Consider the following 72,089-nt stretch of genomic DNA (forward strand, 5'->3'; position numbering starts at 1 on the left):
GGATCAGTATTTAAAGCTGGCTTCACTTCCTGGTGGTTTTCAGTCCATTACATCAGATAGCTATGTCTTTCATGCTACATTTTGCCATGAAGCATTCTTAACATGAAGAATTGTTTACAGGTGAGCCACATTAGCCCATCAACTGAGTCTGTTTCAACAGGTGCCCCAAGTGTATAGCTGCTTCACCTTTTTTACTTCAGACCCATAGCAGCCTAGCACCCACAAGCATTGTGTAAGTCCATGAAACAATGTGATGCAAACTTCCATAGTATATGTGTGAGTGTTGTCATGAGTGCAGGTAAGACTGGTCTTTTGTTAATAGTAACGTGGTAAAACATATCAGTGAGCAGCAATACTTGCACATCACCTGTAAAGTGAAAATATAAAAGATTAGTAAAATAATAATACTGTTGCACTTAGATCCATCCACATTTCATTGTTTAATCCAGTGTTGGACAGTTAGACCATGTAGCCGATTTGTCAAAACTTTTAAAATAAATGAGGTAGAGGAGATTTTTCCTTTCAGTGTGCTGTGGTGTCTGGTTCCCAGCAAATGGTATCCAATAGAGGTGAGCACTGTGAGCATGGTTGTTTTTTCTCATCTAGCTTTCCATTCTTAAATGTGGTGTGGTGTTGATTATCTATATTGACCAGTTCCCTGTTATTCTTCCACAAGTGTTAGGGAAGATGACCAACAAGAGATTTTGAGAGTGTATTAATTAGGTAGTTGCAGAAATGATCTTACCACACGTTTGCATCTGGTTTTAACCAGCAAGTCACTTTATTCCAGACATTAAAGATTTGTGGCAGTACTGGCCTTTCACAGTCAAACTGCCCGTGTTTACACTTTCTTGCCCTGAGGTCTGATGTAACTCTGTATGGCCTGGTATTTCCATTTTGCGACTGTGTATTCAGTTGAAGGTGCTCATTAGTGTCATAATATGCCTTCATGCTTCATGTGTCAGGGAGGGGGACAAAATATGCACCCATTCCTTCTGGAGCGTGGTGCACTCAGAAATTGAGAGACCTGCATGTCTATCATTTTGTTTGTGAAGTTGGACAAGTACCAAGGACTGTGTTTTCATTTGCTATGTAGTGCCACTTCTGCCATGTTTTTTGTCTCTGCGAAGTAACAGTAATAGTAATAACAATTACTATTATTATTATTAGTAGTAGTAGTAGTAGTACTGCTTTATTTCCTATAAGTACTGCCCTTTTCCCAAAGTCATTGCCTTCTGGGGCTGTCACATTGTGCCCGCAGTTCCTCATTTCGTTTGGTGACATCCTGCATGTGCTGAAGGGTAAATGTAATCGGCCAAGTTCAGGGTGACAGAGATTTAGTGATTAATGCAGCAGTACTGGGTGAAAGGCAGGAAGCAAAAGCATCTTTGGGGTCTCAGGTCGGGGATATAAAAAGGGGATGGATGTTATTTTCTTCATAACACATGAAGAACTAAACATATTTTATTAATAGAGAAAATATGGGTTTTATATCTCTTACTATAGGAAAAAGTGCAAAGGAAAAGCACAGTTTGTAATGCATTGCTTTTTTTAATTTTAAAGTAAAAATGTAAAAAAAAAAAATTATAAGTAACTATATAACATATCTGGTTACTTTTTTTGTAAGTAATGAGGAATGTCACTAAGTTAATTTTAAAAGTAACACAGTCACCTACAGAAGCTAGAGAAGGGCAAGTCTACATCATAACTGTACATACATCTTAAAGAAATTGCTCAATTATAATTTGTTCTGTGTACTAGAGATCTAATAATGTACACGTTAATGAAACAGTATCTCAGGCGTGTGAAGATTAACTTGTGCGGTCCGTGAATTTTAAATTTTACTGGAAAAGCTTCCACATCTGCCCTAAATTGTTGTGAATAAAGTGTGAAATGAAATCAAGTGGAATAAAAGTAATGCAAAGTATAAAACATTTATTACACTATTATTTAAGTGTGGAAAATAAAGTACCCTTGATTTGGCTTTATTCCTAGGAAATCTCTCTTTCAGATCTCAGGATCTGATGAAACTGTCCAAATGTAACATAATACAAAGAAGAATATATTAAAACATCTTCATTTGTAGTTTAAATAAACAGTAATCAAACGTGTTTTTTTTCAAAATCTCAAATATTCAAATGCAGCACAGTTATATTACAAAATGAAATTATAAAAGTGCATAAGTATGTCCACCAATGCAGATGAACATATGTTCTCTAGCTGCAGTGATTTAAGACACACATCTGTCCACATCTAGTGGACCCAATCACTCCTGATTTAAAAACAGCCAAATCCTGGCAAATTCTGAATTCCAAAATCCATATGTGATTTGAACACATTGTATGAATCCAGCAGTGGTAATTTCAATGTGTTTGAACATGTGTTTATCATTGGGAATGGTGATTCATCCAGGAACTCAATCCACGGCAGCAGTTCCAATCCAAACAGGGAAAATGAAGTTAGCCCAGTTGCAAACATGAAAACATCTTCCACGGAAACAAAAGCCTGGCCTTCTGCAAGGAAACAGAATTGTTCATGCACATCTTGGCATATTGTTAAGTATGATTTTTAACTACAATGATACCTCCTCGATCGTGGGGGTTGCGTTCCAGAACCCCCCACGAAAGGTGAAAATCCGCAAAGTAAAAACCATATGTTTATTTTTATATATTTTAAGCCCTTATAAACTCTCCCACACTCTTATGAACATTTCCCGCACAGTTATACAGCATAAACCCTTTATATTCTTTTAGATATTAAGTAAGAAACATACGTACATGTACTAAGTATGTACAAAATTAGTTATGGATGCTCACCAACAATGACACAACGACTTGTCCGATAAAGATGAGATACTGTAAATGTTACTGCACAACAAACGAGAGCATTACAGCTCTTCTAAAGGAGCCTCTTCAGGCGACTGTGTAGCATCACTGTCGTCGTCGTCTGGAGTTTCTTCTTCCACTGAAGGGGGTTTTGCGAGTAAGGAACATCGTGATGGGCAGTTGCTGGCGTTGCTTTTTCATTTGTGTAAGGAGGTTTTTATACACTTCCGTAGCGTTGTCAAGAGCATTTCTAAATTGCAAAGAACGAATCATTTGCGGGTCCCATTCTTCAACCGATGTCTGGAGATCTTTTGCTATTCATAGAATGGTCGCGAGACGCTCAAGAGTTAGGCCGGTGTCTCCTTCCTTTGCTGGGTCCTCTTGTTCCTTATCTTCCTCGCTCCCTGACTTGGTCATCTCGGTCAAATCTTCATCGCTCAACGGCTCGGAGTGGGCATCAAGCAGCTCACTGACGTCATCAAAAGTCATGTTGTCAAATCCTTCTCCTCCTAGCAGTTTTGCCTGCCTGACTGCCTTGTCAATTGCTGAGTGATGAATTTCTTATGCAGAATAGCCCTTATAGTCGTGCACAACTTCTGACCACAATTTCTTCCAGCAGGCATTAACCGTCTCTTTCTTCATATCGTTAAGGGCCTTCTGCACGTTCACCAGACACGATGTGATCATGTACGTACGCCAGTACTTCTTCAGGGAAAATTTGTCATCCGTGTCCATTGCCTCGACCATGTGTTGCAGGGCATTCCTGGTGTACAACGCCTTGAAAGCCCGGATAACTCCTTGATCCATTGGCTGAATCAATGATGTCGTATTCTGCGGCAAGAACTCTATTTTTATGCCTTGGTAGGATAGATCCAAGGGATGACCTCCAGCATTGTCCAGAAGTAAAAGGACTTTGAACTCTAGCCCTTTCTCTGCCAAATAGTTCTTTACCTCCAGGATGAAACATTGGTGAAACCAATCTGACGTCAGGAGTTTCATAATCCAGGCCTTTGGTTTGTGCATTCAGTACACAGGCAGCAGGTTTTTAATCTTGTTTTTCAGGGCCCGGGGATTTTTGGACTTATAAATGAGCCCAGGTTTTATCATAAAGCCCGCAGCATTGCCGCACATGACCAGCGTGCTGTGATCTTTGTGAGCCTTAAACCCTGGGGCTTTTGCCTCTTCCTTCATAATAAAAGTACGAGACGGCATCCGCTTCCAAAATAGGGCTGTCTCATCCATATTAAACACTTGTTCAGGCCGATATCCGCCTTCCTCAATGATCGCCTTGAACGTGTCAGCGACATATTTATTGGCTGCGGCTTTGTCTGCAAAGGCAGCCTCTCCATGCAGGTTCATACTGGCCAAGTTGAACATTTTCTTGAATTTTTCAAACCAGCCCTTGCTGGCAGTAAATTCACTTTTCTTGCTGGGGGATTTAACAGAAGTTCCAGGTTGAGGGACATCGTCTAGAGCATCCCCGGCATCTGAAAAACTATCATGAAGTTGCTTGGCCTTCTCTCGGATGATATTGGTTTCCACGGGGATGTTCTTCTTCCGGCAGTCTTCAATCCAAATCCCTAAAGCAGATTCCATTCGGACTACTGCTTTATTACGTCCACTTACAACTCGTTTCGCGCCCTGGTTAAAGGACACTGCGGCTGTAGATCGTATATTCTTTTCATCCTTAATATAACGAACCGTGGACTCATTGATGCCATAATGGCGTCCTACAGCGGCATAGCTGTTCCCTTCTTTTAACATATCAAAAACTTTTACCTTTTCGGCAATCGTTAGCATCTTCTGTTGGCACTTGTGCACGGCCCCGGAAGCAGTAGCAGGAGCAGATCGTTTTGAAGACATAACGAAGGGCTTGACTACGCACAAAAATAAACACAAAAGACCACAAAAGTTAACTCTTTACACAGCAAAACATGTTGATGCTGAATGAGCGAGATGAGATGCTGGCTAACGCAAAGCGGAATTGAATGCTGCTGAGCCAATCAGCACCCAGGAACTTAACCACAGGTTCTGATTTTGGTAGCTTCTCAGCCATCCACCAATAGCGTCCTTTGTATGAAATCAACTGGGCAAACCAACTGAGGAAGCATGTACCAGAAATAAAAAGACCCATTGTCCGCAGAAATCCGCGAACCAGTGAAAAATCCACAATATATATTTAGATATGCTTACATATAAAATCTGCAATAGAGTGAAGAGGAAGTTAAAGCACAATATAGCGAGAGATTACTGTACTTATAAAATAAACAAATAATTATCTAATCTATTTTGCAAACCTCCACAATCAAGGAGATACTCATACTAAAGGACAGTTCCAGTAATTTTCAGCATCTAAGGTTTTTAAAGATTTTTCTGCTGCTGACAGAGTCAAAAATGTGTTTTAGTGTTACTTTTGCATTTTCCTGTGTCCTTTAATCATAAGTCAATGGGGTATGCTCTTAAAGCCTTTCATTTTCTGGTTTTAGATCACTTATTTTAGATAGCTTGAAGGCTTGAACAGTATGCCCCATGTACTACTGTTAAAATGAGATGGGAAACTACAAAAGGAGCAGGACCTTTCTCTAAAATGACTATCAATTAAAACATTTTTGACCCTGACTCATCGCTAGAAACCCTTTTTTGAAATAATGTATGTTGAAAAATATTGGAACTGTCCTTCACTAATAATGCAGTAGATGTAAGTTGCTGGTTAACAACTGAATTGCAGACTGGCATTATGTTTGCATTGAATATGGCAAGGTAACTTACAAAAAATTGTAAGACTAGGATATGATGGTACCTGTCAATTATATGTGAGTTACAGTCGATCATATACCATCGGAGGTAGCCTGACACAATTGTTCTCTTTTCTTCATTAGTAGCCACATATCTCAGACAACCAGCTGTCTGTAACATTGCTCTGTGTCTTAGAATACAATCTCACAGAGCTTTGACAGAAGCAGTGCTGTCAAACTAAAACACAAAAAAAGAAAAGGGGCATATACAGTTTACATGGTAATCTCATAAAAAAAAAATAAAAAAAGTACACATACATACATATACATACATACATGTGAGCATATAATTGTAATTAAAACATAAACAAAAACCGGCCGAGAAGAAAATAGGATGTATAATTATGGTACCAGTATCATTACAGGTGGATCAAACAGCCAGTAAGATCTATTTTGGCATGCCAGGACAGAATGTGAACCATGATTGTGTTTAAAAAAGTGTCGGTATCAGTTTTTTTTAGCTCTTTTTCTGCTTCCTCTGTAGAAGTAAAAATGTAGAGCTTTCCTTGAATGTACACTTTCAGTTTAGCAGGAAACAAGAGGCTGTATCTGATCTCGGCTTTTCGTAAGCACTGCTTAAATTTGTAAAATGCTGCACATTTAGCAGCTGTTGAGGGTGAGAAATCCTGGAAAATACGAATGTGATTATTTTCAAATATAATCTTTCTGAGAAGTAACATTATATATGGTTTAATTGTAATTTTTCAAAACACACGATGAAAGTACTAGGTTTAGAGGTATTTGAACCCCGTGATCCCCGTATGCAGTAAGCTGCTGCTATCTTGTTGTCTGGTTTGAAGTCCTCTCTAGTTATTTTAGAGATTAGTTCAGCTACGAATTTCACTGAGTTTGGACATTCACAATTCTCAGAGAGACCTTCGATTCTAATATTATTCCTTCTGCATCCATCTTCCAGTGCAGCAAGTCTGTCTCTGAATACTTTGCATTCGGAATTTGCAGCCTCAAAGTGATTATTTAAAAGTTTTTCTGGTCTTTAACATCCTGAAACAGCTTCTCATTTGTCTTGTGTATGACCTTTATTTATTTCCTTATATCATTTATTTCTTTCTTTATATTTTTCTTTAAATCATTCTTGAGTTCCTTCATGTCTTGAGTGGTGGTGGTGGCCATTGTGCTGATCATTACCTTCAAATCAGACAGCTCATTTTGGTCTTCCCCGTGCTCTGCAGATGAAGTGGCAAGCCCAGTTGAAGTAAAAGTTTCCGGCTTGTGAGGAGTGGTTGACAACGTGAAAGGTAAGGCCATTTTCAGTTTCAATGAATCTTCTGAAATCAATGAGCTATCCTGGCCTGATTTGCTTGTACAATCACTCCCACTTTCGCTCTCAACTGGAGACAATACAGTACACCAAAAAATAACACATTTAAAAGTAAATCCTACTGTTTGTCCAAGTACAATGCAGGAAATTATTTTCAAACCTAACTACAGACCTTACTAAGTAGCTAGACTCTGTTGAACCAAAATATTGGCAAGCATTATGCACAGAACAGCCCTGGTTAAGATAATTAACACAGCCATTCAGTATATTGCTTTCCTAAATTATTTGTTTTATGTTAACTCACCACAGTGTCAGCCTGATACAACAGCTGCACCAAGGCTGCTAAAGAAGCCCTGCAGTGGGTCGTAAAAACAGCAGAGGCCATTATAAGGACTGAACTGCCATCACTCGAACGCTTGTATAAGACTCGCTGTGTGAGAAGGGCCAAAAACATTCTCAAGGACAAAACTCACCCTGGAAATTCTTTGTTTAAGCTCCTCCCGTCAGACAGACGCTTTAGGTCAATCCGTCTATGCACAAACAGACTAAAATATAGCTTTTTCCCATCTGCCATAAACTTTCTCAACTCTGAATCTCCTCAGTCGGAGAACCATTTTTAAATTGAACATGTGCAATAAGCTATAATGGTAATGTGCAATATACCAATGTATTACAATATACTGTAGAATATGTAATGTACTATTCATTAACAGGTGCAATAACAATTTATGCTGCTGTACTTTCAGCAATATGACATATTTGGAATTATTTAACTTTTCTTTAAATGCACCTCGGGGCTGTCACAAAAAGTAATTTCATTGTGTTACACAATGACAATAAAGTCATTGAACTTGAACTGATTGAATTCAATTGTGGTCCTACTTGTAATAACAATATCAGAATCAGGAGTCTGATTCTAAGCTAACATCCACTGCAGTTAAATTAAACAAAATCAACACATTATTATGCATTATTATGTACAATATTTCACAGCACTTTGAAATATGTAGAAGTGTTAAATCATCAGATCCACTAACCTCTTCTAAAGTCTTTTTCTAGTCATATAAAAAAACAGATCCTGCAATATGCCTTACCTATTTTCTTTTTATATGCAGCCAGTACAAATGGCCTTTCTGTCCCAGGCACATTGACCACTTCTGAGCAATCTGGATACAAAAGGATATATGGTCCTTCATCTATGTCCTTGTTAAATGTTCTCATGTTCTGGACAGCTAGTTTCAGCAGATCAGGTGCTGCTACCAGAGCGTCTGTAAATAATGGGAGTGTTTTCCCTCTTACAGGTTTTAAATCTTCTCCATTTGAGTGGAGGAAGATGCACACGGGTAGATTACATCCTATGAAGAAGAGTCAATCTGAAGGAGATTGAAGACTGCACAGTGGTGGCAGGGGAAAGTGTAGTTAAGCAGCATAGGATGGTGGTCTGTAGGATGACGTTGCAGATCAAGAAGACGAAGAGAGTGAGGGCAGAGCCAAGGTTCAAATGGTGGAAGTTGAAAAAGGAAGACTGCAAGGTTGAGTTTAGGGAGAAGGTGAGACACGTACTGGGTGGTAGTGAAGAATTCTTATTTGCAATTGTGATGGACAGGTTGACAGACAAGATTAGACAGGAGTCCCCGTGGACTATGATGTTTGCTGATGACATTGTGATCTGTAGCGATAGTAGGGAGCAGGTTGAGGAGACGCTGGAGAGGTGGAGATATGCTCTAGAGAGGAGAGGAATGAAGGTCCTTTATATATACTGTATATTGTAAAAGAAAGACAAACACGTCATAAAGGTTTGGGGTTTTCCGGCCCCGTATACTGTAAAAAATCAGTTGGACGAGTCAGTGCAAAAATTGAATATACAACAGACAGTCAAAATGGCGTAATGGGGGAACATTTATGGAGAGAGGGATGCTGGGATGCTGATGTCATCAAGAGTCGACAGAGGGAAGGCGGAAGACGCAGTGCGTGGTTAGGTAGTCATGACGGATTCATGGCGGCGGTGCTTCTTTCTTTCTGCAGGAACAAACAGAGAGAGGTTAGTACCCCGCCATTCCCTTCTGGTATGCGATTTCACGCTACAGTTTGGGTCCTTACGTGGCTCCCTAAGCGCATGTGCGTGACACGATCCCCCCCCCCCTCAGTCCAGACCCATCGGGTCGGGTGCACCGGACCGGACCGAGAGGTTGTGAACCCGGGAGAGGGCATCGGCATTGGCTTGAAGGTTGCCCCGACGATAAGTAACGGTAAACTTGTATGGCTGCAGGGCCAAACACCACCTGGTGACCTGGGAGTTCAACTCCTTATGAAGGGCCATCTACTGAAGAGCGGCATGGTCCGTCACCAGCGTGAACTTGCGACCCAACAGATAGTACTGCAGATGAGTCACCGCCCACTTGATAGCCAAGGCTTCCCTCTCCACTGCCGCATACCTGGTCTCCCGGTCCAACAGTTTCCGGCTCAGGTAGATCACGGGGTGTTCGACACCATCGACGCTTTGGCTCAACATGGCACCCAAGCCTGTGTCCAAAGCATCGGTCTGGAGAATAAAGGGTAGAGAGAAGTTAGGGGTTTTCAATATTGGTGCCGTTGTCAGAGCCTTCTTTAGGTCACTGAATGCCTGTTCCGTTTGGTTGTCCCATACCACATACAGAGGAGCCTGTTTCTTTGTTCAGGTTAGTCAAGGGTGCCGCTCTCTCAGAGAAACTAGGTACGAACCGGCGGTAATACCCCGCTAATGCCAAGAAGGCTTGCACCTGTCTCTTGGTACTCGGACGGGGCCATTCATGGATGTCTTTCACTTTGGAACATTGTGGCTTCACCTGTCCCTGCCCCACTAGGTATCCTAAATATTTGGCCTCCTTCAAGCCAAAGAAACATTTGCGGGGATTGATGCGGAGACTGTCCTTCGCTAGCGTTGCGAGGATGGCGTATACCTGCAATATATGCTCCTCCCAGGTGCTGGAATAGATGACCACGTCATCTAGGTAGGTGGCACAATAGGACTGGTGGGGCCTTAGCACTCTGTCTACCAGACGTTGGAAGGTTGCCGGTGCCCCATGCAGCCCAAATGGAAGGACCTTATACTGCCAATGTCCATTAGGGGTACTAAAGGCAGTTTTCTCTTTTGCGGATGCCGTTAGGGGAATTTGCCAGTACACCTTTGGTCATTTCAAGAGTAGTCAGATACTGAGCCATACCGAAACGTTCAATGAGGTCATCTACTCTAGGCATAGGGTAGGCATCAAACTTGGAGACCTGGTTAAGACATCTAAAGTCGTTGCAGAATCTCCAGGAGCCATCTGGCTTGGAAACGAGGACGATAGGACTGGACCAAGGACTATGACTCTCCTCAATAATGTCCATGTCCAACATCCGCTGGATTTCCAGCTCCACCTCTGCACGTTTTGCTTCTGGGAGGCAATAGGGCCGTTCCCGGACTACCACCCCCGGTTTGGTGATGATATCATGCTCAATCAGTGAGTTACGGCCAGGTGACTCGCTAACCACTTCGGGGATGGCCAGGATCGCTCGTTCCAGCTCCTGCCGTTGATATGGGGTCAAATCCAGACCGAGGTTAAGGGTTGACTTGTCTGAGAAAAGGGAGAGGGCTGTACCGGAGGTCGGGTGGTCTTCCTGGTCTCTCCATGGCTTCAACAAGTTCACATGATACACCCTCTCACTCGGTCGATGATTCGGTTGTTTCACCAAATAGTCGACAAGCCCTTTTCTCTCCTTCACCTCATAAGGGCCCTGCCAATGGGCTAGTAGTTTGGAATGTGAGGAGGGCACGAGCACCATCACTCGATCCCCAGGGTGGAATTCCCTGAGAACCAAGTTCCGATTGTAACACTGCGCTTGCACTGTTTGAGCTCGAGTCAAGTGTTCTTTTAAAATAGGTTGAATTTTATTCAATCTATCGCGCAGTTGCATGATATATTCTAATACATTAGAGGAAGGAGGAGGCCTTCTTTTATCATGTACAAAAGTCCCCGGGATTGTCGTCCATACAGTAGTTCAAAAGGGGAAAAACCCGTGGAGGCTTGGGGCACCTCCCGGTAAGCAAAAAGTACAAGGGACAACAGCTGATCCCAGTTTCTACCATCTGCTCTGACTACTTTGCACAGCATCTGTTTAAGTGTCTGATTGAAACGTCTGTTTGCGGGTGGTAGACAGACGTTTTAAGATGCTTAATGTGGAGTAACTTGGCCACCTCCCTGAACGTATCCGAGGTAAAGGGAGTACCTTGGTCCGAGAGGACTTCTTTAGGTATTCCCATTCTGGAAAAGAGGTTGACCTATTCCCGTGCGATATTTTTTGTATTGGCGGACCACAACGGAACCGCCTCTGGGTACCGGGTCGCATAATCGACCATGACTAATATATATTTATGGCCACGGCTCGAAGGCTCTAGGGGTCCAACAAGATCCACTCCGATCCTTTCAAAAGGAACATCAATTAGGGGAATAGGAACAAGAGGAGCACGGTCCCTCCTGGGTATCTGACGTATCTGGCATTCCGGACAGGACTGACAGAAATGTCTGACCTCCTCGTTTATTCCAGGCCAATAGAAACAGAGTTTTATTCTCTCTAGAGTTTTTGCGGCCCCGAGATGGGTGCCTAGGAGGTGGGCATGAGCTAGTTCGCAAACTTCCCACCACAAGGTTCACGGCACTAGTAACAATTTCCGCACCTCGCCTTCGTGATTCGTGACTCGATACAACAGATCGTTTTCCAGTACAAAGTACGGCTCCGGTGGCAGGGGACTGTCTGACAACTGGCCATCAACGGAAACAATCACATTCAGGGCAGACTTCAGGGAATCGTCGTTCCACTGTTCCCTTTTAAATGAGGCTGGTGTGGACCTAAATTGGTGGTCCATGTTGTCTAAAGGATCAGCTTGCTCAGGGCTTGTTGTTTACTTGGCTCGGGTCCTCGCCTGTAGTTTCCGGGTCAGGGTCCGTCACTTGAGAATCTTCCCCCTGACAGCTTATGTCATCATGGTTTGCGAGGAGCACGGCGTGAGAGCCGCGGGGAGGGCGCCCCGCCCACCCATAATAAGACCCAGCTTGGCTATAGGAGTGGCTTTTATTTTACCACTTTTACTTTCTGACCAGTCGTGTCCCAAAATTACCGGAAAGGGAGGCTCAGGTAGCACAGCCACCGACACTTGACTTAAGTTCCCTTTCCAGGAAATATAACATTTCGCGGACCTATAAGATCTGGTCTCCCCATGCACACACGTAACCTTCACATGTTGCTGCAACCACTGTCGCGGTAGAATATAACGGTGAGCAACAATGGTTATGTTGCTCCCGGTATCAAATAAGGCAAGCACAGAATGTCCATTTACTAAAACCACTCCCGTATTCGTAACTACCAAGGGATTAGGCAAGGCACAGTACCTCTCACCGGCGGCCCAACTGCAGTCCATCGGTTCCAGATTTAAAGGACATGCTGGCAAGAGGTGGCCGACCTCACCACACTTGAAACAGCGCGGTGGGGCCAGCTTTTCCCTGACCTTCATCGGAGCTTCCGCAGCATGGCGGGTGGGCTCGGGGTTGATGGTCCGTCCCTGTTGAGTTCCACGAGCCGGCTTTTCCGGTCCCCCAGTTCAGTGTACCGCAAGCTGACGCTCCAGGACCTCTGGGAGGCCCTTCATATCTTTATAAGGGTGTCGTCTGACCTGCTGGGCAAGATAACCTGGCATGGCATTCACTAAGCCCTCACACTCAAGTTTAGCTCTATATAAATCTTGCTGGGCTGTTTCAGTGTTCCCCTTTTTTAGCAACACATTTGCACATATCCTTATGATATTATAATTTCTCTTTCTACCATTACATTGATATTCATATTTCTAACTAGATGCTTATTTCTGTCCTAAATAAAAATGCTAAAATAAAAAGGAAAATTGTGAAAATGTAAGTGATAGTGACAATGAAACCAATCATCATTAATTGAAAGTGCCCACATTATTATTACCACATTTTTTAGCAAAAACCTTTATTCATACTGAGATTTAAAAGCAAACTTTTATACATACAAAACTGAAAACTGGACATAACAATTGCAATGTACTGTGATTTGTCCATGGCCAAACTGAATATCTGAAACAAAACAGAAGTTGCTTAACTTTTGATTGGACTACTCGAGCAGTACAGGTGCATTCTAGATCCATCCTAACAAGAACTAGCAGCAAACTGGAAAGATTAAATATGGTCGTGTAATCTGACAGCTGCTTAAATGTATTAATACCTTAAAGTGCACAAGTGAGCAAAGTAAACAAACAATGAAGTCAAGCAAAAGAGTGTTAGAACTTAATTATACTGGGACACGACAATAAAATTTATAGCCTACTGCCCACTGCAGCACTCTTGGTTATGTTGTGCGTCCATTTTTTAGACTATAAAATGTTTTATTGATAAATACCTTGTTCTTATTTATAATAATATTTTTTCAATACTCCATTAAAATTATGTTTTAAATAGAATTGAGTGAAAAATGCCTGTAAATTAATTTTACACAAAAGATGTACCTTGAAACATACTGTATGTTCATATGATACCTTAAACATTCACATAAATATGTGCACCTGTTTTAAATTTAATAATGTCATTTCTCACATAAAAAACAACTAAATTGGTTACTGTAGGGAACACAGCATTTCAAAAAGTCCATGTATATGAAGAATATCTCAGAAGCTGTACAGTGCTCTTTGGGGCAGCATTGCTTTTAAACATTCCAAACAAAAGGCATTTACCTTTAAAATCATATTAAAAATTCAAGATTAATGAAAAATATCTGTAAATAAATGTAGCACAGAGCATTTATTTTAAAATATGTATGCTTATTACAAATAAAATAAAAAAAAACAAAAGGTATAGAAAAAGTATAAAATTTACTTTCCCAATCTACTGAAAATTCAAAACATACTGTTTGTAGCTAAAAGTTAAAAATTGTGTTTCTGGTCGCAAAACTAATTTTCAGTTTTATCACATTTGCTTTCATGTTACACAGAATTTTTCAAACCTTATTACAGCTTGACATTTCAATTTGTCTCCATTAAAAACTCACTGAAGCCACAATCTTTAATTAAACTAAAGTTGTTATTTGCAGGTTAAATTTATAGAGCAATAATTTTTGAAATTATGAGTATTTACATGCCACTTTGGAAACGTATTATGTCAGAACACTGCTTTAATGGCAAGGTCACTCGATGGACTGACACCCTCTGCAGGTTCAATATCAGAACTACCCTAGCGCTGCCAGGACTCTCCCATAAATTAAAAATAAAATGTCCAGCCTCACATAATGGATAAAAGGATGGTTGGATAGTGTAAAAATATCTTCCATTATTACAGAGCAACCTGAACTGCAAAGTACTGCAAAATAGAAAGTTGTAAAATGTGCAGATTTTTAGGAAAGGTAACAGTAATTCCATTTATAAGTTTACCACATACAGAGAAATGTATGGCTAGAATACTGTTTGGAAGGCTACTGTCTTAATGCTAATCTTCCAACTATAATAGGAAGAGGATATAAGACATATCCATTTTACCAACAAGTAACACATAGCCAGTAGGCAGAAGTCTTACATAAACCTTTCTGTGTTTCGAAAGCAATGCTTCTATATTATATAGCTTTGAAATTAAATCTAATTGAATTACCTTATGTTTATGTCCTTTTTCTGATTTTAAGAATATAAAATATGACATATAATTAAATTGGCTAACCCAGGAAAGGTGGCTATTTGATGTGATATATGATGTGTAGATTGTTTGGTCACATAACACAGAAACTCAGAAACAACATAGAAACGTAAAAACCTGTTAATATAACTTGTGACTGTCTCGGGCTGTTGATCAGAGTGTTATGTAAATGGAATTTGGTATTTAGCATTAGTTGTATCATACTTGATAAATCAGAATCTTTTTGAATAAATAATTTTTTAGGTTTTGCACTAAGCACAATATGCACCCGATAAACACCAAGTATCTAAAACATCTTGTCCTTTATTTTATTTTATTTTTTTAATTTTATTTTTACCTCTTTATTTCCTCAGCTGTAACATTCCCTTTATTAAGTAATTTATAAAAGTCCATTTTTCCTCACATCAGAGTTGTTAAAGATGAATCTGCGGTAAAGACTCTAAAAGACAAAATTAATTTAAATGCTTTTCGAAACCATGGATAAAATAAACCATAAATAACGGGATTAAATCCATAATTTAAAAATGCAGTCACTTTAACTATGTCAGCTATAACCACTGGATAACTTTTAAAAAGTCCCATAATAAGTACAGTATATACAGGTAACAAACAAAATATAAATGTGAAAATTATAATACCAATGGTTTTAGTAGCTTTATGTTGTTTGTTTTGATATCCATTCACATTCTTTTTTTCAGTTGGTTTTCTTTCTTTTACATTCTCAATTTCCTTTACGTGTTGTTTCACAATAATAAAGATTTTGCCATACAGCACTATCATAACTAAGCTTGGTATGAGAAAAGAACAAAGGAAATCTGCGAGCATGAATACTATATCAATCACAAAACTACATAATTGATAGCAGTCATTTTTCAAACTATCCATTATATTAATGATTAAAATGTAATGCAGAGTAAACTCAAGAATGGGACAAATCCAGCTTATTAAAACAAAAACACATGCTATATTAATTGTCATTTTTGTACAGTAAAGCAGAGGATAGTTCACAGCATAATAGCGGTCAACAGCAAGAAATAAAAGATGAATAGTAGAAATGCTTGTTAATGCTGTATACATAAACCTTTGAGCCATACAGACAACGGTTCCAAAGTACCAGCAAGTTTCCAATCTCCTGACCATTTCAATTGGCATAACAAATAATCCGATCAGGAAGTCAGTGCCTGCCATTGAGAGCACAAGGACATTTGTTGGTGTCTGCAGTTGCTTGAAGTGAAAAATTGCAATGATCACTAGAAAGTTTCCAAGAGTACTTAAAAAAATTGCAATCATGTAAGTGAAATAAAGTATTATATTAGTAGAAACTGACATGTATCTTTTGGAACAGGTAATATTTTCTGGCTGACTACAGAGCTCTTGTTGAAATTTTTCAAACCCCATATCACTGAGAAACAGACTTTACTTAGTGATATCAGAGAATATCTTTCTGTGGTATCTTGATGAAAGAAGCGCCATATTAATAGCAAACCCACAGCAAATAGGAAGTGATATTTGTACTTGTTTCCTAATTACCTTTCACACCTTTAATATAAACCCTGAGGTATGAACATAAAATAATGACTAAACATAGTGCAATTCAACTGAGAAAATACTTCAACTTGTTAACAAGCAATTGTAGTAAAAATCAAAATGAAGTGTCAGAACTTCTTTAAATTTTAAACATGAATATAAATAAATTAAATGTAGACGTACTATCTTTTGGACACAAATAGAGAATTCTGCATAACATATTAACTTTTAAGTAAAAAACTATGCATGTTCAATAAAAAATATCTCTTTAACAATATATATAATTTGTAATCTATATCAAATAAAACAGTGCATAACAATGTATTCTGATGGACCTTACCAGTGGATTTTTTTCAGTGGGCCTACATCTCCCATGGGCCGTTGCATGTATGGATGTGCCATCCTGGAGGAGCTGGACTACTAGTGCAGCCTGAATCAGCTCCAGGTACTGCCTCCTTCTACAAGTAGTGACAGGGGGCCTCATGTATAAACGGTACGTCCATACAAAAATGTTGCATATGCCCGTTTTCATGCACACATCCAGGTGAATAAAACTGCAAACTGGAGGCACCCAGCATCAAAGAAGTGCTATTGTCTCTGTGTGGTTTCCCTTTCTTTTTCAGATTTACATTCATGACACCGGCTTCATCAAATACACCAGAATTAATTGCATATCTTTTATAAATTGAAGACACTTGATTGTAATCAATCTGTAACAATATAATGGTGCACAGAGAGGCCAAACTATTCCAATTACCATGGCTGCTTTAGAGTTGTTAGAAGACATTACAAATGGAAGAATCAGAAAAGAGCACGTATTTAGAGATCATGCTGATTTCTTGGCACAGGATGATGACTGGCTCCAAAGTCGATTTAGATTTCCAAGAGCTTTACAAAGGCAGACTTTGAGAAATTGTGCAAGTTCTGTCGTCCCTCGGGTTTTTAGCTACAGGCGTTTTCCAACATGAACTGCTTAACCGATCAGATATTTCTCAGTCATCACTGAGTCCAATACCAGCTGTGTGGGATGGTATTATCCACTTGTCATCTAGATATATAAGATTTCCTTACATTGTGGTTGAACAGGCAGACATCAAAGCACATTTCGCAACAATGTCCGGTTTTCCAAATGTAATCAGAGCAGTTGACTGCACATACATTGCTATAAACGTGCCGTCTCAGAATTAATCTCCAGCAGACTGTCAAAGTAGGATTATAATGTCATTACCACAGGACCAGCTACTTTATGGACAACACTTCCAGAATTCCTATTTAATATGAAAACATTGATAGAAGAGAAAAAGTTAAGGATTAACAAATGAACATGTAACCACAATGAGAAAAGAGAGCTGCCATCTTCAACAACTAAGGTATTAAAAGCAGCTGATGAAAAGGCAAATTTGGATTATGGAATTAGGCATTATGGAATTAAACCTAAGATCTACATCATTTTGTCTTGCTACCCTCAATTGAGAATAACATAAGAAGTTCATCCATCCATCCATTTTCCAACCCGCCGAATCCAAACACAGGGTCATGGGGGTCTGCTGGAGCCAATCCCAGCCAACACAGGAACCAATCCCGGGCAGGGTGCCAACCGTCCGCAGGACACACACAAACACACCCACACACCAAGCACACACTAGGGCCAATTTAGAAACGCCAATCCACCTAACCTGCTTGTCTTTGGACTGTGGAAGGAAATCAGAGTGCCCGGCGGAAACCCATGCAGACACGGGGAGAACATGCAAACTCCATGCAGGGAGGACCCGGGAAGCAAACCCAGGTCCCCAGATCTCCCAACTGTGAGGCAGCAGCGCTACCCACTGTGCCACCGTGCCGCCCACATAAGAAGTCAATACATATAATAGCAGGCAGATTTTCATTGAAGTTTCATCAAAGGTTTTTAGAATTAAAGCATCTTGTAACCTATTGGACTGTTAATATTGCCAAAATTACTAGTTCAAAAGGAAGCCCTGTACCCTCAGCCCAGCAGTCTACTGTTAATTTAGAGGCTTGGTATGTAACGTAAGAGCATGAAATCACTTATACTTGACTTACTGTGGCAGTTACTACAGCACAAAGACATAAGAAATACGAGCAGGGCTATTAAGAGCAGGTAGACACTGCCTCCTGTAGAAATTTTATTCATACTTCTTCAGTTTCACAGATAGGATTTTGGCTCTTAATCATTTCAAAACCACTTTGACATAAACCATATGCAGTTCTAAGTTTTTGTTTTTTTTTTTTTTTTTATGTGGATATTATCTATGTAAACTTGCACATAAAATCCTAGGTAATCACGGAAGATGTCATTAACAAAGGACTAGAATACTGTGGAAGAATTGGTTAGTCAATATAGCAACACATGGTATTTACAGTGTTCCTATTTTGTCAACAAGGGCATAGTGTAGCTACCATTGCTATAATTAAATATAAAGGAGAAATTAAAGAGAAGATGTTTTTAATGAGGCAATGGTAGTAGTTAGAAAATCCCACAAACAGTTGCATTTTGTTATATTTTGGGCTGTTTCCTACTTAGTATTGCATACACTTTTAATTGTTCCATAACCCTTGCAGGTTATGCCCAAAAACATCACTTTATCATTATGAAATTCATATTTCTTCAATTTCACATAGCTGATTGGCTCTCAGTTATTTCAATACCACTTTCACATAAATCATATGTAGCTCTAAGTTTTTTCTTTTTTTTTAATGTGGATATTATCTATGTAAACTTGCACATAAAATCCTAGGTAATCACAGAATATGTTATTAATAAAGGAGTAGAATACTGTGGGAGCACTGGCTAATCAATATGGCAACACATGGTATTTATAATGTCCATTAGCAATATTAAATGGTGTTTTACACTCATTTCCTTCACATATTATAACTAAATTATAGGAACTCCGAAGATCCAATTTTGTAAATACAGTTGTCGTCATGAGCTGAATGAGTAGAGCAGAGATGACAGAAATAGGACTACAGTGATCCCCTGCTGTTTCGCGGTTTAGCTATCGCACCCCCGGTATATCGCAGAAAAATTCAATTAGTACATCCTACCTGTAGTGTACTTTGCAGCCAATTCATAACAAAGCATGTGGTTTTCAGCAGTCACTACGGTAGACAAACAGATGATTTCTTACAAAGCCCATTATTGGCTGAAAGAGACTCAACCAATCAGAGCGGGATTTTCATTCTCTTGGGCTCTGATTGGCTGCTGCTAACGTGGTGTAATCTCACAAGAACAGCAAGCGTGGGTTCCCAACACATCTCAGTTCTCTGCGTATCGCGTACCTTGCTTGTGGTCCGATTGTTGTGAGCAAACGTTTTGTGAACTTTTTGTTGTGCTTTAAGCTCTACGATGGCTCCCAAGCATCCTGCATCTCCTAAGAAGGGAAGGAAAGTGTTATGTGGACGTCGCTCGCCATTACAGCTGGAATGAATTGACGGTATGCTACATTATTATATTTATTATATTATTATTATTATGTTACTCATATCCTTAGCCACATATCATATGTGTTTAAAAAGTGTGTTTTAATAAGTTTACATGTGTTTAAAGCGTGTGAGAGAGGTATTTTAAGGCTTAAACTATAAAAAAAGTGTATTTATATAGTCTTTCTATATCACGGATTTTCACCTATCGCTGATGGGTCTGGAACGTAACTCCCGCGATAGGCGGGGGATCACTGTATTGTTTTTATTTTTATTCAGTTTAACTCAAGGTAATCAACACATGGTCTTATCCCACTACTTAATAAAATCCTACTGAAGTTAGGAATCTTTTTTTAAGTTATGTTGAATATAATTTTCCGTAACTTCTTGCTCAGGATTAGACAAAAGAGCATCAGGGAGAAGATCAATGTAACAGGCAATTCCTGAGATATCTTTGCCAAAGAAATTTTAAAGTTCATGATACTCAAAGGGTAACATTAATATAACAAAATACCAAAAAATGGTATATGTAAGCATGTCTGACTGCAGCCTGTACTCCATGTTTTAGTCATTCTGTTGCTAATTACTTTCTAGATTATATTATATAACCAAGGTAGATCAGGAGTAAGATACACAAACTGGGAATGAATAATGAGTAAGGTGATAGATCCTTGATGGAACAATCCCATTTGCAATCATATGGGAGCAGTGTATTCTAAAATGCCATTATGAATGGGCTTACATCTATCATAGTACTCTTGGCTTAAATTTTAAGGGGATGCAACCCAGCCACAGGGGATGCACAAACCAGTGTGTTTCTTCGTGCCGGTCCCAAGCCCAGATAAATGGGGAGTGTTACATCAGGAAGGGCATCTGGTTTAAAAAGTTTGCCAAATCAATATGCAGACAACAATACAAATTTTCATACCGGATCTGTCAAGCCCTGGGTTAACAACGACCGCCACCTGTTAGCCAACAAGGTGCTGGCGGAAATTGGGCTACTGTTGGCCAAAGAAGAAGAAGAAGAAGAGGAGGGAGACGTGTCCGGAGACAGGAGGAGAGGAGGAAGGTAAAGAGAGTGGAACTGAGGGTAGGAATTTTGAATGTTGGCAGTATGACTGGTAACGGCAGAGAGTTAGCAGATATGATGGAGAGAAGGAAGGCTGATATATCGTGCGTGCAAGACACTAAATAGAAGAGGAGTAAGGCCAGGTGGATCGGAGGTGGATTCAAATTGTTCTATCATGATGTGGATAGGAGGAGAAATGGAGTAGGGTTTATTCTGAAGGAACAGTATGTCAAGAGTGTTTTGGAGGTGTGATGGTGAATGTTGTTAGTGCATATGCCCCGCAGGTTTGTGTGCAATGGATGAGAAAGAAGATTTTTGAAGTGAGTTGGATGAAGTGATGAACAGTGTACCCAAGGGGCAAAAAGTGGTGATTGGAGCTAATTTCAATGGACATGTTATTGAAGGGAACAGAGGAGATGAGGAGGTGATGGGTAGGTATGGTGTCAAGGAGAGGAATGAAGAAGGTCAGAGGATAGTAGATTTTGCCAAAAGGATGGACATGGCTGTGGTAAATACGTATGTTAAGAAGAGAGAGGAGCATACGGTTATGTACAAGAGTGGAGGAAGATGCACACAGGAAAATTGCATCCTATGCAGAAGAGCTGATCTGATGGAGATTGAAGACTACAAAGTGGTGGCAGGGGAAAGTGTACTTAAGCAGCATAGGATGGTGGTCTGTAGGATGACGTTGGAGATCAAGAACAGGAAAAGAGTGAGGGCAGAGCCAAGGATCAAATGGTGGAAGTTGAAAAAGGAAGACTGCAAGGTTGAGTTTAGGGAGAAAGTGAGACAGGCACTGGGTGGTAGTGAAGAGTTACCAGACAGTTGGGAAACTAAAGCAAATGTAGTAAGGGTGACAGCAAGAAGTGTGCTTGGCGTGACATCTGGACAGAGGAAGGAGAAAAAGGAAACCTGGTGGTGGAATGGGGAAGTACAGGAGAGTATACAGAGGAAGAGGATGGCAAAGATGAAGCAGGATAGTCAGAGAGATGCAGAAAGTAGACAAGAGTATAAGGAAATAAGGCACATGGTGAAGAGAGAGGTGACGAAGGCTAAAGAAATGGCATATGATGAGTTGTATGAGAGGTTGGACACTAAGGAGGGAAAAGGACCTGTACCAATTGGCTAGACAGAGGGACTGAGCTGGGAAAGATGTGCAGCAGGTTAGGCTAATAAAGGATAAAGATGGAAACATACTCACAAGTGAGGAGAGTGTATTGAGCAGATGGAAAGAGTACTATGAGAGGCTGATGAATGAAGAGAACGAGAGAGAGAAGAGGTTGGATGATGTGGAGATAGTGAATCAGGAAGTGCAATGGATTAGCAAGGAGGAAGTAAGGACAGCTATGAAGAGGATGAAGAATGGAAAAGCTGTTGGTCCAGATGACATACCTGTGGAAGCATGCAGGTGTTTAGGAGAGATGGCAGTGAAGTTTTTAACCAGATTGTTTAATGGAATCTTAGAAAGGGAGAGGATGCCTGAGGAGTGGAGAAGAAGTGTACTGGTGCCGATATTTAAGAGTAAGTTGGTCTTGTCCGTTGCGAGAGATGAATGTCTGAAGCGGAGCTCTGTTAGAAGCGGTGTAATTTTTTAATATTATTTCTTTATCATCTTGAGATATCCTGTATTTATCCAACCCGAGGGTTCTACTACAGTATATGCAAGCATATATAAACATGGTTGGTAAGAAAGGGGCTCAGAAAGAAATGGAACAGAAAACTAAAGCTACATCCAAGCCCAGAACAGCAAGTCCAAGTTCAAGCTCAAGGAACGGCCTTTCAGAGACTGACCTGGAACAGATGGCTGAAAGCCCTGACTCCTCAGGACCACGGTCTGCAGCATCGTCTCCAGTTGAAAGCAAAATGGGGAGCAAAAGTGCAAGTGATGCAGGTCGCAATAGCTCGCCGATTGGGGAAGATCATTTGAAACTGGAAAAGGCTTTGCAGTCCGTGATTTCACCTACTCCATGTGAACTGGGTAAATCAGCTGTAATAGAGCCTACCGCTTCGCCTACGCTGCACGAAAACAGAAATGATTTGTCCGAACTGAAGGTGATGATCGCTGAGCTCAAGCAAGAGATAAAGAAAAGCGAGAAGGCAAGTGAGAAGGCAAATGAGAAGCTGCGGCAAGAGCTGCGGCAGGATAGTAAAGACTCAGAGAAACGCATATATATTGAGACAGCCTTTAAATGTATGCTGGAAAAAATTGAGGAGCACATTCAGGAAAACGCATCTAAACTGAGCACACTTGCCAATCAGTTAGAGGATGTTAAGCAGTCATTCATGACTCGAACTGAAATAGCCGAAAATCTAGCATGGGCCGCTGATGGAAAAGCAACAGCTGCCAATTCTGAATGCAAAAAACTCAGAGACAGACTTGCCGCTCTGGAAGATGGAAGCAGAAGGAATAATATTAGAATTGAAGGTCTACCTGAGAATTGTGAAAGTCCAAACCCAGTGAAATTCGCAGTTGAACTATTCCATCCATCCATTTTCCAACCCGCTGAATCCGAACACAGGGTCACGGGGGTCTGCTGGAGCCAATCCCAGCCAACACAGGGCACAAGGCAGGAAACAATCCTGGGCAGGGTGCCAACCCACCGCAGGAGTTGAACTATTCTCTAAAATAATTGAAGAGGACTTTAAATCAGATACCGAGATAGCAGCAGCTTATCGCATATGCAGATCAAATACCTTTAGACCTAGGTCTTTTATTGTCTGCTTTGAGAGATTATTATGTAAACTAGATGTGATGGCACTCCTCAGACACAAGCAAGAAATTATATTTGAAAATAACCACATTCATATCTTCCCTGATTTCTCTCCCACAACAGCTGCTAAACGTGCAGCCTTCTACAACATCAAACAGCAGTTACAGCAAGCCGATATCAAATAATGCCTCTTGTATCCTGCCAAACTGAGAGTGGATGTTCAAGGCCAATACTACGTCTTCACCAGCAAGGAGGAAGCAGAAAAGGAATTAAGAAAGCTGATCCCGAGACTATTCTGAAACACAATAGTGAGTTGCATCCTGTCATGGCATGGCAAGGAGATATCACCTGCTGTCTGATCCACTAGTAATGATACGGGTATTACAATTATACATTCTTTACATTACTCGGACACTTTCTGTTTATGTCTTAACTAGCAAAATACCCGCGCTTCGCAGCGGAGAAGTAGTGTGTTAAAGAGGTTATGAAAAAGTAAAGGAAACATTTTAAAAATAACGTAACATGATTGTCAATGTAATTGTGTTGTCATTGTTATGAGTGTTGCTGTCATATATATATATACATATACACATATACACACACATATACACACATATACAGATATATTATATATACATATACACATATTTTTTATATATATATTTTATATATATATATATATATATATATATATATATATATATATATATATATATATATATATATACACATACATACATACATATACACACATAGATGCACTTACAATAACATAGAAATCAATATAAACAACATTAACATCATTATCATATGAGAATATGAAGTAATATATAAGAAGCACATTTCATATAAATATAAATTATTAAACAGTAAAATCTTCTTCAATAATTTGCTACCGTGGCTTTTCGTTGGTCTGTCCAGGATTTTAAATCACATGTAGCTTGCAAACCGTTTCACGTATTGACTTGAAATGTGGTACACATATAATACGTCACGTCTGCTATCCGCTTTATGGGTGATGAATGTATTACTCTTTTTATGTTTATTTTATTTTAGAATCAACTCCTATCTGCGCACACCAGGGCGGCCGTGGGCAGATGCGTATGGTGTATTCACTCCATGTTATCGTGCATTGCGCTGTCACTGGTATTTTCATAAAAGAATTTGAACAATATATAAGAAGCGTATAAATTATTAAACAGTAAAACATTAACATTTAAGAAGTAAAGTTACATTGAGTACTACTGCAGTGCCTTCGGGTATACCTCATTTTTTCTTTGCCCATTACATGCTTAAATGTATACATTTTTTGGTGTACCTACCCGAGAACACGCGACATATAACCGACCGTGGGAGAAGCATGGATTTTAAACACGCGTTGAGTTCATCTGCTGGTCTCCCTCGTGGAATAACTGGTAATGTTTGAGTAAAATCTACAGCGAGTAAAACGACATTACCTCCTTTTTTTTTTTTACGATCTCTGAGATGTTGCTTTTTTCGGTTCAAGGCTTCATAAGCTCTTTTATGTTCAATGTTGTACTTAATAAGTACTAATTATCCCAAACCATCATCTTTGAATGTTGCAAGACTTTCGCCTTGTATGTAGATCGGGGTAATTACATTCATTGCATTCCTAGTCTGAATCACAATCTGATTGTATGGGTGGTTACCTGGCACTGTAGGGTTGCCACCCGTCCTTTAAAATACGGAATCGTGCCGCGTTTGAGAATGAAATTGCGCGTCCCGTTTTGAATCAATACTGGACGGGATTTATCCCGTATTTTTTTTATCATTTTTTTTTTAAAGCAGCGTCTCATGCAAATCATCCCACACGCATTTTATGAAGATGCCTCCTTTCCTACTTTTGATTGGGTAATACTTGATGTCATCGTTAGTTTGATTGGTGTTTTTAACTGTCCAGTGAGGAGGGCGTGTCTTTTAAGTACAGTCTGCAAAGTGTTGGCACTGAGATGTTGCGTCAGCGCCATAGTTGAAGCCCCTAACGTTGCGGTCAGCAAGTCGGCTAACATCCGCCATGTGCCGTCTTTCAGTTGCGAGAAGCAGATCATAGAATGGTTGAAACTGTTGCCCCTAACGTTGCGCCACGGCGTGTGGTTCGTTTATACCTCGTGTCTTCTCATTAAACTTTTATCTCGCGAATATGTTATTGCAATCCGCAGCGGGAGCGTTTCTATTAACTTAATTTAAACTTACGTTTTACACCGTGCTTTGTTTCCCTTATGAACACGCTTGTATGCTTAACTTGCTCCATTCTCAATTGTTTAATTAATTTTTTGCTCTTCGCTGTTTGCGGCTGTTCCTCCATTTCCCCCTACTTCGTTCTTTTATCTCGCGAATATGTTATTGCAATCCTTAACGGGAGCGTTTCAATAAACTGATTGAAAATAGTTTTGCATTTACCTTTTTAGTAAAAGGCGAGCTTTTAAGCCTGAGAAATCACCCCGTAAATGCACACGTTTAATTGGACATGTGTTAATATGTATGGTTACACAGTATTAAAAGACAGTGAACAACGTCAGTTACCTTTCTTCCCGCGTTTGATAAAAGGTGAGCTTTTAAGCCTGAGAAATCACCCCGTAAATGCACACGTTTAATTGCACATGTGTTAATATGTATGCTCACACAGTATTAAAAGACAGTCAAAAATTAACGTAACTTACCTTCGTTCCCGCGTGTGACTCATGCTGTAAATGTCTTCCTTGTTTTTAGTTCACGTGATTACGTAGGAGGCGTGATGACGCGATACGTGACTCCGCCTCCTCCATTACAGTGTATGGACAAAAAATATGTTCCAGTTATGACCATTACGCTTTGAATTTCGAAATGAAACCTGCCTAACTTTTGTAAGTAAGCTGTAAGGAATGAGCCTGCCAAATTTCAGCCTTCTACCTACACGGGAAGTTAGAGAATTAGTGATGAGTGAGTCAGTGAGTGAGTCAGTCAGTCAGTGAGGGCTTTGCCTTTTATTATTATAGATTACAGTTATAGACATGTGTGGAAGAAATTAATTTTTTTTTTCATTTTTTTTTTTTTTCTTTTTACTACCCTAAAGGGGACTGTTTAACATTATACCCTTGGTTTATTATTATTGTTATTATTGCATTAGGATTTACTATGCATATCCTGGACCACTTTCTAACACCATTCCCTGGGTTTATTATCTTAATAGTTTAAGATTGCTGAAGATTTTATATCTTATGCTTATAGTATGTTAATGATTATATTTTAGGCATATAGTATTTAGACTATATTGGCAATAGTTATCTCTACTTTCTAATCCTCAAACGCCACTCCATGGGGGCTTGTCTTGCTTTGGACGTGCTCTGTCTCTAGGTATGTCAGAGGACCGGGACTTTGTGAAGTGGGGTCCAGCCTCACGTGGGGAGGCAAAATGGGGGGGGGGTGGGGGATAAGGGGGGGGGGAGAGAAAGAGAGCAGACTATATCTAATTGTAATAAAAAAGGTTTTCTCTGTAACAGGAGAAGGGATGAAATAAAGGAGTAAGAGGGGGGGATTGGTCGCTTCAGTGCAAAACCAGCTACAAAGATTGGAATGTTTGGGATGATAGCGAAAGAATGTGCAAAAACTTGCTTCTCATAAAGAGTTTCAGAATGTTATGGGAATACAGTCAAGGCCATGTACTTGTTTTTCACTTCGAGGGGCTTCATTGCAAGCAACGCTTGTTATTGTGTGTCTTCTGATACTAGGCACCATCTCAGTGAGGGCCAAGTAGAAGAAAAACAATACTGCGTCCCGTGGAAGGGTGTGTGCTGAAACTGATCACTTCTGTATACACTGCTTACACGTAAGCCATTTTGGGTAAGGACACTCAATTAGTATATAAGGGAAGGTTCCGCCCTCAGTTTCTTCGGAAGCTCAACCGTGGGGAACGTGCACACCGCCCGGTATTGGACCAGGCTCACGAGTTGATCCTCTGACGAGACTGACACGCGGGCTCCCTCAGTCTACTGGTCTAGGATGATGGCTCTGGGTCTTTTGATATTACTGTAAGTATAGTATAATTCACATATCTGTATTACTGTAAGTTAATAGTATAAATCATATATCTTTATATATATTACTGTAAGTCAATAGTACAATTCCTATATCTGCATGTATATTGCTATTATATTGTATGTAACTGATATTATATTTGAACAAGTAAACAATTGAAGTATTGGACCTTTCCTCTCTGATTCTTGCCTGCTTATTTTCTGTTAAAACCTTTGAACCATTTTCCCAAACTAAAACATTTTGGCGTAGTCGGTTGCAGGATTTTGGGGAATCTGGTAAAATATTGGACTATTAAGTGAGGCAAAGGAAATCAGAGATGTTTAAGAAAAAGGATAAAAGCCCTGGCGCAGCTCCTTTACCTCTCCCCGGCTGGGAAGAAGCAGTATGGGAAGACTGCGCCAGAGAATTGAGATGTGGGGGGGGATTAGCACAATATTGGCAGAGCTTGGATCCCCCAACACCAGTGAATGTGCTAGCCGCGCTTAAGAAATGTCAGGTGTCTGCAAAGGAACCCATAATGGGCTTGCAGACGCGAGGGTGGGTTTTGCTAACTGCGGTTAAAAATCTGGATAGTCTGATAGACGAAAAAGAAAGGGAGATTAAGAAAATGCAAATGGACTTGGCGGATGCGTTAGGGCGGGCCTCAATGGCCGAATCCCAGGTAGCTGTATTATTGCCGCGGGTACAGAGAGCCGAGGGGATGTCGGAAAAGGCAGCCTTTTGCATAGCCAAGGTGAATGCGAAAAAGAAGCGCAGACCGGATGTTGCAAAGATCAAAGCGTTTGTAGCCGCAGTTAACGTCCATGAGTGGGATCCTGAAAAATGGGACGGTAACATTTGGGATGATGATTATGAGGATGATGACGGACCCGATGCAGGGTCGGTAATTGACCCTCTGCCTCTACAGGCTAAATCCGTGATGCGTCGCAGACTTTATACTGATGCACAGAGTAATGTTAAGATAAGGAGAAAAACCGGCGCAAGAGTAAACACTAGAAAGGAGGAAAGAAAGCCAAGGGTAAAGGAAAAGGGAAAAATAAAGGAAGGACTTTATATCCCGTTGAAGAATTAGAACATGCAGCACGAAATTGTTAAGGGTAAAGCTAAAGTGTAAGTTAAAATTTTTTTTTTTTTTTTTTTTTTTTTTAGAATTAACACAATGTAAATAGGTAGTATCGTAATCATAAATTCTGTTTCAGGAGGAGGAGAGGAGTGGGTGCAACATGCTGTGTTCTTGTTTTACAGAATTGGGGGTGTTCTGAATGAAGTAGGAGCCACCACATTAGGAGGCAAGGCAACAGAGACGACTCAGGTCCGATGGCGGTGGAACAATTCCACTAAGCCCAGACGTCAGGAGAACACCACGTGTCCGGAGAATCAGTCTTGCAATGTCCTCACCATTACGACTGGTGATGGGTGCACCATCTACTCCTCGAACTTGAAGGTGCCGGGGGTAAAACCACAGAGGTATCTGATTGAGTGCTCTGAAAACTTAAATATTACCTGGACGTCGAAAGTAACTTGGTGTATGGGGCCCTGGAACGGTTCCAAGGTACAGTGCGAGGTTAATGCAACATCAGGCGAATACACCTCTAATAAGACTGGGCCCATTGGCTGGATCAATGCAACTGAAATTATTAACAGGACTATACCAATGCTTGCTATAGCCGTGTGGGCTAGAACCCCCATAACGAGACAGTCACATGTAGAACCAATAATTGACACATGTAAACTTGTTTCTATGACAGCAAAAAGGACTAAGGTTACATGGCAAGTGACGTTTCCACTGTTGCCACAGTGTAAGCGTGCTAAACGGGCATGGTAGGACACTTTCTTAGGAGGGGTTGGCACCACCCTAGGAACTTTAAACACCGTAGATAATGAAATAACTGCAAACAAGCTTGAGAATGTGGGACGACATACTCACAAAGTGGCAGACCAAATGGCTAGGTGGTTACCTCAGTCCATGGTCTCTCATCAGCAAACAGTAAACTGGGAACAACGCGCTTCAGATTGGATAATCATGGCTAGCAATGACACTCGATGGCTAAATGTCTCAACTTTCATGAACTGGACTGTATGCACTTTTAACATATTACAAGCACAGATACAGAAAAATAACATGCAAATGGCTTTAAGGACTAATAATATGCAAATATGGCAAGATATATGGAACATTAGCAGTAGCTTATGGTTAACGGTTAAACCTGAAAACACTAGGTGTAATGATACAATATGTAATGGGTATTGGTTTCAATATAATGTTACCACTATGATAACCTTGTGTAGATATCACGTTTTACCTGTTGTTGCACACGGACACTTTTGGCAGCTGCAATTGGATGGTGAGTGGCTAGAACCTAAAACAAACAAAACATATGATTTACGAAATTGCGAACACACTAATATTGGTATGTTCTGTGGATTGATGTCAGGACAGGAAAACCCATGTATTTCAGGTAAAGCAACCACCTGTAATTGGAGACTAGTTAATCAGAACACCACTCTGTATGAAGTGGGACCTCACCGACTCTGTGTTTCCACCACCATCGCTAATCGTAGGCTGCCACAGGTTCCGTTTTCTGGATGTCTTGATAATGTATATGTTTGGCAAATAGCAAATAATACTTACTATCTGAATAATTACACCACTAAAAACCATCTTACCAAGGTTCAATGGCAAGTCTGGCATGCTCCGACCTCAATTTCACTGGCTGTAGCTGAACGTTTATTAAATAGCTCCCTGCAATTAAAAGAATTGGCTGCTAAACATCAAAAACATGTAGATGCACTTACTGTACAGACAGTCATGACGACGTCTCAATTACAAATTTTAGGGACCAAAATTGAAGGTGAATCTGTAAATGCGTGGTGGTCAATCTTTACAGGTTGGTCACCAAAGGCATCCACAATGTTGTCAGTTTTCTTCCGCCCTTTGGTGCTGCTTATTATTATTATTGCTTTAATGACTATATTTAATTGCTATGTGTTTTGTGTTTTAAAACGAATTAATAACAGAGCACGACAGACAAGGTTGCTGATTTTGCGCTGAGCGAGGGACCGATTGTAATAAAAAAGGTTTTCTCTGTAACAGGAGAAGGGATGAAATAAAGGAGTAAGAGGGGGGGATTGGTCGCTTCAGTGCAAAACCAGCTACAAAGATTGGAATGTTTGGGATGATAGCGAAAGAATGTGCAAAAACTTGCTTCTCATAAAGAGTTTCAGAATGTTATGGGAATACAGTCAAGGCCATGTACTTGTTTTTCACTTCGAGGGGCTTCATTGCAAGCAACGCTTGTTATTGTGTGTCTTCTGATACTAGGCACCATCTCAGTGAGGGCCAAGTAGAAGAAAAACAATACTGCGTCCCGTGGAAGGGTGTGTGCTGAAACTGATCACTTCTGTATACACTGCTTACACGTAAGCCATTTTGGGTAAGGACACTCAATTAGTATATAAGGGAAGGTTCCGCCCTCAGTTTCTTCGGAAGCTCAACCGTGGGGAACGTGCACACCGCCCGGTATTGGACCAGGCTCACGAGTTGATCCTCTGACGAGACTGACACGCGGGCTCCCTCAGTCTACTGGTCTAGGATGATGGCTCTGGGTCTTTTGATATTACTGTAAGTATAGTATAATTCACATATCTGTATTACTGTAAGTTAATAGTATAAATCATATATCTTTATATATATTACTGTAAGTCAATAGTACAATTCCTATATCTGCATGTATATTGCTATTATATTGTATGTAACTGATATTATATTTGAACAAGTAAACAATTGAAGTATTGGACCTTTCCTCTCTGATTCTTGCCTGCTTATTTTCTGTTAAAACCTTTGAACCATTTTCCCAAACTAAAACACTAATCTATCCTTTTAATCCTTATAATTATAACTACCAACGTAACAATAGGCTGCATGGCAATTACCCGTGGGGAAGTAGGAAATTAAGGTTAAAGCTGTCTTGCTTCCAGTTAAAACTATAAAATGACATCAAAAATTCAGAATCAATGTCTCCATGATGGGACAGTTAACTTTGTGAGCTGGAATTTTAAAGGCCTGAATCACGAATTAAAGAGAAAGAAAGTATTGTCTCACTTAACAGGTTTAAACACTATAAAAGTATTTTTACAGGAGACCCACTTACTAAGCAAGGATCAGTTCCAGCTGCAAAAGGACTGCACTGGCCAAATGTTCCATTCTAGCTTTACAAAGAAAACTAGAGGTGTGAGAATCCTCATACATAGAACAGTCTCATTTGTAGCATCAGATGTAGTATCTGATCCTGAAGGGAGCTATGTGATGGTCATGGGCAACTTATTTAACTGTAAAATGATTTTGATAAATGTTTATGCACCGAATGTCGATGATAAAGAATTCATGCAAAATGTATTTGCATCCATTCCCAATGTGAACACTCATAAAATTATAATGGCTGGGGACTTTAATTGTGTTTTAAATACACTCTTAGGTTCTACTGGGAGTACTTAATGGACTGATTGAGAGTGCTTACAGCTCTGTTTCTGAACTGTGAGGTTCATGCAGAAAAGGCTCTGAAGCGTTTGCCGAATGGGAGAAGGTGAGGCAGCATGTGCTAGATCAGCTGCTGTATAGCTGAGATTCCCCACTCAGATGCAATGGGTTAAAATACTGGTGCACTGAGAGTAACAACACTAAAGCAGCTATGGTATTTGGAATAGTTTGGCCATTCTGTGCATCATTATATTGTTACAGGTTGATTACAATTAGATGCCTTAAACTAAAAAAATGATATGCTGTTATAGTCAGTGTATTTGATAAAGCTGCGTCAAGGATGTGATTCAAATAAATAAAGGGAAACCACACAGGAACAGTAGCACTGGTTTGACGCTAGTTGCCACCAGTTTGCAAAACTGAGCGAAAACGAGTGTACGCAATGGTTTGACCTGGTGTGAGAATGTGCGTGGCTTTACAGCAAGTTCAGTTTTTATTCATCGCGATGTGAGCGTGGAAACAGGCGTACGCAACATTTTTGTGCTTACACACAGTTTATACATGAGGCCCCTGATGATTGCATACTGAAGGCAGAAGCACTCTATAGATTGCACAACACTGATTAGGTGGTATCTGAACCCAAATCTATCATTAAATATTTGCAAGAGTCCCTAGAGTCTTCATGATCCAGTTCTCTACTACCTCCTAAAACACCTGAGGGAAAATTATAAAAAATCAAAGCAATCATTTGTTTTGTTATGTGGTTATTCATCATCAACTGTATGCCACCATGTATATGTCATTTTATGTCACTCTGGAAGTTATTTCATCATTTCTTTTGCTCAAGATATTAAAAACAATTGTTGTCACTGTAAATCCTAGTCAGGTGGCACTTTTGGGATTGTAGCACCCATTTACTCCTCCCACAAGACCTTGGGAGAATATAATAGTGTTTTTTGTAAATGATTTGCCTGTCTCTAAGGTATATACTATATGAAGATTTTGGACATTGTATATCTTTTTATCTTTTGCATTACCTTCCTTCTACAAAGCAAATGGTGTTAATTTTCATTGCATATTGCTTTAAACTACATGGTATTCTTAGGTTTATTCTTTCTGATTGGAGTCCTTATCTATTTCTTGATTCTGGAAGGGGTATTGTAACAAGGCTGGTATCAAAGTTAAACTGACCTCCAGTTATAGCTTGGAGTGTAATGGACTCCCAGGAATAATTAATCAGGATCTAGAAAAGTTTTTGCACTGTACTTTTAACTCTTTTCAGTCTTTCTGAAGCAGGGTGTTGCCTCTTGCAGAGTTTTCCAGAAATACCTTCTTTAATTTCACCTTAAATTTGTCTTGGTTTATGTCGAACATAAATAGTTTTAAGGCTCTAATACTTCATTGTGGAACCTTAGAGTCTGATATTCCTTCTCTGTCAGAATTCATAAGGTCCTTGCATTCTAATTCTAATAAATACTAGAAAAAATACTAGAAAAAGTAGTCGCTAGTCAGCTTCAGACACACCTTACGCATTACAATTTATTTGAGAAATTCCAGTCTGGTTTTCGCACTGGTCATAGTACAGAAACGGCACTAACACGGGTTGTAAATGACATTCTGATATCCTCTGATGAAGGAAACTCCACTGTAATTATGTTGTTGGACTTAAGTGCAGCATTTGACACCATCGACCATTCTATTTTACTGCATAGGCTAGAAAATGATGTTGGGCTTACAGGCACCGTGCTCGCTTGGTTTAGTTCTTACTTATCAAATCGATTCCAATATGTACAGAAATGTGCTGACAGTACTCCATCATTATACACAGAAGTTCAATATGGTGTCCCGCAGGGCTCAGTACTGGGACCTTTACTGTTTTCACTTTACATGCTTCCACTGGGATCTCTCATTAGGAAACATAATGTTAATTTTCACTCGTATGCAGATGACACCCAGTTATAACTTTCATTTAAATCAGATGAAGTTTCTCCAATGCTGTCTTTAATTAGTTGTGTTAGTGAATTAAAGGAGTGGATGAATAAGAACTACTTGTCTTTAAATACAGATAAAACAGAGATGTTAATTGTTGGAGGGAATGATGCTGATCACAACAATATTTTGTCATCATTTAACTCAGTTGGAATCCCAGTCAATTATACTGAATCAGCCCGCAATCTAGGAGTTATCTTTGACTCTAGCATGTCATTTAAAGCGCATATTACAAAGTTGTCCAAAACATGTTTCTTCCATCTTAAAAATGTTAGGAAATTAAGGCACTTTTTAAATAAACAGGATTCTGAGAAACTAATTCATGCATTTATCTCTAGTAGGATTGACTACTGCAATGCGGTGTTCACTGGATGTTCAAACTGTTCTTTATACAGCCTCCAGTTAATCCAAAATGCGGCTGCGAGAATTATTACAAGAACAAGAAAATACGAACACATAACTCCAGTTCTTAAATCCTTACACTGGCTCTAGGTTAAGTTTAGGGCAGATTTCAAAATCCTTCTTTTAACATATAAAGCATTAAATGGTCGAGGTCCGGCTTACTTGTCTGAACTTATCATGACTTACAAACCTGAACGCACATTAAGATCTCAAGATGCCGGTCTGCTTATGATTCCAAGGATTAATAAAATAACAGTGGGAGGTCGAGCTTTTAGTTACAGGGCCCCTAAACTGTGGAATGGTCTGCCTGCTACTATAAGAGATGCCCCTTCGGTCTCAGCTTTTAAATCCCGACTGAAGACTCACTACTTCAGTTTAGCATATCCTGACTAGAGCTGCTGATTAACTGTACAGACTGCATCTCTGTTGTTAGTCATTAGCATTTAAACATAAGTAACATGACAGTTATAATTGTATACTAACCCTCACTTATTCTGTTTTTCTTCTCGGTACTCAAATGTGGCACTTGGTGCCATGGCCCACCTGCCAAGTTGTTTTGCCTGCCTAAGGAAAAGTCATCCCAGATGGAGGATCGCAGGAATCGTGGGAAAGAAGGGTCCTTTCATCGGATTGGCTGGCCCAGCACTGTTTCAGCTGTGGAATGGCCAAATGGGGGAGGCAGCTTGAAGGATGAGGTCTCCAGGACTCTACACAAATCCAAATCTTATCATGGGATGTATCATCTACTGTTAAATTCTGCTCTGTACTTCTAAAATTTATATTTTTTATTTCTTACTATATTGAGGAATTGTTCTGTTCTGTGAACTGCATTGTATTGTATTGACCCCCTTCTTTTGACACCCACTGCACGCCCAACCTACCTGGAAAGGGGTCTCTCTTTGAACTGCCTTTCCCAAGGTTTCTTCCATTTTTTCCCTACAAGCCCATTGCGGCACTTCCTATGTGATTTTGGGCTATACAAAAATAAACTATTGTATTGTATTGTAATTGGCCAGCGGCACAGGAGAACTTGTCAAAAGTAGGGGCTTTTGTGAAACAATATGCAAATAAATGAAGAGAGCTTAGGATTTTTATATGAACATGTTAAGTCTGATCATTTTTTATGTTTAGAATTATGTTTTGTAGTTTGATTTTTACTTCAATTTGAATTAAAAAGTTTTATTAATGTCTTGTTCTTGTTGTTTATGTGACACTGCGAGTAGTGTTACATGACCTGTTAGATTACACTATTGATGTTAGAGGAAATAATATTATAAATATTGGGGTGTTTGTATCTTTCACTGTCCCTTGCTGGTTATACCTAAAGAATATCCATAGAACTGTAGTACTAGTTACATTTTATTTCAATTAGGCCCTAATGATAGGTTTGTGAACTCCTTTTTTGCTTCTTCACTCTAGTGTTTGTCTTGCCCTTGGTTTTAGGCCTCATAATCATTTTGTCTGCTAATTACTGTCCTCATTTTAATCATTTCTGATGTGTTTTACATCTGCTGGTTATTTTTCTCATACAATAATCAGACACAGCTCATCTCATTATACTTAGGAAATTAATGGGAAATTTGTCTTACTGCTCTGTTACCAATGCAGAGCATATTCCACACATCTACACTTCTCTTTTCACAGTAAGCAAATTAGTAGTTATCTTGAAAAGACATTGTCTATGTCATTAAAATGTTTTTCACCAACTGTTCAAAGCATTTCATTGGAATAGAGGTTAGTGCCACTGGCCCATAGTCATTCAAACAGTTTGGACTGGAAACCTCAGAAACTTGGGTAATGATTGATTGTTTCCACAGCTTAGGTACAATACCACAGGTCAGAGACCAGTTAAAAAGCAAATGAAAAACTGGAGAGTGCTGCTTAAGCAGGACTTTAAGATATGCCATCTGGCCTCACTGCCCTGTTTGTTTTAAACTGCCTCAAGCCTTTCTCCGCTTCAGTTAAACTGACCTGTACCACAGCCGTATTCCTGGTGTGTTTATAAAGTATCTTTTTCTCACCACTCCACGCTGTTGTGCAGCATGGTCACAGAGTGCTTAAACAACTCGGCACATCCACACAAAACGAACAGGGTAAGCTTTCTTGAAGGATTTTACTGGACGTACCTCATTGTAAACTGAAATACTATATATAGAAAGGAAACATACAGATATTTACATGTGTACAACCAAAGTCAATAAATCAGAAATAATGATTTACAAAGCAGTACATAGCAGACAGTATATATTAAAGAATAAAGCTTTAAGATACTGTATATGACACTTACAAGGCAAGTGATTTCCAGGGATGGATCACGACAAGAGATGCACGTAGACTAAAGGTTTAGATTGTTGCGTACCACAACTCACTAGACCCTTAATGATATGTTTCGGACGTAACCCAAACAAGAGAGGGGCTGCCTATGTGAAACACAAGGGTTGCATTATATTTAAATGTTGTCTATGGGACCTACATGCTTCATGTGAGCTTTATGGGCATTTATAACACCACTTAAGAGTGTGGGATGTGACTAACAGATGCATTAATAAATGACAAGATGAGCATGATGTTTTTCCAATAGTAATGCTTTAATCTATTTAGTGATCCATTGCTTACTGTTTGGATACACCTTGACAGTTCTTTCCTTAATTATCACATATTTACTTACAGTGTAAATAGTCTCATTCATTGACTGTGAGGATATCAGCAAATCCCAGTCAGTACAGGAGAAGCATTCCTGCAGTTCTTCTGCACTGTCATTGCACCAGTTTGGTGTTTTTCGTATGGCTGGTTTTCTTGTTTCAGTTTCTGTTTATACTTTGATAGTTGATGAATAATGACGTGGTCAGACGCACCCAGGGCTGCTCTAAGATGTGATATGTAGGCCCCGTGGAGGTTTCCATAAAACTTGTCTATTGTTTTATCTCCTCTAATATAAATATTTACGTGCTGATGATAATGTGGTAATACTGATTCCAGATTACATAAATTATAATGACCCATCACAAGTTTGAAAATGCCAGGTGATCTGGTTTCCAGTTTCTGTACAGGTTCAAGAATTGTTTCAGCTGCAGATCCCACATCAACATGAGGTGGTATGTAAACTACTGTCACATATATTTGATTAAACTCTCATGATAGATAGTATGGACAAATTCCAATGGATTTGGCATGTGGATGCACTCTTTTACAAAGATATTCTTACACTACCTTTTGTTAATGTAAAGTCAGAACTCACTACCTGACTGCTTACCAGAGAGTTTCTGTCTTGCCGTACATAAACAAATACATCTCCTTCAACAACTTTATTTGAGTTGGTATTCTTAAACTATGTCTCAGTAAAGCACATCAGACAGCTTTTAATGGAACCTGTGGAGGTATCGCGCAGATGCTCTCAGCTTGTACAGTTTATTCCGCAAGGACTATGCGCTGCTCATGATAGTTGGCAAAGGAATTTTAAAACTTCTCCATCTAAGATGTACCCAAAGTCCACCCCACTTTCCTCACTTTCTGGGTTTCAAAGCTTTTATTTTACCTGGTATATTAGTGGTACACAGGGAGTAACTGGTAGCTGGTCTCATTGATAGCAGCACATCCCAGCTGTTAATAAACAATGCTGGCCACACACCTGGGATTTCCTGTGTGGGTACAGAGCATAAGTGTCCTGCTGGATTAGGCGGTAATGATCAAAAGTGAAAAACTTCTGCAGATGTTATAAAGCATTTCATAGAAATAATTATTTACAAAATAGTAAAAGAAAACAACAGAGGCGATTTTACACAATTTAAGAACAAAAAAAAACACACACACAAAACACGGAGAGATGCACTGAGAATTTAAGTACATATTACATAAAGTAAGTGATGAAATACAAATGAAATACAAGCATACAAATACACATTACTATTTAATACAACTGTAACTTGCAATCCAACAGCAGAAACCCGCAACCCATGTCAATACACATAGTTTAAGAAACCCTGATATAGAGCAAACAATATTAACATATTAAAATGCAGAAACTGCAGAAGGCTTTTAATATTTTGTTAGAGATTAATTGATCAGCTTATACCTTATATGAAAGGGATTGTGTTTGTCTAGAAAACATTGTGTGAAAAGAAACACACTTAGCCTAAGCTAATCTAAGTAATTCCATAATAATTTGGTAATCTGTTTAATTTATTTTGTGTAAATATTAATCAGTAAAAGTGAAGTCTAGTGTCAAACTATACTGCTGTGTTGAGTGCAAGTTTATCAGTCTATTTATGTTGTCTAAAATCTGACCACGAACTAGATATTGTAAAAACTATGCAAATTAGAACATCAGGTTGCACCAAAAGAATACATCTTTCTCAAGATGCTTAACCCTAGTGCTTTGAATCCCATTCTTTTCTATACCTTTGCAAATATAACTTTGAATGAAACCAATGCCAAACAAGAATCTTTCTTTAAGTATGTCATTATGTGTATTGCATAAGAAAGGGATATCTGGATTTAACACATATTCGTTATTTACTTGACACAAAACGAGCAGATTTGTCAGAAATGGAAAAGAAGTAAAAATGTAGCCTAGCTATTAGCTAAATCGTTTCAAGTATAAAATGATGAAAAGGCACTTTCCTCATACAAGTGCAGCTAATTTCTGTTTCAGAACCTACACTGTGGGCCATGTGCTGTGTCAAACTGCACAGCAATCAGTTGTTACATGAACTGTTGTCAGTGACATGAAAAAAGAAATGTCACTTATGTCAATTGAAAATATTGCTAGGGTCTTTTTGAAATAAAGTCGTCAAAGTGGTCTGAAGGGTCACTTGATAACGCAACTAAGTTACCATGTTGGCAACTCTGTTGCGCTCATTTCACCAAGGGTACCCCCAGTCCCCCCTATCTTCATAATATTATCAGTAGGTTATCAAGGAACTTTAAGTGGTAAAACTGTGTCCTTAGGCCAATATTAAGATAAGTGTTGTAATACTGTGAGACAACAGAATCGATATCCAATGTGTTTTTTTCTACAATTTCTTTACATGCCACTTTTATTGATGCAGTTATTTCAATTTTGTGTGCACCAATGAAATCATCTGGAGCAGTGCACTGGCTGATGGGAATTGAAGATAAGATGGGGGGGGGGGGTAATATATATTTAATATATTTTTACTGGATCAATTACACAAAACTGACTACACTCACAGCCATAGCACCTGGCAAGCCATTGATAAAACGTGTCTTCTTTGAGCTTCATTGAAGCAGAAGGTCTTTATTTGCGAAGAAACATTATTGACAAAAACAACAAATAAAAAAACTTGTCAGGTAATTATCTTTTTTCTGCAATGTCACCAAATATTTTTTAAATCAGTCAAAGCAATTTTTAGATTATAGGGTATTTAATTTTTCTATTGTGAGTTTTTTCTACCCTAAAATATTAATTTATTGAAATATATACATTCAAAGTTTTTGTTGAAAGTCATTGCAAAACACAATTTTACAACTTTGCATTTTATATATATATATCCATCCATCCATTATCCAACCCGCTATATCCTAACACAGGGTCACGGGGGTCTGCTGGAGCCAATCCCAGCCAACACAGGGCACGAATCAATCCCGGGCAGGGTGCCAACCCACCGCAGATCACACACCAAGCACACACTAGGGACAATTTAGAATCGCCAATCCACCTAACCTGCATGTCTTTGGACTGTGGGAGGAAACCGGAGCGCCCGGAGGAAACCCACACAGACACGGGGAGAACATGCAAACTCCACGCAGGGAGGACCCGGGAAGCAAACCCAGGTCCCCAGGTCTCCCAACTGCGAGGCAGCAGCGCTACCCACAGCGCCACCGTGCTGCCCATATATATATATATATATATATATATATATATATATATATATATATATATATATATATATATATATATATATTGTAATGGATGGCATACAGAGACTGGCATCCCGGCTGGGACTGAACAGGAGGCCAGTATAACAGAAAGGCTGGTGAAGACAATTTATTCGGGACGTTATCTTCCCCAATACTCTAGGTGGCAGCCTCCCTCATTTAGGATTTCCATGCAGACACCCGCAGGGCATGCTGGATCCTGTAAGCCTGTGAGGCAGCCCTGCTGGGTTCCATGGTGGCTGCCAAAAGGAGCTGTAGGGAATAACAATTCTTACTTTGTGGGACTTGCAATACTTGAAGTACTCACATGTGCAAGATAAAGAGACTGCTCAACCTCATCCAGGCGAGTTGAAGTTGGGTGGAAGGAGGACAAAGCTCACCTGGGAGGTGTGGAGAAAAAGAGAAGAAAAAAATGTGTTGTGGTTCATTTATGCTTTGTTTAAGCCTTTGTAAAAGGTATTTATAAAAATAAACCTATTATTCATACTGGGACTTGTGTCTGTGAGGTTGTGTCTGGGGTGTGTGGTGTTGCAATGACCCCGGTGGTCACAATATACATATGACCTTTGGTGGTTGCATTTTAAGGCAACATAATACCATGATAAATCTTCATTTTGTGCAATTTTTAAGACATTATTTGGCTAACATTTATCATCAATGGTCCTTGTCACCACTCTAATTTTCCATGGCTCCTTCCATTGGGGCTCCCATAATTTTTTTCTCTGTTGCATCGACTGCCTGCATATTTATGTCACTGGTTCTTCCTGACACTCACTCTGGACCTGAGGCCATACCAACTGCATTCACTTTCCCCAACTTCGTGAGCCAATGCAATCCAGGCTTCAAAGGCTGAAAAGCTTGATAATGACTCTGACTCCCCCTCTCAGTCACACACTCGCTGACATAAACATACACACAGAATTTCAGCTGCTCAACAATTAAGGGGTCTCCTTTGTCATATTTTTCATTTTGTAATGTGACAAATGTTTTTAATGTAACAGGTCTAATACCCAGACTCTTTTATTATGGAGCCATGCTGTTGTAATATGTGCAAAATGCGTTTTAGCATTGTCTTGCTGATGGCAGCATATATTGCTCCAACACCTGTATGCACTGTTCAGCATTGACAGTGCCTTCCCAGATGTGTAAGCTACCCATGCCATATGCACAAATGCACCCCCATGCCATCACAGATGCTGGCTTTTGAACTTTGCACTGATAACAAGTTGGGTTATTACTCTCCTTTTTAGCCTGAAGAATGCAATGACCATGAGTTCCAAAATGAATTCAAAATTTTGATTATACAAACGACAGGACAGTTTTCCAGAGAATTTTGCAGTGTTTCTGGATCATGTTTATATATGGGTTCTTCTTTGCATGGTACAGTTTTAACTTAAATTTGTTAATGCAGCGACAAACTGTTTTCTCATACAATTGTTTTCAGAAGTGTTTCTGAGCTCTTGCAATGATTTCCACAACAGAATCATGTCTGTTTTTAATGTAGTGTGCCACCTGAGGACCCAAAGATCATAGCCATCCAGTCCTTTGTGTATAGATTTATCACGGATTCTCTGAATCTTTTAATTATATTTTGTATTGTAAATGAAGAAATCCCCAAATTCTTTACAATTTTATGTTAATGAATGTTATTCTTAAGTTGTTTCCCTATTTGCATGCTCAGTCTTTTGCAGAGTGGGGAACACCTCCCTATTTTTACTTTGGAGAGACTCTGTGTTTCTGTGATGCTCTTTTTATACCCAGTTATGTTACTGACCTGCTGACAATTAACCTAATTACTTGTTAGCACCAGGTGTTTTTTTTTTTACCATTACACACCTTTGCAGTCTTTTGTTGCTCCTGTCCTAACTTTTTGGAAATATGTTGCTGCCATCAAATTCAAAATGAGCATATATTTTTCATAAAACAATAATATTTTTCAATTTCGACATTTGATATGTTGTCAATTAAACATTGGTTTAAATGATTTGCAAATCATTGCATTCTGTTTTATTTATAGTTCACATAGTGTCTCAACTTTTATGAAAATAGGCTTGCAATTAATAATTTTTGCAATGGTGTAAGTTGTGACTTTGCTACAAAATATGATGTCTCCAAATATCTGAAATTTGTTACAAATGCCCCTCTGAAGCACATCAAATGTCTCTGGCATGCCAAGATGTAGTCGTGTCCGAAGCCAGTACATTGTCATGATTTTTGTTTAAACTTGAGAAATTAGGCCATGTAAACTGGATGGCAAAGGTTACCTGGGAAAAACACTTGCAAACATACTCTTCAGTTGCTATTGTAGACAAACAATGACATGCAGGGCATAATACCATCGGGTATAATGAGTAGTACCCAGCAAGTGGGCACTCTAGGGGAACAGCAGTGAGCACTGGGCAGGAATTTGGCATTAAGAGAATGACAGTTTTGTAGCACACAAGCAGACTTAGTTATATTACAATATACCTAAACTGTATAAAGTGTTTTCAAATTCTATCAGGAAAATAAATTCCTAAGAGGTAAAATTGATGTTATAATGTACAAATTTATATTTTAAGAGTCTATTTTGCCAAATGACAATTTCATTTTTATTTGTAATAGTACATACATTAACAGTAAATATAGCAGTAAAGCAGTATTCATGTAATGCACATGAGTCACTCTGAGGCAGCAAGAACCACAAATAAAGCTACAAAGCTCTTTTTTAACACACAAACCTTTTTTCCTTTTTTTAATTAATAAGACATAGTCACCCTCACATATGGAGACAGTGATTGTCACTGAACTGACAGTTTGGGGTTTAAAGTCCAGTGCTTTAACTATTAAAAGCATTATAGTGTATTAATTTAAAGATTTTCACACAAAGGATTTCACCTTTGCACATTCCATCAATATCTATGCATAATACAAACATACACATATTTATAAATCCAGAAAATGTATAAGTTATTTGAAAGAAAATCTATCATTTTATATTTCCTGTTTGTATTTGCATTCTCCTTATAAAGCTGGGATATGCTTGCATCCAATTACACTCCATCTCTTAAAATTGTCTTTGAATCTTTCTTAAATCTCAGAAATATGATAAAAGATCCTAATGGGTTACAGAAAATAAGTTCATTATTGACGATTGATGACTACATATTTTTAATGTCATTATAAGTTTAACTGAGGTTTGAAACCAAGGATAAAACAAAGCATATATAATTGGATTCATGCCAGAGTTTAAATAAGCTAGCCATGTCAAAATATTAAACATTATATTAGGTACAACTACGCCAGTGTAAGCATCAATAATTAAACATAAATAGTAGGGTGTCCAGCAGAAAAGAAATACTGATATTGCGATTCCTAATGTTTTTGCAGCTTTTCTTTCTGATTTTTTTGATGTTTTGTTTTGTTGTGTTTCTTTTGCACGTATTTGTTGATTTGCCATCCTGATTACCATTAAATGCCTCCTTGCAACAACAAAAATTTTTGAGTACATACTTATCATAACAGTATAAGGAATAAGAAAAGTTATAAAAAGGTCCACCAGCCCCCAAGGTTCAGCATAGAATCCTTCACACTGTCCTACACAAATGCCATCATTACTTGAAGTAACATAATATCCTTTATAAAATACCAGTGCCCATGTGTATAGCATAGATAATAGCCAACTAATAGTTACACTTAACTGTGCAATAGGAACTGTAATCCTAGCAGCATAAACAAAAGGCTCACACACAGCAATATAGCGATCAATAGCGATAAATACCAAATTACTCATAGAGACTGAGGTAAGCACTAACTCAATTACAGAATTCAAATAACAAAATTTGTCTCCAAAATACCAGCAACTGTCAATGATTTTTATTATCTTGAAGGGCATCAAAGAAATACTAATTAAAAAATCTGCTACAGCAAGTGAAAGTACAAGAAGGTTACTTGGTGAGTGAAGTTGCCTAAAATGAGAGACAGAAATGATAACAAGCAAGTTTCCAAAGACTGAAAGCATCACAGAAGCTGCTGAGAAGGCATATAACACTGCATACACAGTTGGCGATCGCATTTCTCTGAGACAGGATCTGTTGTCCAGTGGAAAGCAATACTGTACAGGCTGCTGAAACTTGAAGTAATCGTTATCCATTCATTGTCAGTCGATCATAGTACATCATTAACATAACCAAGAAGTGAGAAAAACCTTTCTTTAGAGCACACAGAGGCAACTGATATTTAAAGAAGCATCAGAACAAACTTCTACAATTCCCATAGGATATGTTGTTGAAGGTGGAGAAATGAAATATTTAAGTGGAAGAATGATGTAATATAATTGTTTAGTTAAGTAAGACAATGATTTCTAGGTTCAGGCCTGTATTACCACTGTGGTTGTTTCCTGAAACAGTCACTTAAAGGCAGGTTTAACCCTTTAACTAAATGTACTGCTTATTTATGAGACAGTATCAATTGCTGGTTTATTCTCCACCAATGATTTACTGGCAGAACTGAAGAAGATGATGCTGCCAATGCTGCCAATATGAGAAATAATGATTCTAAACCTAAACCTTTACAATGCTGTTAATGTTTAAATACTGGGTAGCACAGTGGTGCACTGGTTAAAACATTGCATCACTGAAGTCTGCATTTTCACATAAAATGACATTGATAAAAGAATGAAAATGAAATGCTCTGAAAAAGATTATAAAAAGCCAATGGGGCCTAAAACAAGAATTCTTTACATCCAGGTAAATGCATTATACTTAAATGTTCTTTAGCATTTATTCTAAAAGAATCTTAGCTCATACAATTATGTGTTACAAAGTTCTGAAACAATAAACTTGTGCTGCCAATTCAATAAATTGTTGAAAATTATCAAAAGAGAAATGTATGATGATTCATACAGAAAATATCAGGGACAAAACTGCAAGTGAAGAATGGCATGAGCATTAAGAATCTGATAGTAGTAAATACAAATGTTCTAATGTCAAAAACTGATTGATGGATCCGTTCTAGGTATATAGTCATATATTACGTTTATTAAAATGAAGATGATTGGCAGTTCAGTGTGCTTTATGTAATGCCTCCTTTTGGTTTGTGGTCTGGTACCATGTGCTACCTTCTACACTTCCTTTATGTTTCTTCGTGTCTCATGGTCAATTAAAAAATGGTTTTGAACACTTTGAAACTGTAAAACCTGTATAGGAAAAATGCTGACTGTGCTGGAGTGATATTTTGTATATAAGTTGAGAAATATTTTGTGTGCCTTTATGTGTAAGTCTGGCCAAACAAATGTAATATTAGTATTTCAGAAAGAATGTTTTAATTCATTTATGAGACTTAGAGCCTATGAAACAATGTTGTGGAAAAAAACTTTCCTCTATTTTCAAATGAATTATTCTCGGAGATCAGATGAAAATACAAAGCGCCTATTTATTTGCACATATATATGCACAAATGTCTCAGTCCATGGATTGAGTGAGTTTCCTATTACCATTACCTTATCTAACACATCATGTCATCTGACTCGTAATATGCAGAATTCTATAATCTTAGACAATTGACTGCAGGCGCCAGTAACTTTGTATAAATGTTGATTTTTCCATTTTTCTAAACATCACTTTGTTAATAGGAGTGTCCTACACCATTTCCCATTGATTTTATCACTGTTTCATAATAGGGGTGTTTTGGGCTTTCTCAGTCCTTTGTTCTCGCCTTTTGAGGGTTGTTCATCACACATCTACTCCCTTTTAACATGAGCAAGTATCTTGGTGGTTCCTCTAGATGAGGCAAAAGTCTAACGTGCCCAAGCTTTAAGCATCATTTAGTTATCTTTAAGCCTCATTTAGTTAACCCTTTAGTTACCTTGAGTCCCTTTCCTTATGCTTTTAATAATCCTTTGCAACAACTTAATTTAAATATATGTTTGTATTAAATTGTAAAAATGATCAAGTATTGATTAAAAATATTTGATTAAAATTCTATAACATCCTCCAGAAAGCCATAAAACTACCTACAGTAGTTGCTAAGCTTCAGCTAAAAAAATGCTGTCCACTACTTGAGGGCAGGTGTGATAAGGGAGTCGTTGGTCTGAAGTATGGCTATTCCAGATTGGTTTTGAATCAGAGGCTATTTTGTACCACAACACTGTATTGGCCTCAGGATTTGGGCAGAGAATGTATAAACTTGGTTGCTTTACCCCTCCCCTCTATCTCACACCATGGCCATGAAGAGAACACCACAATGAAGAGTACAACTTGGTGGCCATGTTGAGACAGGCATGTGACCAGTCCTAAAGAAAGCTGACTAGAAATGATGACTTGACCAGAGATATTTGAGTAATTACAAGTCTGTGTTCCACCTGAAACTACACATTTAACAGTTATCAGGTTGTATGGTAGTTGCCAATATTTACATGTACTATTATTATTATTAATTTATTATTATTCCTTTATTATGTTTATTTTACTTATTATTATTACTATTATGACTTTATTTCACTATTAGTAAATGTAACTTAACTCCTGCTTTTCCTTAGACTCTCTGTAATTCCTGAGTTTATAGATATAGAAGTGAAGGTGAGGAGAAATTATAAAGTACAAAACCTTATAACCAGTGGTAAGTCTAGGGGATTTGATGCATACTTATAAAGTCTACACAATAAAGAGAACAGCAGGGGAAAGAAGAATCTTCCAAGACAAAACACTGACCAAAATGAAAACTTTAGAAAACTTTTTTGTTGTCAAAGTGGCTTGTAAGTAAAAGGTAGTAGTAATAGTAACACACACACACACACACACACACATATTATATAGTTCTATAAAATCCAAATCCTTTCCATACTGCGTTGCTAGGATATGGTAACTCTGTAGCAAATTCTTCCTCAAATGTGCACTGCATTAATAGTATAATAACTAATCTCAGTCCAAGTAAATAATCCAGACAATGTGGCATAAATGTAAATAACTTAATTACCATTTCAACTCTAGATGTGCAAAAAATAAAAATATAACAGCAGACTATAGATTAATATAAAAAAATCTGCACAAATCGGCATTAATACAAGTAACTTAAATACCATTTCAAAGAGCTGTAATTCTCCACTCGTTCAGTTCTGTTCTTCTGAGACCTTAGATATGGCCTTATTAAATGTTAGAGCATTATCCAACAAAACGTTTTCATCAACAATCTTATTAGTGATAGGAAAATCGACTTTCTTACATTAAGGGAAACATGGCTTAACTCTGATGGTGTGGCTGTTTAAATCGAATCTATACTTACGAATTACAGCTTTACTCATGTCAATCGCCAAGGTAAGAAAGGCGGTAGTTTATCAAATATTTATTTGAGTTGGTTAAAGTGTAAAGATGTTGTCTTTGGTACGTTCGCGTCTTTTGAGAATCTTGCTGTTGTTATTCAAGGAGTTTCTCAGTCTCTAGTATTGTCCGCATATAAACCTCCTAAATATAATAAGTCTTTCTTTGAGGAATTCCCAGACTTAATGTCATAATAATAACTAACTATAACAGTTTGCTAATAGTTGGCAACTTTAATTTTCATATCGATAATCAGTGTGACCTGAAAGCAAAAGAATTCATGAATCTCATGCACACTTTTGATCTGAGCCAGCATGTTAGTCAGCCAACACACAAAGGGGGGCAAACATTGGCTTTATGAATTACTAAAGGATTAAAAGTTGATGTGAGGCAGATCACGGATATCAGTTTAACAGACCATTTTCTCTTACTATTTCATGTAGAAATACTTATAGGTAAAATTAATGAGAAGCATATTGTTAAAAAACACTTCTTTGATTCATCAGCAGCTTCAAAGTTTACTAACATTTTAAGCAACCAGTCTATTTGTAGTGCTTACTACAATAGTGATAATAATGTAAATAGTAAGGTGGAAAATTTAAATTCTAAAGTGAGAGCTGCCGCTGACATAGTTGCTCCTGAAAAGACAGTTTAAAAAATCCTCCAGCACTGTTACACCAGAGTGTCTGATTTAAAGAAAACATGCTGGAGAGCTGAACGTAAATGAAGAAAAACTAAATTGATTGTCCTCTATGAAATATTGAAGACTAAAATAACAGAAAACAACAACATAGTCCATCTCTAAAATTATAAATAACAAGAGTTTTATTCTCTACTATTGATCGTTTCCTAAATCCAGGTCACTTAATGGAATGCTTCCAGAAAACATCCAGTGAAACATGTGAGACTTTTGCTATAGTTTTTAATCACAAAATTCATGATATTAGAAATAATATAGTATATCCCCCCAGTACTGATCCTATTAAATCCCAGCATTCCATTTTAAATGAAATAAATTCTTTCACCAGGATAGATTTACCCGATCTGTATATTATAATTTCTCAAATGAAACCCTTCACCTGCATCCTTGACCCAATACCAATAAGTTTTTTTTAAAGAAGTATCTGGCACGCTGATAGTGTTCTTGACATAGTAAATTCATTATTAGATATGGGGGTCTCTCACAGTGTCTTAAGACTGCTGTTGTTAAACCCCTGCTCAAGTAAAATAATTATGACTCCTCTGTTTTTGACAATTTTAGACCTACCGTGTTTCCCCGAAAATAAGACCTACTCCGAAAATAAGCCCTAGCATGATTTTCAGGCTGCTCTGTAATATAAGCCCTACCCGAAAAATAAGCTAGTCAAGATCGTCAGCTGAAACGTAAGGCACCTAAGGCCAGGTTTATACTTCACGCGATGCGACTCGTGTGCCCGAAACATCCATTAAATTCCGAGGACACCTTGCCACAATTTCTCTGAAAAGGATGTTTAATGATTACATCCATCATTGTAGCGTCACCAAATCCCCAAACCTTCATGTCTTTGGATGGAAAACTGAGCACACTGTGGAAATCCACAAGGAAAATATGCATTTACTACTGGTTATGTTTCATATCTCATCAGCATTCTGTACACACACATAGGTAAGGTACAAATTTGGTTAAGAAAGAATGTTACATTTATAGCAGCAAGAGAGAGTGGAGAGAGCACATTTGCCCTGCACCCTCCATGTGTTCTAAATTTGCCGTTGCAATTCCGCAATTTATTTACAAATGAATTCAATACAAATGAAAGTATAGAGTGATGTACAAAAAAAAAAGATATCGATTTTGACCTTAATTGAAATATTTAGTTGTTTTTAAAAGCTTGTAATGCTTATGCTTTAATCAATTTTAATACAGACTGTTCAACAAAAGGATAACAAGAAAAACAAAAGAATATTTTATTTAAGGTCAAAATCTAGTTTTTAAATATTGGATTGTTTTTTTCTTAGTCTTATCCCGTTTTTTTATATTTTCATATTTTTTTGTAAATGAAGTCCATGCACCTATCCTTCTCCACGAAAATCTTCATCACTTTCTTGTAGAAGTCCTCATTTTCCTTAGGTTTTAAAAATCTTAATCTTCCATTTTGGCAGTCAATCTGAACAAAAAATAAAAATAAATGGACCACTGCAGTGCACTTGACTTTCTGATATTGCTAACTTATTGGTGCCTAGAGACTCTGTGTAGAAGAACAGCAGCAACATCCACCTGTTGGGCTCACATTCACCCCCATTCAGTACAGCACAGTGCTCTCTGCCTTATATTGTGCCTTTTCACTGCGGTTTTATGTCTGATTAGCAAGACTAAATGTGTCACACACATTCATTAAGGGTATTAGCCAGACTGTGGAAAGTCAGGGTGTATAATAAATGTGTCTGCAAACATTATATTGGCGACATACAGACAGATAGCAAGAGGCACGTGCCAATTGCATGCATCCACCCAGTATGTGAGGGATAGCGTAGTTCGAGGTGAGGCTCGGCTCGTCGCTGCTGCACCTTGCGTTTCTCCCCTGTATTTGAACAGGAAATGTGCCAATTCAGCAATTTTGACTATAAAAATTATCAAAATTATTGGAATCATATAGAAAACAAATTTATACCAAAGACCAGTGCAAACATTTATTTTATATTATCATTATTAGTTTATTTACTTTTCATGATGACAGGTGACCGCACATCCCTGCTAATCTATAGTCAGAGAGATAAGGAATAGTAACAATATGCCAATTCAATTCAGCTTGTGGGGGTTATAAGAACCTTCCATAGACTATGCACTAATATATAGGCAAACATTTAATATAACTTAAATAACTAGCAAATGGCTCTTACAGGCCTATTAATATATTCAGTAATACAGTATACAGTAATGTGTAAGTTTTTTTTTATCTCTCTTTTATGGTTTTCTAAGTTTTTGTTTCCTATGTATTGTATTGTATTACAAGAAACTACTGTAAAATAAAAAAAAATGTTGCCTTTCATGTAAAAGATATGTCAAATCCTTTTACAATGCTGCCTTTTCTTATGGTATAAAACAATGGGACCTTGTAGTGTTTACAGTTCGTTGGTATTTAATTTTGTGCAGAATAGTACAGTAATCCCTCCTCCATTGCGGGGGTTGCATTCCAGAGCCACCCGCGAAATAAGAAAATCCGCGAAGTAGAAACCATATGTTTATATGGTTATTTTTATATTGTCATGCTTGGGTCACAGATTTGCGCAGAAACACAGGAGGTTGTAGAGAGACAGGAACGTTATTCAAACACTGCAAACAAACATTTGTCTCTTTTTCAAAAGTTTAAACTGTGCTCCATGACAAGACAGAGATGACAGTTCTGTCTCACAATTAAAAGAATGCAAACATACCTTCCTTTTCAAAGGAGTGCGCGTCAGGAGCACTGAATGTCAGAAAGTGAGAGAAAACCAAACAAATCAATAGGGCTGTTTGGCTTTTAAGTATGCGAAGCACCGCCGGTACAAAGCTGTTGAAGGCGGCAGCTCACACTCCCTCCGTCAGAAGCAGGGAGAGAGAGAGAGAGAGAGAGAGAGAGAGAGAGAGAGAGACAGAGGAAAACAAACAGTCAAAAATCAATACGTGCCCTTTGAGCTTTTAAGTATGCAAACCACCGTGCAGCATGTCGCTTCACGAAGCAACTGCACACAGAAGGTAGCAACTCTTTCAGCATTTTTAGACGAGCGTCTGTATCGTCTAGGTGTGCGAACAGCCCCCCTGCTCACACCCCCTACGTCAGGATCAGAGAAAGTCAGCGCAAGAGAGAGAGAGAGAAAAGTAAGTTGGGTAGCTTCTCAGCCATCTGCCAATAGCGTCCCTTGTATGAAATCAACTGGGCAAACCAACTGAGGAAGCATGTACCAGAAATTAAAAGACCCATTGTCCTCAGAAATCCGCGAACCAGCAAAAAATCCGCGATATATATTTAAATATGCTTACATATAAAATCCGCGATAGAGTGAAGCCGCGAAAGGCGAAGCGCGATATAGCGAGGGATCACTGTATTCAGTTAGCCACAGAGAACTGATAAGTTTATGTATTACTATAAAGGGAGAAATTACTGATAATACTTTTACTGCTCAGACTACATGAATGGTACACTTTGAAATTGACAATATATATATATATAAATACTGTTAAAGCTGAAACTTACTGCTCGTAATGACCCAACAAGAAAGACTGAAAAGAAGATAACTAATAAAGAGCTTCAGTGTTTTAGTGTCAGAGGGGGACATTTTTTGTACACTGGGTGGTTCCATTAGGCACCCATTTTTGGGACTGGGGGTGAGAAGTTAAAAGGCTGTCTGCAGGATGTATGTATTTGCTGTATTGCAAAGGAATCACCACTTTGAAGTTTACGGCTGGTTGAGATTACAAACAATACCAAGTTGTGATAACAGAACTGCTCCTTCCTTGGAGGATGTCTGTATTTACCTGACTTGGAAATATTGGTTTCTAATCAGCAGATCTGTACTCATTAATGGTCGGTAACAATACATTTTGTTAACTTGTGTTTTCATTAATTGTTAAACCCAGGAAATTTAGATGTGCCATTGTTTAATCAGATTGTCCAGAACTGATAATGGCAGGGACTGAAGGAGATTTAAACTTCTGGGCAGGAGAAGGCAAAAAGAAAGAACGGTCCACTGAGAACGCTACCAAGATACTCGCAGAGAGCACAGGGGCTCGCTGGCAGACTGGGGTACGTGGCTGGCATGACGTGAGGCACAAGGACGGCAACACTTACTTCCAGGGAGGAAGAGACAGCTCCACAAGGAGACATCAGTTGTGAGTCCAGTGAGAGAGGGAAGCCGCATAAAAGGACCAAGCAAAGCTGGCAGATGAGAAATGAGGTGTGCCTAGGTCACAGCAACATAAGGAGTGGGAAAAAAGAACGACAAGGAGACACTGACAGGGATTCCACGATTTGACAAAACTTATGTCGGGAAACGAGTGTCCTGTGAACAGAGTGCATCAGTGGACAGTTGGACGAATAATTGTTGGGGTAACAGTGCACAAACTGGACTTGCCTCTATTAAAGGTTGTATCCTCCAATTCTTGTTTTTAACGGACTTTTAGAGTGTGGATTGTGTGTTTTCCTTTTTAAAAAAAAAGGAAATTCATTCCTGATATTTTTAGATTTTGTTATGTTCGTTTATCTTTTTAATGTACTTTATATTGTCTTGTGTAATAGAAGTTACTGTTGCTTTTCCTGAAATTAGTGTTGTGTCTTTCATTGTGTGTTTACTCACTGCCCAATTTAAAGAAACCTGTTTGCTATTATCAGTAAATTTCAAGAGTTCCCAGTCTCTTAATAAAACTGGGTGGCGTAGTCAGATATTTTAATGGCTGTCTAAGTTAAATTACCTGTAAGTGTGACCAGACACCTGTCACATTAGCATGATGCCAAAAGATGTGAAAGTCTCATGAAACAGATGGAAGCTCAACCTTATGCACTTCTGTGATCTTCCTGACAGCTGCCACTGCCCTTACACAATGATTTTAGTCTTTGCTGCTGACTTGATTGCTGTATGTGGATAGAAAATGTATTTACATTTCCACTCATGTTAAATGTGATCACTATCTGTTACTGACCAACTCCAATGTGGTCAAGTGCTATCCAGTCATGATTTATATTAAAGCAGGTGTATATGCATATATTTTGCTTTAGCTATAAATCTTTCTGTTTCTTGATTTCCACCCTGTAAAGACTCAGTCAAAAAACAACTGCTCAATCCCAATAGGAATCTGAACTACTGTATGTTCGTATTTAGCCAAAGCCACATTGTACCCCCCCACACACCTGTCCCCACCAACAAGAAAAAACAACTATTAACAGAATGAAAGTATAAAATACAGAATAAAAGTAAATTAAGTAATTTAATAACAATGAAAATTAATAACTTTGCTACAGTAAATTTGCACCAGTAATCAGTCAAGAGGTGGACTTGTGTACACCAGTGTGACACCAGATTTACAGAGCTGCATCATCCACCAGCAATCCACAAGTTTTAGACTATAATCCAGGGTTTTGACTCCAGGTTTTGATGATGCACACATGTTTTGCACGTTTTTATTGCATCATTGTACAAATTGATCTGCCATTCTAAAGGAGAATGTAATAAAAATGGCCTTATGGTGATTTTAGCAGAATGTTCACTGAAATTGTTATACTGAAAGTAGCCTGCCAGATTATAGAATTATAATTATTAGTAATTATTAGTCCAGCAGTAATTTTTTAGGTTTGATCTCCTCGATCCCCTGAGTTAATTCTACTTACCAGCCCTACACTGTATTCAGCTGTTCACAGCAGGATCACCATTTAATTAACATTACCTTGATTTCATATTCTAGCTGCTGAAGAGTGAGATATTTACATTATAGATATATGTTTCATTGGCGATTCTAAATTGGCCCTAGTGTGTGCTTGGTGTTTGTGTGTGTCCTGCGGTGGGTTGGCACCCTGCCCGGGATTGGTTCCTGCCTTGTGCCCTGTGTTGGCTGGGATTGGCTCCAGCAGACCCCCGTGACCCTGTGTTCGGATTCGGCGGGTTGGATAATGGCTGGATGGATATATGTTTCACTAAGACTAGATTTTCAGTCTGTTAATATTTCATATTTAACAGTTTGTTGTAAAATACGAGCCCCTTTATTGTATGCATGCTATATTATTAGATTCTGTGGAAGCATCTGTCATTATCAGTATGAATATACTGCATGTCTCCATTGAGAATTTTTATGTGAACTTTAAATCTTAACTCTGGAAAAATGAACTCTTCTGTCAATTGGCCACAGTTTAAAAATTAATTAATGGATAAATATTGCTGGGTTACATTTATGTATTTCATTTACTTAAGAATACTTTTTTTCTTTTCAGTCTGCATGCAAAGCTGTTTCCCACCAGAAAATATTAGCATCCTTTAACAATGTGATACTGTCTCCATTGAGTATTTTTATGTGAATTTTAAATCCTAACTCTGGCAAAATGAACTCTTCTGCCAATTGGCAATAGGTTGAAACTTAATTAATGGATCAATATTGCTGGGTTATGTTTATGTATTTTATTTACTTAAAAATATTTTTTTTTTCTTCTGTCTGCATGCAAAGCTGTTTCTCACCAGAAAATATTGGCATCCTTTAACAATGTGGTACCTATCTATAAATTAACAAACAAATATTATTTGTGAAGCTATCAGGAATTGGCATCAGTATCCTACTTTTTTCATTATTTAGCATACTGTGATTTTGTGCCATCTGCCAGAGAAAGGTCTACAGACATGAATGATGTAAGGGGATTGATATGAGTAAATTTGTGTGAACCTTAGTACCTTTAAATATGGTGAATGGAGCACTTTTTTGATGAGATTTTTTTTAACACATTGACTTTAAAAAAGTCTCTGTTGTATAAATTAATGTTATGCCTTATTTTTGTTTCACAATTCACTGAAAAAAATACAAACTCTCCGAAGTGGCCTTGATATTCTGCAGTTTGCTAGTGCCACGTTACTGAACTTCTGGTTACAGGGGCACTCAACATTATTCTTCTCTTATTGTGAGTTTGATTCTGTAGTATCACTAGTCAAGATGCAGCTTTTTCCTACTGATGGAAAGTTATCAAATATCCAGATCTGTCGACAGTTATACACCTCCAGACCAATAAATTATAAATGAATTGTACTTTTCAGCACAATAACACAATAAGGAGGTAACAATAGTTTCAACTTTATTTTATCTATTTATAGTGGATTCAGAAAGTATTCAGACCCTCAAACACTCTGCACACTTTATTATGTGGTAGATTTATTTTTAAATGGGAAAAAATTTTGTTGTTGCTCATCAGTCTACTGAATAACCTATAATGATAAAATAAAAAAAAAAGCTTTTAGAAAGGTTCACAATTTTTTTTCAAGTCAAAAATGTAAAGTTCTCATTCATATCACTATTCAGACCCATAACTCAGTACTTTGTAGAAGCCCCTTTGGCAGCAATCCCAGCTTTGAAACTTCTTGGGTACGTTTTGCACCCGCCTTGATTTGAGCAGTTTATTCCATTCTTCCAGGAAGATCCTTTCAAGCTCTGTTAGACTGGATGAGAAGCATCTGTAAACTGCCTACTTTGGGTCTCTTCTCAGATGTTCTATCAGGTTTAAGTTTGGGCTTACTCAAGAACAGTCTGAGATATCCCCAGATGTCACTCCACTATTGTATTGTATGTATACTTTGGGTCATCAGACCAGACGGTCTTTATCTTATGCTCTCAAAATTCTTTAAATGCTGTTTGCCAAACTCCAAGCAGGAGTTAACCACTTTACCATGAAAACCTGCCTGATGAAGTGCTGTTAAGATGGTGACCCTTCCAACAAATCCACACACCTTAGCAGAGGACATCTGAAGCTATGTTAAGAGTGATCATTGGGCTCTTGGTCATCTTCTTAACCATGGCCCTTTTTGCCCAGTTAGTCAGTCTGGCCTGAAATCCAACTCTGGGATGAGTCCTGAAGATTCCAAACTTCTTCCATTTTACAGTTATTGAGGCCACTGTGCTTCTGGGAACATTGAAAGTTTTAGGAATGGTTTTATACCCTTGTTCTGATCTGTGCCTCACCACAATTTGATCATAGAGGTCCACAGAGAGTTTGTTGGACTTCATGGGTTGGTTTATGTTGTGGCATTCAGCGTGAATTCTGGGAGCTTACATACGCAGATGTGTACCTTTCTAAATAATGTGGAATCAATCCAGTTTGCCACAAGTGGACTCCAATCAAGTTCTACACACACCTCAAGGATAATTAAAGGAAACAGGATGAGCCTGACCGCTTAAATTTCTGATTTTTAATACATTTCAAGCCTTTCTGAAAACATGTTTTTAGTGTGTCATTATGGGTTGTTGAGTATAGATTCATACACAAAAAAGACAACTTTATCCATTTAAAATTAAATACAATATATATTATTTAACTTTAAAAATACTTGTGATATACTACATTTTAGGTCACACACAATGGTCTCATGCACTCGAAAATTTAATTATGCTCACTTATTGCAACAACATCATTTGTTTTAACACTTCAGAAAGTAATGACACTGTGACAGAGAGCCCATAACGTACTAAATATTTCTTCTATTCATTAATGTAATATGCTTGATTTTTAAATATCATACACTAATACTTTGTCATCTGGCACATACATGGACTAAATATACAAAGTACTTGTGTTTTTATTTACCTGTACATCAGTGTTCACTCTTCTGTAAACTTCTGAGGTACTTAATATTCAAGACTAATAATTGTAATTGTTGCTCTGCGTTTAGTTTTCATAAAGATTTCTTACTGTATTTATGCTGTCCAGAATCCATTATTAAGTATAGATTGACTGACAAAAATGACAATTTTATCCAATTAAAATGAATTAAAATTAATTTTAATTGATTACAGAAACATTCTGCTCTTTGACTTTGACATTATAATAAAGAAATCCAAAAAGGTTATTTAGTTAAACTTGTGGTTACATGACGAAAAAAAAAAGTGATACTTTTTGATAATCAGAAATATGCAATAATATTCTTCAAACATTGTCTAATTTCACATCTTGCCTGAAGAAGGGGCCTGAGTTGCCTCGAAAGCTTGCATATTGTAATCTTTCTAGTTAGCCAATAAAAGGTTTCATTTTGCTTGGCTTTTCTCTACACATTGTATAGGGTAATGGTATCAGAATTTATATCACAATCTTATTTTTCATTTAAGTAAGTAAGTTTATGTGATTATTTATTTGGAAAAGACTCTTGAAACAATGATTTACAGAGTGTTTTAAACTGTACAGCAGTTATCAACACTAAGATGTCAATTACAAGCACATTAATGACACAGAAAAGAAATAAACAAAAATATAATATAGCTAAGCACTAGCACATTTTTTTCATTTGATATTAGAATTAAAAAAAAATCTATACTACTAAATAAAGAAAGAAAAAACATAAACTAAAATTGTGGAGGAGGGTGCCATCCTTTGCTTTATATTAATGTATATTAAAAAGTATTAAAAAATAACAAAATAGAAAGCTTCCAGTCTTTTACAACACTCTCATGTTATGCTTAAATATAAAGTAATGTAATTTATATTTTGATATTCACAGTAGGTTTCATCAAAGACCACTTTACCCAAATTACTTAAACTATTGCATTAGTATTTGTGATTTCCTTTAGAAACAATTTTTCAGTGTTTTGAGAAGCTGAGAGGCTGTCTCTTATGTTCATGCAGGACTGATGTAATGTCTTAATGGACAGTTTGATTGAAACAAATGGCAAAGCTCAGTTCAGGTCTTTCAGGTGAATAGTCAGGCATGTAAGCAATGATCTGAACATACAAGCTGTTAGGTGTTTTACAAAGTTCAAAGTGCAAAACAGAAAGAAGTTGTAAGCAGAGTCCTATTCCTAAATCATTTGTTCATGTGCTGGAGCGCATTACTCTTAGTAGGTAGTTCCTTTAATGTCTTAAAAGATGGCACCCATCTTTTTTTTTTAAAGGCAGCTGTGATGACATCACATGTCACACAACATGTTAATAGTGCATCAGGCAATGCCCTTGATCTATAATCTAAAAATGTCCATGTCCATAAGCAATGTCACCAAAGTAATGATAAAAATGTAATCGAAAACTATCCATACTTTGAAAACAAAAAGAAATACATAAATGAGTCAGCAACACATCCCTGACTTTATCCCAAGAGCATTATGTGTAACACAGGAAGGGAGAGGACACTCTCATGCATACATACTTCCACTTTAACTTTAATTAATTACATTTTATAACAGATATATAATTCTGTGAAGCTAAACTGCATCATGTATGATATGACAGAATTTTAGGAGTATATTTGAACATGCTCTTAACTTTAATTTAACATCTTGGTTTTAGTGATTTTGTTTTTTCTTTGAGAAAATTTGAATGTGTTTGACCATCTCTGTTGCTTAAATTACTTTTGGTCATATTCCAGTTTTGTCCAAATGTAATGCATAAATCATCCACAACTAACTCCACTACATTGTTTCTTTTTTATAATATCAAATACTCTTCAGTGGCCTGCTTCTGTACTACAGATATGTTAAATCCAACAATTCAAGCATCGTGTCATCATGGTTTGCTCTGTAGAATGATCCTTCATACATCTGAGATCTTCATTTGCCTGTCTTTTTATGATTCCAAAGACCTGCTGTAGAAGCTTTAGAGAAAATCATTTTAAAATTTTGCCACTACTACCTGGATCTCTTTCTATAGACATTATCTTGAATTTGTGTATGTATGTCTGAATGTCTTTTATATTCAGCCTGACTTCTCTGTTGTTTATCATGTTATACTGTGTGGTCACTTTTAGCATTTAATCTGCATTTAATTCTAATTTTTTGTATATTCAAGGGTCTTGTGCTTTAACCAAGTATAGTGTATACTGGTTATATGTGTATTTTGGTAATATCTTTGCTAAAATGTACTTTATAAAAAGTAATTGAATCCATCCATTTTCCAACCCGCTGAATCCGAACACAGGGTCACGGGGGTCTGCTGGAGCCAATCCCAGCCAACACAGGGCACAAGGCAGGAAACAATCCTGGGCAGGGTGCCAACCCACTGCAGGACACACACAAACACACCCACACACTAGGGCCAATTTAGAATTGCCAATCCACCTAACCTGCATGTCTTTGGAATGTGGGAGGAAACCGGAGCGCCCGGAGGAAACCCACGCAGACACGGGGAGAACATGCAAACTCCACGCAGGGAGGACCCGGGTATCGAACCCAGATCCCCAGATCTCCCAACTGCGAGGCAGCAGCGCTACCCACTGCGCCACCGTGCCGCCCTCTAATTGAATCGTTATTTTTAATTTTTTTAATTTTATGAAGAGTTACTTCACTAATAATTATGGATTGGTTCATAATTTTATGCTTTTTTCCTATTATACATTTATTTATTTGTATATTATATTTTATTTTTCTGGGAAGAGATTTATAAGTGAGGAATCATGCTGTAGTATTTTAAGTGTCAAAATAAGTTTCAGTGCTTTTCGAAACCATGGATAAAATAGTCCATAAATAATAGGATTAAATGCAGAATTAAAGTAAGCCAACCAGCCAAAAATATCAACCACTAACCGAGATGAAGAAACATCAGAAACTGAAGTAAAAAGATTATTAAAACAATATGGTGACCAGCATAAAATGAAAACACTTACCACAATGCCTAGAGTCTTGGTAGCTTTGTTGTCTTTTTTTTGATTTTCTGCATTTCTTTTCCTTTCACCTGTAAGCTTTTGATGCACTAAATGGTGTATTGCTCTGGCATGTTGCCTTGCAACAATGAAAATTTTAGAATACAAGCTTATCATTACAGAAAATGGGAGACAAAATGTGAAGAGAGTATCCAGTAAGCCCCAAAGTGCATTTAGCAGTATCATGCAGTCACCAGGACACAGATTATATACCTCAATTCCATCAGAATTTCCCCTGAAATATAGAAGTCCACTTGAATACAGAATTGGGATTACCCAGCCTATGGCAATAAACATCCAAACTGTAGAAACTGTAATTTTACTGGGGTAATGCATAGGATCACAAACAGCATGATAGCGATCAATGGCGATGAAAACTAAATGAAAAACAGAAACTGCGCATAAAACTACATCTACAAATGAAAACATGATACATACAGTGCTTCCAAAGAACCAGCATGTTTCTACTGATCGAACCATTGCAAGTGGCATTGAAAACAGTCCCAAAAATAAATCTGCCACTGCCAGTGAAAGTACAAGAAGATTAGTTGGTGTGCGAAGCTGTTTAAAATGAGAGATGGAAATAATTACAACTAAATTACCACCTACAGTTACAAGAATTGCAGTTAAAAAGAAGCAATATAGAGCAGCATAGGCCACTTTGGTCCGAACTTCCTTCGGACACGAAATGTTTTCTGACTGAAAGCAGTACTGTAGTGGTTCATCATTCTGCACCTCCGTAAAATTCATAGTCCTCACTCTTTTTGGCACAAGCTGTTAATGGACTGTGCATTAGGTATGTTTCCTATTATACTGAAGAATAACTCTACAATTTAAGAACAACTGCAGACTCTCTCTGGTGAAATCTTTATCTCAGAGTCATCGTCTGCTGAGAATTCAGTGTTAGGCATGAAATATTCCCTGTAGCATTCTGTGTACAAAACAGATGGTGTTTATGCTCATTCACAACAAATATTTACTTATCATTTTATATTAAGAAAGTGTTTATTTGCAATTAGGAAACATGGTTATTTATTATTTTAACATTTTGAGCTGCATAAAAATATATTAATTGATAAAATGTCTTAATAAAAATAGCACATGTAGTATGTTTAGTTGTAAAGAATTAAGTCCTCATAATGTTACTTAACTTGAATGTTAAACTAACCCATTAAAGGTAATTTGATTGTCCTTGTGTTACACTAAATATAATACTTTCTTTATTCATGAATTTTCAGTTCTCTTTAATATGACATGTTTATCATTGCTGGAAATGTTCATTTTCATTTAGGGAAGAATTACAGCTCAAAACCAAAGAAATTCTTGAGGATGTTTCTTTGGTCTTACTCAGCATATTGTACAACCAAGGTCACACATTAGATTGAGTCATTTTGAAGGAATTTCACATAGATAGATAGATAGATAGATAGATAGATAGATAGATAGATAGATAGATAGATAGATAGATAGATAGATAGATAGATAGAGTTGGCGAAGGTGGATGAGTTTAAATACTTTGGATCAACAGTAGAGAGTAATGGGGATTGTGGAAGAGAGGTGAAAAAGAGAGTGCAGGCAGGGTGGAATGGGTGGAGAAGAGTGACAGGAGTAATTTGTGACAGTGAGGAAGAGAAAACATTATTAACTGTAATGATTATATTTAATTACCTCATACATGCCAAGGACTGTATTTTGTATTAATCATGCTGCAGAGAGCTATATGATTTTTTACTTCTATATGATTTGATCTTCATTTAGTTAAAAAAGGAATTAAGTTTATGCACAGAATATGAGACTGGTTTACATTCTTTTATGTGAAAATGCTGACCTCTTGATACTAACAGAACACCTTGTGATATTATAAAACAATGTGATCATTTTCTTCACTCTTGCTTAAAAATATAAGACAAAAATGTCATTTATGAATTAATAAATAAAGATTATTCATCTAATCAAACAAATATAATCTAACGAAGATATTAAAGTTATAAAAATGTAATCTCTTTATAACTAATGAAATGGAGAATAAGAAACTGCTTAAATTGGGTTTGTGTGTGTCTACTGAGAAGGGGACATTCCTTAGAAAATGTGAGCGCCTGGTGGTTCTTTGTTATGGTATACTCCTGTTTGTCATAAGTAAAGATGTAGCCCGTAATCTGTGTATGACCTCAAAATGAACTGTTTTGTTTTTTTCTGTTCTATCTTTTGCTAATGAACAAGCTAGGGGATAAAAGAGAGAAATTCAGTTCAGTCTGCCTGAACCCAAATCATTGGCTCTGAGCTGCTTTGGGGGTGATATGGGGCAGTCTGTCTAATTCACCAAGAGTAAAGAAATTGCTGTTTATTTTATTTAGATTGGTGTTTGTTTTCCCGTTGATTTCGACTTCAGCATCCACAATAGATAGATAGATAGATAGATAGATAGATAGATAGATAGATAGATAGATAGATAGATAGATAGATAGATAGATAGATAGATAGATAGATAGATAGATAGATAGATAGATAGATAGATAGAATTGGCGAAAGAGGATGAGTTTAAATACTTTGGATCAACAGTACAGAGTAACTGCGGTGGGTTGGCGCCCTGCCCAGGATTGGTTCCCTGCCTTGTGCCCTGTGTTGGCTGGGATTGGCTCCGGGAGACCCCCGTGACCCTGTGTTCGGATTCAGCAGGTTGGAAAATGGATGGATGGATGGAGTACAGAGTAATGGGGATTGTGGAAGAGAGGGGAAAAAGAGAGTGAAAAAGAGAGTGAAAAAGAGAGTGCAGGCAGGGTCGAATGGGTGGAGAAGAGTGTCAGGAGTAATTTGTGACAGATGGGTATCAGCAAGAGTGAAAGGGAAGGCCTACAGGACGGTAGTGAGACCAGCTATGTTATATGGGTTGGAGACGGTGGTACTGACCAGAAAGCAGGAGACAGAGCTGGAGGTAGCAGAGTTAAAGATGCTAAGACTTGCAATGGGTGTGACAAGGATGGATAGGATTAGAAATGAGTACATTAGAGGGTCAGCTCAAGTTGGACGGTTGGAAGACAAAGTCAGAGAGGTGAGATTGCGTTGGTTTGGACATGTGCAGAGGAGAGATGCTGGGTATATTGGGAGAAGGATGCTAAGGATAGAGCTGCCAGGGAAGAGGAAAAGAGGAAGGCCTAAGCAAAAGTTTATTGATGTGCTGAGAGAGGACATGCAGGTGATGGGTGTAACAGAGCAAGATGCAGAGGACAGAAAGATATGGAAGAAGATGATCCGCTGTGGGAACCCCTAACAGGAGCATCCGGAAGAAGAAGAGGGTAGATAGATAGACAGATAGATAGATGCTCGGCTGAAGGCTGCTGCTAATACTGTACTGGCAGAAAAATATTTAAAAAATCATGAACTACAATACAATATCAAATGAAACTGCTTCAAAGCAGGGCATTATTGAAAAAAAAGAATCTTACAACAAATCATGACATTCTTGTACTTTGGTATAACAGCCCGAGGTGAAGGACAATCATATTTTTACAGGATGGTCAAAGGAGAATTTACAAGGAAAGAAAAAACTAATAATGAATAAATAGCAAAAACAATTCAATACAGGCTCACATAAAATTGATATATATAATTAGTGGAAAGACAGAGTCGTAATGTATGTATACTAAAAACTAAAGATTTCTTTGAGTACAATGTAGACTGTCTTGTTTCTCATTTAGTTGGAAGTAATGCATCAGCATGATGGTAAATTGCACCATTAATCTTAAAACAATATGGGTAAAAACCCGGTGGAGACGCGATCCTGACACCCATAGATGTAAATGAATTTTTTGAATATATATGGAGTCCAGTCATTGCCTGTCTCTAGCCCCTCTTTCTTTGTGCTTCTTGCTGTCTCTGCTTTTTAAAAGATATTCTTGTGAAAATCAGACAACATCATTGATACATGATAATACTGCTGTGTTACTCCTGGGTATGGACAGATGCCATACAGTTTACAATGTTATGCCCAGGCACAGACAGGCGCCAGATGGTTTAGAATGTTGCACTGGGCATTCATAGATGCCAGATGGATGCTGGTCGTTTTGCTGTTTTGCTGTGCTACCTACCTAAGACAGTCTGAAATCTCAGCTCTAACATCTGCAGTGCACCATGCATTGTATACAGTATGTCTGTGTTATAAGACATTTGATATTGGATTTGCAAAAGCAGTGTTAATGTTTGTGATGTGCCACCTTTTGCAATGTCACTGGCTTCTGAGTTGCATAAGGACCATAGTAACATGGTGCAAGTTTATGGGGTGCAACCCTCAGATTGGTATTATGTGTGTCAAGGCACACTTTTTGTCTACTTTAAACACAGCCACAGTTTTCCTTCTTCAATCTGAAAACCTTTTAGCCAGCTGCCACTTAGCATTTTTTGCATTTCTCACATTTCCTTTCATTCTACACTTACCCAGATCTTTGTAGACGTGGAACACACATGAAATGCATGTATTCCAAATAACGATATACTGTATTATTTACCCTATACAACTCTGGGCACATCACATGACTCTGACCTACATTTTAAATCAATATTAATCAGATTACTAGGACAGAATTTTTTTCATTTAAGAAATGTAGCAAACACTAGATCCCTTATAACTTTGCAAGATGCCGAAAAATTAGTTTACGATTTTGTTTCTAGTCGACTAGATTACTGTAACACACTCCTCTCAGGAATACCCAAAAAAAAACATCAATCAATTGCAACTAGTGCAGAATGCAGCTGCCAGAATCTTAACTAGGAAAAGATAATCTGAGCACATCTGCTCCAATTATGATGTCAATACATTGATTACCCGTGCCATTTAGAACTGACTTTAAAATACTTGTTATGGTTTACAAAGCCTGAAATAATCTCGCTCCATCCTATATTTTAGAGTGCCTTTCACCTTAAATGCCAAATCGTAACCTTAGTGTCAGGTTATAATTCCAAGAGCTAAATTTAAAAGAAGTGGTGAGGCAACCTTCTGCTGTTATGCACCTAAAATCTGGAATAGCTTACCGATATAAATTCACAAGGCTAATATGGTGGAGCACTTCTAAAAACTGCCAAAAACCCATTATTTTAACATGGCTTTCTCACAGCTACATTTTAGTGTAACCTTGATATTCTGTTTATGCATTGACTTATCATTTTTATCACGGCTCCGCAATCTGTACTAACCCCTACTGTTCTTTTTCCAGTTTTCTGTGGTCACCACCACCTGATCAAGGCCCCATGCAGTCCCTACATTGATGGATTGAATGCCAGATGTCCGCATGACCATCATCATATAATTCTTTCACGTGAAGCCTGAAAGCCATAAGGACTGCTTTAGATCATTTATATTAGAATACTGAGTGGGGGCAGGGCAGTCTCATGGCCTCAGAACCCCTGCAGATTTTGTTTTATTTTTTCTTTATTTACTATTGCCTAATCTTATTTTTACATTTTTATTTTTTATAAACTTTTCTATCTTCATCTTGTAAAGCACTTTGAGCTACATCATTTGTTGTTTAATCACTTAATGTTTTTGTTGTTGTTGTTGTAGGCTGGATCAAGAACCGAAGATAAAGTAAATATCTGAGAGATGAAGGAAAAATGTCTTAAATGCAAACAATAGTCTAAGGATAGGGAATGGTTAGAAAACAAGAAGTCAAACACAATAATCTATAACAAAACCTAAATGGAGGTCACAGTTCGTGCAGGAAATACTATTTCAAAGAAGGTCTGGAGAGAAGGAAGTGACAGGATAGCCAGTATTTTTTTAAGTATCTGCAAATGCTTTACCAATGCATGCTCCCAACCTCTTCTCTCTCCATTACTTTTGCTACTTGTTATTTTAGTACATTTGGTTACAGTAACAGCACATATTTTTATAATAGGCCTATTAACACTAGAATTACCAGAGCCTACGAAAAAACTCGTAGATCTGGCCCACCTTAAATCGCTTCTTAAAACCGTTCTCACCTCTCCACCAGCGTCTTTTGTCATCTAAATGTACTGATAAAGACATGCTGCCAGCAGCTGGCTATTCCATCCCCCCACCGACTTAGAACGTAAATGAACTTTTCCCAGCTCATGCCTTGATTGATTATCTGGGAGTGAGTGGAGTTTTAGAATGGAAATAATAAATCGCTATTTGGAACACACGCATTTCATGTGTGTTGCGTTTCTACAGTAATCTGTGTAAACACATTTTTAAAACAGAAACTTTTTTTATATTCTAGTAACAAATGACAAAATGTAGGCATAAACTATATAATGTATGAAGCCTGAAGTCCAAATATCAAAGAAACACTTTCACAAAAGGTACAAAAAAAAAAGCCACCGCCAAAAAAAGCTGCCTTAGTGTGGGACATTGACACCTATTTACTATGATTGCCGCCGTGGCGCAACAGTATCAGTTGCTGACTAGCAATCAGAAGGTCATGAGTTTGATCCTCCATGACTCCCTTATGAGAAGTGAAGTGTTCTTATTTTTACTATTTTAGAATAAAAAGATACATTTGATTTCAGTCTGTAACAGCCGGTGTAATTTATGATATTTGCAAAGGTTAGCTTTGTTTTTTTTTTTTTTAATTCACTTTTCATTGTCTCAGTCGTGTTCAGGATCCTTCCCTACCCCATGTAAAAGTATAATAAAACAAGTGCACTTTTATTCAAGAATATAACCGAAGAAAAAAGAAAGCAAGTTACAGTAGGCGGTTGATATGACAGCTTGCGTGGTGCAATGCTAAGAACTGCTGATTTCCATTCCATGCTATATAACTGTTAACTGTTAACATTTGAATCTGATGATTGCATATAGCGCTGTCTTATTTAGTGTGCGCAACAACATGCAGGTGGCCAGTTGCTGAGTGCTACAACGCACATTTTAAAAAAGAAAGAGACAAATATATGTGAAGAAATCATTTTATGACGCGAATAGTACCAATCAGAAAACATCGTCGAAGTAATGCAATATTATTTGAAAACGAACAGTGTCAGGTTGGGTGTGAAGTTATACTGGCGCTGTTTGAGTCAGATCAGAAGCTGAATAAGCTGAACAAGCTCCTGTTCTGACTCTAAGTAAAAAGCATGAATTAATTAACAGAAATAACCGCGATCGACATTTTAAACTTAACGATTTACAGTGCATACCAATTTATAAATTTTATGTCCGTTTTCAGTAGTAAGCTGCTCTTTTTTGGGGGGGTGTTAGAGCGTGTGAGCTTATTCAGTGCTAAAAACGGCAAATATAGGAGTGAGTGAGATCGAACCAGGAAATCTTGATCACACTTGGTTTGCATCTGTACTTGCGCTGTTTCTTAGAGTCAGATCGGGGGTGGGGATGCTAGAGCGCGTGAGCTTGTTCAGTTCTGCTGTATCAACGCATATGTTGATCTTTTTTCTTTCAGTAATAGCGCCAACATAAATCCACACCCGATCTGACGCTGTTCGTTTTCAAATAATATTGCATTAGTGCGATGATGTTTTCACATATATTGTCTCTTTCTTTCAGGTGTGTAATAGGAACCACAGCATAGAGAGAAGCGTGTACATTGTAACAGGTACACACGTTGTAAATGTAGGAAAGACTATCCTTGCGTGTGTGTGAACAGTTAACATTTGAATCTGATGATTGCATATAATGCTGAACTTACTGCTCTGTACTATTCTATCCTCTGCATGACCTAGAGTACAAAAGAAACAGCATACAGCAACATGTGGGGACTGGCAAGATCGGGAAAAAAAAATACGCATTCACTGATTACAAAATGCAAGATGTTATGTGAATGAATATGAATAATATGAATAATGTTGCATCCGTGCCATAAAGTTTTCCGAAATGTACTATACAGGTCATAAAACGAATAATTCCAAATATCATATATACCTACGTCTGTGTTTTTTTGTTGTTTTGACATCATTCACCATAAGGTGCACTCTAATTCAGCATGAGCAGGAACACTCAATAAAACCGAATAAAAAAATCAAGTGACGGTGAGATACGAAGAAGGCAGATTCGCCAGCGTTTGTGTGTCAGCTTTTATCCCTCCAGATGAGAGAATGTCCAGTTCCATTGTCTCAAAACACCACTCACATCTCCAGTTATTCCGTTTCAAATAAAAAATAACAGCGTCAGATCCCTGGGGGGGGGGGTAGTATGTATCATGATCGTGATTTAGAGAAAATAAAAGTAAAAAAAAAAAGGTAACTTTTACAAATCCTATAAATGCACACCATGTGTTACAGACGCAAACCAAATGTATGTGTGTACTGTATAATATTAACAAAAAGAGGAGCTCACTACTGAAAATGGCAAATATAGGAGTGAGTGGGGAACGAACTGGGGACTCTCCATTACAAGTCAGCAAATCTTACCGCTACGCCACGGAAGCTATTGTATCATTCTTGAACCTTTTGTGGAAGTGTTTTTACTTGATCTTTGGACTTCAGGCTTCATACATTACATAGTTTATGCCTCCATTTTGTCATTTACTACTAAAATATGAAAAATGTTTCTGTTTTAAAAATGTGTTTACACAGATTGCTGTAGAAATGGAACACACATGAACTTTGTGTGTTCCAAATAGCAATCTATTATTTCCACACTAAAACTCTAGCAGTTCAGTCACTCCCAGATAATCAAACAAGGCATGAGCTGGGAAAACTTAGTGAACGCTCTGCGACGGTGGGGGATGGAATAGCCGGCTGCTTGCTGGCTCGTCTTAATCGGCACATTTAGAAGACAAAAGAGAGCTGCGAATGGTTTTAAGGTGGGCCGGATCTACGAGTTTTTTCGTAGACTCTGGTAATTCTAGTGTTAATGCATTCAGTAATCCAGTATACAGTGTCACAAGCATCACAATGAGACATCATGAAAGTTTGGGGCAGCCACCCATATATTATGTCCTGGCTGCAAAAAGGGTTGAAAAACAACAGATCTTCACAGAGTGGAGTCCACAATTGAACTGATGATGTGGAGGTAAAATGGCGGCTTTAAAGGGCAGTGGAGGAAGTGACGACATCGAGACCAGAACCGGAAGTGATGTCATCAGGACCAGAAGTGGCAACAGCAGCAGCCCCGGAACCGGAAAAGTCACTTCACCGGGGACCGGAAGTGGCATCATCAGAGGCGCTGGAAGCGGAAATGGCATCATCAGAGGCGCCAGAACCGGGTAGGATTTCCCGAGAATGGTCTGCAAGGGATTGAGAAAGGGATGGGATTACGTGTGTGACAACAGTAATGTGCACATTTTTTTTCTCTTTTATTTTTTTCTCAGTATTTGTTTCCTATGCAATTTATTGTATTACAAGAAACTACTGTAAAATAAAAAATGCTGCCTTTCATGTAAATGATATGTCATGTCAAATCCCTTTACAGTTCTGTGTTTTCATATGGTGTACATCATTGGGACCTTGCAATGTTTATCGTTTGTTGTTATTTAGTTTTTTGCATAATAGCATTCAGTTAGCCACAGAAAAAAAGTTTACTTATTACTATACAGGGAGAAATTACTGATAATACTTTAATTGCTCAGGTTAATTCAATGGTATGCTTTGATATTAATAATATATATAAATATTGTTAATAATATAATAATATTGTTTTTCCTCTGAATTTTAATCTTCTTTATTTATTTATCTGGTTTCTACAATGCTATATGCTGTTTATTCTGCCATTCTATCTTAAACTCTGTGAAGTGCCTTGAGCATGGGAAAGGTGCTATATAAATAAAATATATTATTATTATTATAATTATTATTATTAACAGGATAGAGTGAAAAGAAGAAAACCAATAAAGAGCTTTAGTGTTTTAACATGATGCTAAAGATGTGAAAGTCTTAAGAAACAGATGGAAGCTCAACTTTATGCACTTCTGTGGCCTTCCTGACTGCTGCCACTGCCCTTACACAATGCTTTAGTCTTTTCTGCTGACTTGATTGCTGTATGTGGATAGAAGATGCATTTACATTTCCACTCATGTTAAATGTGATCACTATCTGTCACTGACTAATTCCAATGTGGTCAAGTACTAACTAATCACGGTTTATATTAATCCAGGTGTATTTGCATGTACTTTGCTTTAGCTATAAATTTTGCCTGTTTCCTGATTTCCACCCTGCAATGACTCAGTCAGAAAACAACTGTCTAATCCCAAAAGGAATCTGAACTACTGTATATTTGTATTTAGTCAATATCACACTGTACCCCCACACAGACCTGTCCCCACCAACAAGAAAAAACAACTATTAACAGAATGAAAGTAAAAAATACAAAATAAATATAAATTAAGCAGTTTAACAACAATGAAAATTATTAATTTTGCAACAGTAACTTTGCACCAGTAATCAGCCAAAAGGTTGGACTTTTGTACACCAGTGTGACACCAGACTTAGAGAGCTGCATCATCCACCAGCAATCCACAAGTCTTAGACTTTAATCCAGGGTTTGTCTCCAGCTTTTGATGATGCACACATGTTCTGCACATTTTTATTGAATCACTGTACAAATTGATCTGCCATTCTAAGGAGAATGTAATAAAAGTGACCTTATGGAGTTTTTAACAGAATGTTCACTGAAATTATTATACTGAAAGTAGTCAGATTACAGTACTCTCATAATTATTAGTGTATAAGAAATATTTTAGCCTTGATCTCCTGAGTTAATTCTACTTTCCAGACCCACACTGTGTTCATTTGACACTTCTTTAAATGCATCTTATGTTCTTATACTTTTATGTTCTTTTGTGTTTTCATAGCAGGATCACCAATAAATTAACATTACCTTGATTTCATATTCTAGCTCCTGAAGGGTGAGGTATTTGCATTATAGATATATGTTTCACAAAGACAGACTAGATTTCCAGTCTGTTAATATTTCATATTTAGCAGTTTGTTGTAAAATACAAGTCCTTTTATTGTGTGCATGCTATATTATTAGATTCTGTGGAAGCATCTGTCATTATCAGTATGAATATACTGCATGTCTCCATTGAGTATTTTTATGTGAACTTTAAATCCTAACTCTGGAAAAATGAACTCTTCTGTCAATTGGCCACAGTTTAAAAATTAATTAATGGATAAATATTGCTGGGTTACATTTATGTATTCCATTTACTTAAGAATACTTTTTTTCTTTTCAGTCTGCATGCAAAGCTGTTTCCCACCAGAAAATATTGGCATCCTTTAACAATGTGATACTGTTCTCTAAATTAACAAAGAAATATTATTTGTGGAGCTATCAGGAATTGCCATCAGTGTCCTGCTTTTTTCATTATTTAGCATATTGTGATTTTGTGCCATCTGCAGAGAAAGGCCTACAACCACGAATGATGCAAGCAGGATTGATATGAGTAAATTTGTGTAAACCTCATTACTTATAAATATGGTGAATGGAGCATGGGGGGTATTCAAAACTTTTGATAGTTTTTGAGTTTTTTTTTTTAATCACATTGACCTTAAAAAAAATGGCTTATTTTTTTCATGGTTCACTGAAAAAATGACAAACTCTCTGAAGCTGTCTTGATATTCTATAGTTTACTAGTGCTATGCTACTGAACTTTTGGTTACAGGGGCACTCAACATTATTCTCTTATTGTGAGTTTGATTCTGCAGGATCACTAGTCAAGATGCAGCTTTTTCCTACTGATAGAAAGTTATGAGATATCCTGATCGAATGTTTTACACCTCCAGACCAATACATTATAAATGAATTGTGCTTTTTAGCTGTACAAATAATATATTAAAACACAATAAGCAGGTAACAATAGTTTCAACTTTATTTTATCTATTTAAAGTGTATTCAGAAAGTATTCAGACCAACTTACACTCTGTACACTTTATTATGTGGTAGATTTATTTTTAAATGGGAAACATTTTTGTTGTTGCTCATCAATCTACTCAATAACCTATAATGATAAACTAAAAAAAACAGTTTTTAGAAAGGTTCACAATTTTTGAAAAAGTCAATAATGTAAGGTTCTCATTCATATCAGTATTCAGACCTTTAACTCAGTACTTTGTAGAAACCCCTTTGGCAGCAATTCCAGTTCTGAGACTTCTTGGGTAAGTCTCTACAAGTTCTGCAAACACCTTGATTTGGGCAGTTTATCCCATTCTTCCTGGAAGACCCTTTCAAGCTCTGTTAGACTGAATGTGAAGTATCTGTAACCTGCCACCTTCAGTTCTCTTTTCAGATGTTCTATCAGGTTTAAGTTTGGGCTTTGACAGGCCACTCAAGAACAGTCTGAGATATCCCCAGATGTCACTCTAGTGTTGTAATGGATGTATACTTTGAGAGCATGAGAAAAAAAGGTCTTGA

General features: G+C 37.9%; 2 protein-coding genes across 2 annotated transcripts; both read right to left on the reverse strand.

Moving 5' to 3' along the window:
* Window positions 1-42,831: 42,831 nt before the first annotated feature.
* LOC127526929 (trace amine-associated receptor 13c-like) lies at window positions 42,832-44,345 on the reverse strand. The gene has a single exon (XM_051924167.1). The coding sequence runs from the start codon at window positions 44,290-44,292 to the stop codon at window positions 43,258-43,260; it is 1,035 nt and encodes a 344-aa protein (XP_051780127.1). The 5' UTR covers window positions 44,293-44,345; the 3' UTR covers window positions 42,832-43,257.
* A 15,149-nt stretch (window positions 44,346-59,494) lies between these two features.
* Window positions 59,495-60,526, reverse strand: LOC127527112 (trace amine-associated receptor 13c-like). Its single transcript, XM_051924749.1, has one exon. It carries the CDS (start codon window positions 60,524-60,526, stop codon window positions 59,495-59,497), a length of 1,032 nt encoding a protein of 343 aa, XP_051780709.1.
* Between the last annotated feature and the right edge of the window lie 11,563 nt (window positions 60,527-72,089).

The sequence above is a fragment of the Erpetoichthys calabaricus genome, chromosome 3, assembly GCF_900747795.2.
Source record: "Erpetoichthys calabaricus chromosome 3, fErpCal1.3, whole genome shotgun sequence".
NCBI lineage: Eukaryota > Metazoa > Chordata > Cladistia > Polypteriformes > Polypteridae > Erpetoichthys > Erpetoichthys calabaricus.

Bases quoted from the DNA above. Each gene is read 5' to 3' on its own strand.
- LOC127527112 (XM_051924749.1), bottom strand. From the start codon at position 60,526: ATGAATTTTACGGAGGTGCAGAATGATGAACCACTACAGTACTGCTTT.
- LOC127526929 (XM_051924167.1), bottom strand. From the start codon at position 44,292: ATGGATAACGATTACTTCAAGTTTCAGCAGCCTGTACAGTATTGCTTT.